The sequence below is a fragment of the Oncorhynchus mykiss genome, chromosome 25, assembly GCF_057628025.1.
Source record: "Oncorhynchus mykiss isolate SJ-2025 chromosome 25, ASM5762802v1, whole genome shotgun sequence".
In the NCBI taxonomy this organism is placed as follows: Eukaryota; Metazoa; Chordata; class Actinopteri; order Salmoniformes; family Salmonidae; genus Oncorhynchus; species Oncorhynchus mykiss.
The window spans coordinates 18719965-18792053 of NC_143046.1; the positions used below are offsets into that span (position 1 = coordinate 18719965).

The 72089-nt window shown below is 43.4% G+C and overlaps 1 protein-coding gene across 1 annotated transcript; it reads left to right on the forward strand.

Annotated features, from left to right (window-relative positions):
• The first annotated feature begins 2792 nt into the window (after positions 1-2792).
• On the forward strand, positions 2793-36253 carry mtnr1ab (melatonin receptor 1A b). Its single transcript, XM_021583503.3, has 2 exons — positions 2793-3186; positions 34651-36253. Exons 1-2 carry the CDS (start codon positions 3000-3002, stop codon positions 35511-35513), a joined length of 1050 nt encoding a protein of 349 aa, XP_021439178.1. The 5' UTR covers positions 2793-2999; the 3' UTR covers positions 35514-36253.
• Positions 36254-72089: the final 35836 nt, after the last annotated feature.

Below are 72089 nucleotides of genomic sequence, written 5' to 3' on the forward strand. Positions count from 1 at the left end.
GTGTTTAGTATACTCAGTGTATATACAGTGGGGCAAAAAAGTATTTAGTCAGCCACCAATTGTGCAAGTTCTCCCACTTAAAAAGATGAGAGAGGCCTGTACATTTTCATCATAGGTACACTTCAACTATGACAGACAAAATGAGGTAAAAAAATCCAGAAAATCACACTGGGGCTCCACGCAAGATCTCACCCCGTGGGGTCAAAATGATCACAAGAACAGTGAGCAAAGATCCCAGAACCACACGGGGGGGGGGCCTAGTGAATGACCTGCAGAGAGCTGGGACCAAAGTAACAAAGCCTACCATCAGTAACACACTACGCCGCCAGGGACACAAATCCTGCAGTGCCAGACGTGTCCCCTTGCTTAAGCCAGTACATGTCCAGGCCCGTCTGAGAGCATTTGGATGATCCAGAAGAAGATTAGGAGAATGTCATATGGTCAGATGAAACCAAAATATAACTTTTTGGTAAAAACTCAACTTGTCGTGTTTGGAGGACAAAGAATGCTGAGTTGCATCCAAAGAACACCATACCTACTGTGAAGCATGGGGGTGGAAACATCATGCTTTGGGGCTGTTTTTCTGCAAAGGGACCAGGACGACTGATCCGTGTAAAGGAAAGAATGAATGGGGCCATGTAACGTGAGATTTTGAGTGAAAACCTCCTTCCATCAGCAAGGGCATTGAAGATGAAATGTGGCTGTGTCTTTCAGCATGACAATGATCCCAAACACACCGCCCGGGCAACGAAGGAGTGGCTTCGTAAGAAGCATTTCAAGGTCCTGGAGTGGCCTAGCCAGTCTCCAGATCTCAACCCCATAGAAAATCTTTGGAGGGAGTTGAAAGTCCGTGTTGCCCAGCAACAGCCCCAAAACATCACTGCTCTAGAGGAGATCTGCATGGAGGAATAGGCCAAAATACCAGTAACAGTGTGTGAAAACCTTGTGAAGACTTACAGAAACCATTTGACCTCTGTCATTGCCAACAAAGGGTATATAACAAAGTATTGAGATAAACTTTTGTTATTGACCAAATACTTATTTTCCACCATAATTTGCAAATAAATTCATTAAAAATCCTACAATGTGATTTTCTGGATTTGTTTTTCTCATTTTGTCTGTCATAGTTGAAGTGTACCTATGATGAAAATTACAGGCCTCTCTCATCTTTTTAAGTGTGAGAACTTGCACAATTGGTGGCTGACTAAATACTTTTTTGCCCCACTGTAGATACAGATATACAGACTCGTAGATACACACAGTGATGAAAACCATTACTAAGGCTTGCTGAGGTCAAGTAGGAGGGGCAATCAATATGTGGGGTGGGACATTATCTTGATAAATTACCAAATGCAAAGTAGCATTGAATTCTTCTTCATTAGATTGTTGGCTCATTTATCTGCAGGTAAGAACACTGGTAACAAAAAACACTTTTCTGTTCCTTTTTTCCAAGAATCTCACTGTTCAACCTTTGGTTATAAACAGAGTTGCAACAATAAGAAACGGACTGTAAGATATTCGTATAGCTGCAATATTGAGGACCTTGGTTTTAAAGACATGGTCATGAAACCTACTTTAGATTACTTTGTATTGACAACTTTGACATATTTGAAAAGAGGAAATATCTGTTTTTCTACTCTGCCTTTAAAGGGGCAATCTGTGATTACATTTCTTTACTTTTAAATGAACACTGAGTGTCTGAAACATTAGGCACACCTTCCTAATATTGAGTTGCACCCCCTTTCGCCCCCCAAACAGCCTCAATTCGTCGGGGAATGGACTCTACAAGGTGTCGAAAGTGTTACACAGGGATGCTGCCCCATGTTGACTCCAATGCTTCCCACAGTTGTGTTAAGTTTGCTGGATGTCCTTTGGGTGGTGGACCACTCTTGAAACTGTTGAGCGTTTAAAAAAAACAGCAGTGTTGCAGTTCTTGACACACTCAAACTGGTGAGCCTGGCACATACTAACATACTGTGTTTGATCTCGTCTTGCCCATTCACCCTCTGAATGGCACACATACACAATCCATGTCTCAATTGTCACAAAGCATAAAAACCTTCTTTAACATGCCTCCTTCCCCTTCATCTATACTGATTGAAGTGGATTTAACAAGTTACATCAATAAGGGATCATAGCTTTCTTCTGGGTTCACCTGGTCAGTCCATGTCATGGAAAGAGAAGGTGTTCATAATGTTTTGTGCACTGTGTTCTGTATAGCCATTGATTCTGCAAGAATATAACTTAACCTCATGAGATCAGTTCAACTGTCTTACCCCATCAGAACCCAACATATAAGCTTGTTTTATTATTTTGTTTGTAAGCAATGTTATTGTAATGTAAACCATCACTGTATACCCTCAAAACACGGTTAAAACTATAATTGTGTTGTAATGGATGGTCAGTCTGTCTATGAATTGGATAAGGGGTTACATTTCTCCAGCCCTATTCCTCAGCTGTTTACCGAAACAGTGGCGGGTGGTATAAAATAAAGGGTCCCTACAGATTACAGAAGGAAAGAATAGTATAAATACAGTGTAATACACTCTTCTAATAAAATCTATGGTTTGGTATAAATAAAGCATGAATGACTGACAGTAATGAATGAACACATTAATAAATGATAGACTCGTGCGAGTGAAAAGCGTCGTGAAGACTTGATATGAATTGAGCACCAGCAGTCAAACATGGAGTGGAGAAGTGCTTACCACGTTCGGCCACTAGGTGTCAGTATTTTCACCACTTAGGCTACAGTTTAGTCTTGGAATCCGGCACTGAAGTTGCCGCGGAATGGGACAGACGCGCAAAGTGATGGAAGACGATGCAGGGCTATAAAAGTGTAGCTGCGTGTCGTGGCAGAATAATTGAACTTGGGCACTCAGAAGAGGACCAAGCTACAACAGGTGAAATAGAAGTTTCAGCTGCGCAAAGACGGCTACTATGGAGCGCAAACCTGAGATGTATTACGAGACTGAGAGAAGGTGAAGAGATACGATAAAATGATAAGAAATGAAAGCGGTCTGACGAACGGTTCTTCAGTGGCCCCCCACGACACTAACCTGAATCGCCCTCCATGGGTTGCGACAACTTTGGGATGCTTTCTGATTTTCACCATTGTCGTTGATATTTTGGGCAACCTCTTGGTCATTATCTCCGTGTACAGAAACAAAAAACTCAGAAACGCAGGTAAGTCAAAGTAGCCTAACCCAATAAAACGTATGTATTTTGAAAAGCATACTGCCATTTGCTGTAGTCTTTTACAACAAAAGGAAACTTATTTGTCTATCTTCATTTCTTAGTTGTATCACCCTGTTGCAGGAGAACTTTCCTGTAATGCAGGAAATTAAAAACTTGTAGTGTATTCAAGGTTTAAAAAGGCTTCTGAAGTTTGTAATTTCCCCTTTGATATTTCAGACATGATTTTCTCTTACTTTTTTGTTGGGGTTGCTACATTCTCCGTAAATTCATTATAATTCACATAACCCACACTTCCTGTTGCTGCAGGATTATTTTCTTGCTTTAGCAAACTGGCTCAAATTAAGATCCTACATCTGTATTCTGCATAAGTACAAGCCACAGAGATGTCCTGTGGATGTCCTGCCTTGCCGGCCCTGGGCATAAGCGACATAGGCGGTCGCAGAGGGCCCTCGACAGACCCTCACTTAGGAACTCAGTCTGTTGAGCGTTAGAATAGTAAAATACACAAGGTGCAATTTCATCAGCAGTGTTCCTCGTGTTATGTCAGTCACTGACAGTCACTCAATTAGCCCAAGTCAGCAAAAAAAAATTAGATTGGTAAATTAGTCTACCCAGCTATCTAAACTTGTAGTAATCATGGACGAATTTCTGACCGGGCACGTATCAAGGGCCCGGTCCTCTACATTCTAAAATTAATTTCCTGCAATGCTACACATTTTACAACGGGGTGTAGAGAAAATGTTGCAGTTTTAAAACAACTCTTCTCAAATTCTATACATTTTGCCATGGCTTATGCCATGTTAATATGATATCTGATTCAGAGTGACCTTTCATTCTCTTCTCATTATTGTAACCTCATTCTGTTCAGCATCACAGAGCAGATGTTTTAAATGTGTTTATTTATTGAACTAGGCAAGTCAGTTAAGAACAAATTCTTATTTATAATGACTGCCTACCCTGGCAACGCCGGGCCAATTGTGCACCGCCCTATGGTATTCTCAATCACAGCCAGATGTGATGCAGCCAAGATTCGAACCAGGTACTGCAGTGACACTTCTTGCACTGAGATGCGGTGTCTGTGCCACTCGGGAGAAAATCTATCATCATTACTGTAACCTCATTCTGTTCACCTTCACAGAAAAAATCTATCCTCATTACTGTAACCTCATTCTGTTCAGCATCACGGAGTAGATCTATCCTCATTACTGTAACCTCATTCTGTTCAGCATCACAGAGTAGATCTATCCTCATTACTGTCACTTTATTCTGTTCAGCTTCACAGAGTAGATCTATCCTCATTACTGTCACTTTATTCTATTCATCTTCACAGAGTAGATCTATCCTCATTACTGTCACTTTATTCTGTTGAGCATCACAGAGTAGATCTAGCCTCATTACTGTAACCTCATTCTGTTCAGCATCACAGAGAAAATCTATCCTCATTACTGTCACTTTATTCTGTTCAGCTTCACAGAGTAGATCTATCCTCATTACTGTAACCTCATTCTGTTCAGCATCACAGAGAAAATCTATCCTCATTACTGTCACTTTATTCTGTTCAGCATCACAGAGTAGATCTATCCTCATTACTGTAACCTCATTCTGTTCAGCATCACAGAGAAAATCTATCCTCATTACTGTCACTTTATTCTGTTCAGCTTCACAGAGTAGATCTATCCTCATTACTGTCGCCTTATTCTGTTCAACATCACAGACAATGTTCCCTCAAAAAAACGTTGGTACTGAGAAAATGTTAGGTCTGCTGAGCGCAAACTCGAACAGTGTGAAAATTCTGTGCAACTTCCAGCATGGGTTTACTTTGAACACTGAAGCTGTACCCGCTTTAAGTTACAGTTTGAACAGTAGTCAAGTAGGCTACTGTAGCTATTTTATCATAATGTAGTGGCTGGTAGGCCTACAATGGAGAAAATGCATCCCATAGCATTTTAATATGTAAATAGCTGTTATATCATTCAGGTAACATTCCATGAGACTTTTGGGGGAAAAAACCATACAGGGCTTGAGATTAACCTGTTTATCCACTTGTTCTTCATATAAAGGAGGTGACTGAAAATGTTGTTGTGTTGTTTGATGCAAGAAACACTTCACAAAATAAAATGCATCATTATTCCCATACCATTGTTACAGAGAATCAGAGAAATGATGCTACCCTCTGCCTATTGGCTACTTAGCTTATTCAAGCCTCTCTCAAAATACAACACTGCCCCTTTAAGACAAAAAAAACTCTTTACCTGACTCGCATTCAAAGATGTCTAGAAGTGTACATGTTTTGTGCTCTTGAAGGAGCAATCACTCCCCCATTGCTGATTACAAATTATCTATAACTGGGCTAATAACTCGCTATCTAGCAAAGGATATGAAGAAATGTGCACACGTGGCCACATGCAGCTCTTGTGCTTATGCTGTAAACACAGTCCAGTTCAAAGTGAATGGCCACAGATCCATATATGGCAATGTTCTATTTGCATATATGCCTCCTGCAGCTTTGATTGGTTATGGCATTTTGTTTTGGTATGTTGCATTGAAAGTGGCTAATATTGCGTTGAATCGATCACAATTCCCACAGTAAAAGGAAACATTGATAGTGCTAACTAATGGGGAAAACTCTAGAAAGTTAAGTGAAGTTCAACCTCATAATTCTCTGTGCAGGCTGATATTTCTTCTGCGCGGCAGTCCCGGGGGAGCTGAGGGAACATTGATCACAGAGTAGATTTATCCTCATTACTGTAACCTTATTCTGTTCTAAATCACAGAGAAGATATGAGTGATGTGTGAAACAGGCTAGCTACTGTGTACGGTCACACTGCATTATACAGACAGGTGTGTGTTGTTGTGGAGGCTCAAGTGGCAATTTAATGATCCTCTAGATTAAAAATCACTTTGCAAAAGGGCAACATTGACTGGTATTGGTGCAGGTACTGTAGTGCTGTAAGTGTCATGAGTAGGGTTGCAAAATGCCGAGAACTTTCAATAAATTCACTGGTTTTCCAGAAATCTTGGTGGGGGGATTTCTGGTAAACCAGGTAATTTATTGAAAGTTCCTGAAAGATTGTAACCCTAGTTGTAAAGCCAACATTTATTCTGTAGAGCTGCTGTTATTTTATTCCATGTCCTTTTCATTTGAGTTAACCTTCATTGTTGGAACCTTGGGTTACCACATGAACGGAACACAATCGTATTGCTGCTTAGGCCACTATTTTTAGCAGCAGCAGGTAATTGGCTCCTTATCAAACAGATCAATAAAATCTAAATGTACACATGTTATTGCAGGTGCAGCAAAATGTTTATGTTTGTAGCTCCAACAGTCAGCAATATCTAGCAATACAATAACAATGCAATAACAATGCAATAACAATAAAATAACAATACAATAACAATGCAATAACAATGCAATAACAATACAATAACAATACAATAACAATACAATAACAATACAATAACAATGCAATAACAATACAATAACAATACAATAACAATACAATAACAATGCAATAACAATGCAATAACAATGCAATAACAATACAATAACAATACAATAACAATACAATAACAATACAATAACAATGCAATAACAATGCAATAACAATGCAATAACAATACAATAACAATACAATAACAATACAATAACAATGCAATAACAATGCAATAACAATACAATAACAATGCAATAACAATGCAATAACAATACAATAACAATGCAATAACAATACAATAACAATACAATAACAATGCAATAACAATGCAATAACAATGCAATAACAATACAATAACAATGCAATAACAATGCAATAACAATGCAATAACAATGCAATAACAATGCAATAACAATGCAATAACAATACAATAACAATACAATAACAATACAATAACAATACAATAACAATACAATAACAATACAATAACAATGCAATAACAATACAATAACAATACAATAACAATGCAATAACAATACAATAACAATGCAATAACAATGCAATAACAATACAATAACAATACAATAACAATACAATAACAATGCAATAACAATACAATAACAATACAATAACAATGCAATAACAATGCAATAACAATGCAATAACAATACAATAACAATGCAATAACAATGCAATAACAATGCAATAACAATACAATAACAATGCAATAACAATGCAATAACAATACAATAACAATACAATAACAATACAATAACAATGCAATAACAATAAAATAACAATACAATAACAATGCAATAACAATGCAATAACAATACAATAACAATATAATAACAATACAATAACAATGCAATAACAATAAAATAACAATACAATAACAATACAATAACAATACAATAACAATACAATAACAATACAATAACAATGCAATAACAATGCAATAACAATACAATAACAATGCAATAACAATACAATAACAATACAATAACAATGCAATAACAATACAATAACAATACAATAACAATACAATAACAATGCAATAACAATAAAATAACAATACAATAACAATACAATAACAATACAATAACAATACAATAACAATACAATAACAATACAATAACAATAAAATAACAATAACATAACAATACAATAACAATACAATAACAATACAATAACAATAAAATAACAATACAATAACAATACAATAACAATAAAATAACAATACAATAACAATATTATAGCAATACAATAACAATACAATAACAATAAAATAACACCACAATAACAATACAATAACAATAAAATAACAATACAATAACAATACAATAACAATACAATAACAATAAAATAACAATACAATAACAATACAATAACAATACAATAACAATAAAATAACAATACAATAACAATACAATAACAATAAAATAACAATACAATAACAATAAAATAACAATACAATAACAATACAATAACAATAAAATAACAATACAATAACAATAAAATAACAATACAATAACAATACAATAATACTACAATAACAATAAAATAACAATACAATAACAATAAAATAACAATACAATAACAATACAATAACAATACAATAACAATACAATAACAATACAATAACAATACAATAACAATAAAATAATACAATAACAATACAATAACAATACAATAACAATAAAATAACAATACAATAACAATAAAATAACAATACAATAACAATACAATAACAATAACAATACACACATAATACATAAAAAGAAAAAGGGATAAAGACCTCCGAACGAGCAACATCATAACAAGCAACATCATAACAAGCAACATCATAACAAGCAACATCATAACAAGCAACATCATAACAAGCAACATCATAATAAGCAACATTGGACCCAGACGATAGTTTCTCTTGTGTCGTGTTCGTGGAGGGGTTATCGCTGGTGCTACCACCAAACCTTCTGGTACCCTCCTCCTCTGCCAGTTAGACAGGATGGCTTCGTGTTGATAATTTTCTGGCCTGGGGAGTCACCTTTGCTACAAAGTACAGTCACAGTTTAATCTATAAATGTATTCATATTGCATTCTTTAATCTGCACCAAAGGGGGAATGGCAGCCTCCAGATTATTCATGAGTGCTTTATAACATAACGTTTAGATATAAATACAGTCACTTTATGGTTTATTTATTTAGGAGAATATACAGTATATGTGCATAATGTATTGTAGAGCCTACATGCTGTTAACTCTGACTGTGACTCCTGGATACTGAAACACCAGCTCTCCATGACATAGACTGACCAGGTGAGTCCAGTTCAATGCTATCCCTAATATATATGCAACCAATACAGTACTTACCTGGAATGAATATAAATTGTTGCCAATTACCATAAAGTTAAGTGCTTAAATATAACGTACTGATAAGCACGGAGAAAATTGAATTGCCCGTTTAAAGTCAGCTAAATATTTTCTGATATTGTAAAAATTATTGTCAGCAATTTTAGAAGTGTTTGTAAATTTAGTGCAGGAGGGAGTATAGTAGTAGCCTCAAATTACATTTTTGCAATTGTCTCTCTCTCCTCCACGTCTCTCTCTCCCTCCCCCACGTCTCTCCCTCTCCCCCCACGCCTCTCTCTCTCCCCCACGTCTCTCTCTCTCCCTCCCCCACGCCTCGCTCTCTCTCCCAATGCCTCCCTTTCTCTCTCCCTCCCACACCTCTCTCTCCCCACGCCTCTCTCTCCCCACACATCGCTCTCTCTCCCCACACCTCGCTCTCTCTCGCCACTCCTCGCTCTCTCTCCCAATGCCTCCCTCTCTCTGCCTCCCACGCCTCTCTCTCTCTCTCCCCACGCCTCTCTCTCCCCACACCTCGCTCTCTCTCCCCACGCCTCTCTCTCTCTCTCCCCCACGCCTCTCTCTCTTTCCCCCACGCCTCACTCTCTCTCTGCCTGCCACGCCTCTCTCTCCCCTATGCCTCGCTCTCTCTCTCCCCCACGCCTCTCTCTCTCTCTCCCCCACGCCTCTCTCTCTCTCCCCCATTCCTCGCTCTCTCTCTGCCTCCCACGCCTCTCTCTCTCCCCCACGCCTCTCTCTCTCTGCCTCCCATGCCTCTCTCTCTCTCTCCCCACGCCTCTTTCTCTCCTCCACGCCTCGCTCTCACCCCCATGCCTCTTTCTCTCCCTCTCTCCCTCTCTTGCTAAAAGATGTACTGAGTAGTGAACTAAGAATGGTGGGTTGATATGAACAAATTGGTGTTGAACATTTCTAAAACTAAATGTATTGTATTTGGTTGAAGATATTTGCTTGCTGATGACCCCCAATTGAATTTGTTGATGAATAGAATGCATGTAGAGCAAACGAAAAATGTTAACTACTAGTTGTCATGTTGGATGCAGCTTTATCATGGTCAGAACACATACATAATATTGTTATTAAGATGGGTATGGGAATTGCTGTTACAAGAAAATTTTCAGAGTATGTAACATCTAACACTCTGAATCAGGTGATTCAATCCCTGGTCCTATCACACTTAGAGTACTATCCAGTTATATGGTTAATCCCTGGTCCTATCACACTTAGAGTACTGTCCAGTTATATGGTCAATCCCTGGTCCTATCACACTTAGAGTACTGTCCGGTTATATGGTTTATCCCTGGTCCTATCACACTTAGAGTACTGTCCGGTTATATGGTCAATCCCTGGTCCTATCACACTTAGATTACTGTCCGGTTATATGGTCAATCCCTGGTCCTATCACATTTAGAGTACCGTCCAGTTATATGGTCAATCACTGGTCCTATCACACTTAGAGTACTGTCCGGTTATGTGGTTTATCCCTGGTCCTATCACACTTAGAGTACTGTCCAGTTATATGGTTTATCCCTGGTTCTATCACACTTAGAGTACTGTCTGGTTATATGGTCAATCCCTGGTCCTATCACACTTAGAGTACTGTCTGGTTATATGGTCAATCCCTGGTCCTATCACACTTAGAGTACTGTCTGGTTATATGGTCAATCCCTGGTCCTATCACACTTAGAGTACTGTCTGGTTATATGGTTTATCCCTGGTCCTATCACACTTAGAGTACTGTCTGGTTATATGGTCAATCACTGGTCCTATCACACTTAGAGTACTGTCTGGTTATATGGTCAATCCCTGGTTCTATCACACTTAGAGTACTGTCCGGTTATATGGTCAATCCCTGGTCCTATCACACTTAGAGTACTGTCCAGTTATATGGTCAATCCCTGGTCCTATCACACTTAGAGTACTGTCCGGTTATATGGTTTATCCCTGGTCCTATCACACTTAGAGTACTGTCTGGTTATATGGTTTATCCCTGGTCCTATCACACTTAGAGTACTGTCCAGTTATATGGTCAATCCCTGGTCCTATCACACTTAGAGTACTGTCTGGTTATATGGTCAATCACTGGTCCTATCACACTTAGAGTACTGTCTGGTTATATGGTCAATCACTGGTCCTATCACACTTAGAGTACTGTCTGGTTATATGGTCAATCACTGGTCCTATCACACTTAGAGTACTGTCTGGTTATATGGTCAATCCCTGGTCCTATCACACTTAGAGTACTGTCCAGTTATATGGTCAATCACTGGTCCTATCACACTTAGAGTACTGTCTGGTTATATGGTTTATCCCTGGTCCTATCACACTTAGAGTACTGTCTGGTTATATGGTCAATCCCTGGTCCTATCACACTTAGAGTACTCTCCGGTTATATGGTTTATCCCTGGTCCTATCACACTTAGAGTACTGTCTGGTTATATGGTCAATCCCTGGTCCTATCACACTTAGAGTACTGTCTGGTTATATGGTCAATCCCTGGTCCTATCACACTTAGAGTACTGTCCAGTTATATGGTCAATCCCTGGTCCTATCACACTTAGAGTACTGTCCAGTTATATGGTCAATCACTGGTCCTATCACACTTAGAGTACTGCCTGGTCCTATCACACTTAGAGTACTGTCTGGTTATATGGTCAATCCCTGGTCCTATCACACTTAGAGTACTGTCTGGTTATATGGTCAATCCCTGGTCCTATCACATTTAGAGTACCGTCCAGTTATATGGTCAATCACTGGTCCTATCACACTTAGAGTACTGTCCGGTTATGTGGTTTATCCCTGGTCCTATCACACTTAGAGTACTGTCCAGTTATATGGTTTATCCCTGGTTCTATCACACTTAGAGTACTGTCTGGTTATATGGTCAATCCCTGGTCCTATCACACTTAGAGTACTGTCTGGTTATATGGTCAATCCCTGGTCCTATCACACTTAGAGTACTGTCTGGTTATATGGTCAATCCCTGGTCCTATCACACTTAGAGTACTGTCTGGTTATATGGTTTATCCCTGGTCCTATCACACTTAGAGTACTGTCTGGTTATATGGTCAATCACTGGTCCTATCACACTTAGAGTACTGTCTGGTTATATGGTCAATCCCTGGTTCTATCACACTTAGAGTACTGTCCGGTTATATGGTCAATCCCTGGTCCTATCACACTTAGAGTACTGTCCAGTTATATGGTCAATCCCTGGTCCTATCACACTTAGAGTACTGTCCGGTTATATGGTTTATCCCTGGTCCTATCACACTTAGAGTACTGTCTGGTTATATGGTTTATCCCTGGTCCTATCACACTTAGAGTACTGTCCAGTTATATGGTCAATCCCTGGTCCTATCACACTTAGAGTACTGTCTGGTTATATGGTCAATCACTGGTCCTATCACACTTAGAGTACTGTCTGGTTATATGGTCAATCACTGGTCCTATCACACTTAGAGTACTGTCTGGTTATATGGTCAATCACTGGTCCTATCACACTTAGAGTACTGTCTGGTTATATGGTCAATCCCTGGTCCTATCACACTTAGAGTACTGTCCAGTTATATGGTCAATCACTGGTCCTATCACACTTAGAGTACTGTCTGGTTATATGGTTTATCCCTGGTCCTATCACACTTAGAGTACTGTCTGGTTATATGGTCAATCCCTGGTCCTATCACACTTAGAGTACTCTCCGGTTATATGGTTTATCCCTGGTCCTATCACACTTAGAGTACTGTCTGGTTATATGGTCAATCCCTGGTCCTATCACACTTAGAGTACTGTCTGGTTATATGGTCAATCCCTGGTCCTATCACACTTAGAGTACTGTCCAGTTATATGGTCAATCCCTGGTCCTATCACACTTAGAGTACTGTCCAGTTATATGGTCAATCACTGGTCCTATCACACTTAGAGTACTGCCTGGTCCTATCACACTTAGAGTACTGTCTGGTTATATGGTCAATCCCTGGTCCTATCACACTTAGAGTACTGTCTGGTTATATGGTCAATCCCTGGTCCTATCACACTTAGAGTACTGTCCAGTTATATGGTCAATCCCTGGTCCTATCACACTTAGAGTACTGTCTGGTTATATGGTCAATCCCTGGTCCTATCACACTTAGAGTACTGCCTGGTCCTATCACACTTAGAGTACTGTCTGGTTATATGGTCAATCCCTGGTCCTATCACACTTAGAGTACTGCCTGGTCCTATAACACTTAGAGTACTGTCTGGTTAAATGGTCAATCCCTGGTCCTATCACACTTAGAGTACTGTCCAGTTATATGGTCAATCCCTGGTCCTATCACACTTTGAGTACTGTCTGGTCCTATCACACTTAGAGTACTGTCTGGTTATATGGTACATCCCTGGTCCTATCACACTTAGAGTACTGTCCAGTTATATGGTCAATCCCTGGTCCTATCACACTTAGAGTACTGTCTGGTCCTATCACACTTAGAGTACTGTCCAGTTATATGGTCAATCCCTGGTCCTATCACACTTAGAGTACTGTCTGGTCCTATCACACTTAGAGTACTGTCTGGTTATATGGTCAATCCCTGGTCCTATCACACTTAGAGTACTGTCCAGTTATATGGTCAATCCCTGGTCCTATCACACTTAGAGTACTGTCTGGTCCTATCACACTTACAGTACTGTCTGGTTATATGGTTTATCCCTGGTTCTATCACACTTAGAGTACTGTCCAGTTATATGGTCAATCCCTGGTCCTATCACACTTAGAGTACTGTCTGGTTATATGGTCAATCCCTGGTCCTATCACACTTAGAGTACTGTCTGGTTATATGGTTTATCCCTGGTTCTATCACACTTAGAGTACTGTCCAGTTATATGGTCAATCCCTGGTCCTATCACACTTAGAGTACTGTCTGGTTATATGGTCAATCCCTGGTCCTATCACACTTAGAGTACTTTCCAGTTATATGGTCAATCCCTGGTCCTATCACACTTAGAGTACTGTCTGGTCCTATCACACTTAGAGTACTGTCTGGTTATATGGTTTATCCCTGGTTCTATCACACTTAGAGTACTGTCTGGTTATATGGTTTATCCCTGGTCCTATCACACTTAGAGTACTGTCTGGTTATATGGTTCATCCCTGGTCCTATCACACTTAGAGTACTGTCTGGTTATATGGTCAATCCCTGGTCCTATCACACTTAGAGTACTGCCTGGTCCTATCACACTTAGAGTACTGTCTGGTTATATGGTCAATCCCTGGTCCTATCACACTTAGAGTACTGCCTGGTCCTATAACACTTAGAGTACTGTCTGGTTAAATGGTCAATCCCTGGTCCTATCACACTTAGAGTACTGTCCAGTTATATGGTCAATCCCTGGTCCTATCACACTTTGAGTACTGTCTGGTCCTATCACACTTAGAGTACTGTCTGGTTATATGGTACATCCCTGGTCCTATCACACTTAGAGTACTGTCCAGTTATATGGTCAATCCCTGGTCCTATCACACTTAGAGTACTGTCTGGTCCTATCACACTTAGAGTACTGTCTGGTTATATGGTACATCCCTGGTCCTATCACACTTAGAGTACTGTCTGGTCCTATCACACTTAGAGTACTGTCTGGTTATATGGTCAATCCCTGGTCCTATCACACTTAGAGTACTGTCTGGTCCTATCACACTTACAGTACTGTCTGGTTATATGGTTTATCCCTGGTTCTATCACACTTAGAGTACTGTCCAGTTATATGGTCAATCCCTGGTCCTATCACACTTAGAGTACTGTCTGGTTATATGGTCAATCCCTGGTCCTATCACACTTAGAGTACTGTCTGGTTATATGGTTTATCCCTGGTTCTATCACACTTAGAGTACTGTCCAGTTATATGGTCAATCCCTGGTCCTATCACACTTAGAGTACTGTCTGGTTATATGGTCAATCCCTGGTCCTATCACACTTAGAGTACTTTCCAGTTATATGGTCAATCCCTGGTCCTATCACACTTAGAGTACTGTCTGGTCCTATCACACTTAGAGTACTGTCTGGTTATATGGTTTATCCCTGGTTCTATCACACTTAGAGTACTGTCTGGTTATATGGTTTATCCCTGGTCCTATCACACTTAGAGTACTGTCTGGTTATATGGTTCATCCCTGGTCCTATCACACTTAGAGTACTGTCTGGTTATATGGTCAATCCCTGGTCCTATCACACTTAGAGTACTGTCTGGTCCTATCACACTTAGAGTACTGTCTGGTTATATGGTCAATCACTGGTCCTATCACACTTAGAGTACTGTCTGGTTATATGGTCAATCCCTGGTCCTATCACACTTAGAGTACTGTCTGGTTATATGGTCAATCCCTGGTCCTATCACACTTAGAGTACTGTCTGGTCCTATCACACTTAGAGTACTGTCTGGTTATATGGTCAATCCCTGGTCCTATCACACTTAGAGTACTGTCTGGTTATATGGTCAATCCCTGGTCCTATCACACTTAGAGTACTGTCTGGTTATATGGTTTATCCCTGGTCCTATCACACTTAGAGTACTGTCTGGTTATATGGTCAATCACTGGTCCTATCACACTTAGAGTACTGTCTGGTTATATGGTCAATCCCTGGTTCTATCACACTTAGAGTACTGTCCGGTTATATGGTCAATCCCTGGTCCTATCACACTTAGAGTACTGTCCAGTTATATGGTCAATCCCTGGTCCTATCACACTTAGAGTACTGTCCGGTTATATGGTCAATCCCTGGTCCTATCACACTTAGAGTACTGTCCAGTTATATGGTCAATCCCTGGTCCTATCACACTTAGAGTACTGTCCAGTTATATGGTCAATCCCTGGTCCTATCACACTTAGAGTACTGTCTGGTTATATGGTTTATCCCTGGTCCTATCACACTTAGAGTACTGTCTGGTTATATGGTTTATCTCTGGTCCTATCACACTTAGAGTACTGTCCAGTTATATGGTCAATCCCTGGTCCTATCACACTTAGAGTACTGTCTGGTTATATGGTCAATCACTGGTCCTATCACACTTAGAGTACTGTCTGGTTATATGGTCAATCACTGGTCCTATCACACTTAGAGTACTGTCTGGTTATATGGTCAATCACTGGTCCTATCACACTTAGAGTACTGTCTGGTTATATGGTCAATCCCTGGTCCTATCACACTTAGAGTACTGTCCAGTTATATGGTCAATCACTGGTCCTATCACACTTAGAGTACTGTCTGGTTATATGGTTTATCCCTGGTCCTATCACACTTAGAGTACTGTCTGGTTATATGGTCAATCCCTGGTCCTATCACACTTAGAGTACTCTCCGGTTATATGGTTTATCCCTGGTCCTATCACACTTAGAGTACTGTCTGGTTATATGGTCAATCCCTGGTCCTATCACACTTAGAGTACTGTCTGGTTATATGGTCAATCCCTGGTCCTATCACACTTAGAGTACTGTCCAGTTATATGGTCAATCCCTGGTCCTATCACACTTAGAGTACTGTCCAGTTATATGGTCAATCCCTGGTCCTATCGCACTTAGAGTACTGTCCAGTTATATGGTCAATCCCTGGTCCTATCACACTTAGAGTACTCTCCAGTTATATGGTCAATCACTGGTCCTATCACACTTAGAGTACTGCCTGGTCCTATCACACTTAGAGTACTGTCTGGTTATATGGTCAATCCCTGGTCCTATCACACTTAGAGTACTGTCTGGTTATATGGTCAATCCCTGGTCCTATCACACTTAGAGTACTGTCCAGTTATATGGTCAATCCCTGGTCCTATCACACTTAGAGTACTGTCTGGTTATATGGTCAATCCCTGGTCCTATCACACTTAGAGTACTGCCTGGTCCTATCACACTTAGAGTACTGTCTGGTTATATGGTCAATCCCTGGTCCTATCACACTTAGAGTACTGCCTGGTCCTATCACACTTAGAGTACTGTCTGGTTATATGGTCAATCCCTGGTCCTATCACACTTAGAGTACTGTCCAGTTATATGGTCAATCCCTGGTCCTATCACACTTAGAGTACTGTCTGGTCCTATCACACTTAGAGTACTGTCTGGTTATATGGTCAATCCCTGGTCCTATCACACTTAGAGTACTGTCCAGTTATATGGTCAATCCCTGGTCCTATCACACTTAGAGTACTGTCTGGTCCTATCACACTTAGAGTACTGTCCAGTTATATGGTCAATCCCTGGTCCTATCACACTTAGAGTACTGTCTGGTCCTATCACACTTAGAGTACTGTCTGGTTATATGGTCAATCCCTGGTCCTATCACACTTAGAGTACTGTCTGGTCCTATCACACTTACAGTACTGTCTGGTTATATGGTTTATCCCTGGTTCTATCACACTTAGAGTACTGTCCAGTTATATGGTCAATCCCTGGTCCTATCACACTTAGAGTACTGTCTGGTTATATGGTCAATCCCTGGTCCTATCACACTTAGAGTACTGTCTGGTTATATGGTTTATCCCTGGTTCTATCACACTTAGAGTACTGTCCAGTTATATGGTCAATCCCTGGTCCTATCACACTTAGAGTACTGTCTGGTTATATGGTCAATCCCTGGTCCTATCACACTTAGAGTACTTTCCAGTTATATGGTCAATCCCTGGTCCTATCACACTTAGAGTACTGTCTGGTCCTATCACACTTAGAGTACTGTCTGGTTATATGGTTTATCCCTGGTTCTATCACACTTAGAGTACTGTCTGGTTATATGGTTTATCCCTGGTCCTATCACACTTAGAGTACTGTCTGGTTATATGGTTCATCCCTGGTCCTATCACACTTAGAGTACTGTCTGGTTATATGGTCAATCACTGGTCCTATCACACTTAGAGTACTGTCTGGTTATATGGTCAATCCCTGGTCCTATCACACTTAGAGTACTGTCTGGTTATATGGTCAATCCCTGGTCCTATCACACTTAGAGTACTGTCTGGTCCTATCACACTTAGAGTACTGTCTGGTTATATGGTCAATCCCTGGTCCTATCACACTTAGAGTACTGTCTGGTTATATGGTCAATCCCTGGTCCTATCACACTTAGAGTACTGTCTGGTCCTATCACACTTAGAGTACTGTCTGGTTATATGGTCATCTGCAGCAAAGAAACATATAAAAAAGCTCCAAATCACCCGAAACAGGGCTGCCAGATTAGCTCTTCATTGCTCTATCCGTATAAAGGTTAAATAAACAAATTAAACATGCATAACCACCAAACCAGACAGGTAAATTCAGGGCATCTAAGACAACCCAAGCCAAGGACAAATCATCTTAAATCTACAGTTTTATATAGAGCCATAGCTGAATGGAACTCTTTACCAATCCATATTTCTCAGGTAAAAAAGTAAATCAACCATGAAGAAAAAAATTAAAGAACATCTAATGAGATAGACCATATGACTGGACAGGAAATAGAAATAACGTCTAATGAGATAGACCATATGACTGGACAGAAAATAGAAAGAACATCTAATGTGATAGACCATATGACTGGACAGGAAATAGAAAGTATCAACTGAATGTTAAATGTGTTTCCTGTCAGGTATTTTAATTGTCTGTATTGTCTACTTGTTAAATGTTTGTAAAGTCATAATTTGTAATTGTTTGTAATGTCTTATTAATTGGTGTTGGACCCCAGGAAGATTAGCTAACGTTAAGGCATTAGCTAATGGGGATCCTAATAAAAATTCACAAATTCTCTCTCTTTCTCTGCATATGAGAGACAAGGAGTGGCAGAGGTCATTATGGTTTTGTTCTTGTGTCTTTACATGTATTTCATTGATTCACTCATCGATCCCGTGGCCATGTGACATTAGACCTGGAGGTAAGGTCTAGCAGTATTTCCCATCTGGACAGCTACACTTCATTAACTGAATGAGACCTTATAAGACAATGTTATTTTCTCAGGATGAGTAGGCTTTTGTTTTTCTGTTTTTAGGCACTATCTTTACTTTGGCCTGTGATGTTTCATTCTAAAGATACACCATATAAGGTAATTGGTTGGTACGTACCGCTATTGTTCTGTCTCCACCACCATCTCTTCCTCCAGTATCTACTGTATGTTCTGGGGCCCCCCCTACCCCCTACCCACCAACACTCCCATTAGCCTCCTGTTCATTCTGTTTGTCCAGTGTGCTGTGAAACTGTCCCCCTGGTCCACAGAGGAATACGTAATGACCAGAGCAGACACTCCCTCCCACTAGACTCAAAACACACACCCTGCCACAGCCACATAATATATCCAACAAAGCCCCAACCAAGCATGTATTTAGAACCTAATTGCACTCTCATTGTTCCTGAATGACACGCCACAGTTGCTCCGCTCGCGCCCCACGCTGTCTCTTTTCTCTATTAAACAAATTAAGCTTGTGAGACTCTGTATACTGTGCCACCACTGTCTGTTTGCATTAGTCAGCATGGGCTGCTTGGTAAGAATGATCTTAACACACCCTGGGTAACTACAGCGTCACTCTGACAATAACCAATGCACCAGCTCACCTCACTCACCGTCCGCTTATGGAACTAATATGCAGCTTAAGGTTCTGCTGTTCCTCTGTATACAGCGCCACAACCAAGAGAGAGACCTTGGAAATGTTACATGTCATTTGAGATCAAGTTAGCAGAACTGAGCATCTGTTTTGTTTTGCACTGAGCAAAACAACAAAACACAAAAGTATCTGAGTAGAGCAGAGAAAAGTAGAGTAGAGCAGAGTAGTGTAGAGGAGAGCAGAGTAAAGTAGAGTAGTGTAGTGTAGAGCAGAGAAAAGTAGAGTAGTGTAGAGCAGAGAAAAGTAGAGTAGTGTAGAGCAGAGCAGTGTAGAGCAGAGTAGAGTACAGCAGAGCAGAGTAGTGTAGAGCAGAATAGAGCAGAGTAGAGTAGAGTAGTGTAGAGCAGAGTAGTGTAGAGTAGAGCAGAGCAGTGTAGAGTAAAGTACAGCAGAGTAGAGCATAAAGTAGTGTAGAGCAGAGTAGTGTAGAGCAGAATAGTGTAGAGCGGAGCAGTGTAGTGTAGAGCAGAGTAGTGTGAGTAGAGCATAGTAGTGTAGAGCAGAACAGAGTAGTGTAGAGTAAAGCAGGGTAGTGTAGAGCAGAATAGAGCAGAGCAGAGTACCGCAGAGTAGTGTAGAGTAGAGCAGAGTAGTGTAGAGCAGAGTAGTGTAGAGCAGAATAGTGTAGAGCAGAGTAGTGTAGAGCAGAGTAGTGTGAGTAGATCAGAGTAGGGTAGAGCAGAACAGAGTAGTCCAGAGTAGTGTAGAGTATAGCAGGGTAATGTAGAGCAGAGTAGTGTAGAGCATAGTAGTGTAGAGCAGAGTAGTGTAGAGCAGAGTAGTGTAGAGCAGAATAGTGTAGAGCAGAGTAGTGTGAGTAGAGCAGAGTAGTGTAGAGCAGAACAGAGTAGTGCAGAGTAGTGTAGTAAAGCAGGGTAGTGTAGAGCAGAATAGAGCAGAGCAGAGTAGAGTACAGCAGAGCAGAGTAGTGTAGAGCTGAGTAGTGTAGAGCAGAATAGTGTAGAGCAGAGTAGTGTAGAGCAGAGTAGTGTGAGTAGAGCAGAGTAGTGTAGAGCAGAACACAGTAGTGCAGAGTAGTGTAGAGTATAGCAGGGTAGTGTAGAGCAGAGTAGTGTAGAGCAGAGTAGAGTAGAGCAGAGCAGTGTAGAGTAAAGTACAGCAGAGTATAGTAGTGTAGAGCAGAGCATAGTAGTGTAGAGCAGAGCAGAGTAGTGTAGAGTAGAGTAGTGTGAGTAGAGCAGAGTAGTGTAGAGCAGAGTAGTGTAGAGCAGAATAGAGCAGAGTGGAGTAGAGTACAGCAGAGCAGAGTAGTGTAGAGTACAGCAGAGTAGAGCAGAGTAGAGCATAGAGTAGTGTAGAGCAGAGCAGTGTGAGTAGAGCAGAGTAGTGTAGAGCAGAGTAGAGCAGAGTAGTGTAGAGTAAAGTACAGCAGAGTAGAGCGCAGAGTAGTGTAGAGCAGAGCAGAGTAGTGTAGAGCAGAGCAGAGTAGAGTAGAGCAGAGCAGAGCAGTGTAGAGTAAAGTACAGCAGAGCAGTGTAGAGCAGAGCAGAGTAGTGTAGAGCAGAGTAGAGTAGAGCAGAGCAGAGTAGAGCAGAGCAGTGTAGAGTAAAGTACAGCAGAGCAGAGTAGTGTAGAGCAGAGCACAGTAGTGTAGAACAGAGTAGTGTAGAGCAGAGCAGAGCATAGTAGTGTAGAGCAGAGTAGTGTAGAGCAGAGCAGTGTAGAGTAGAGCTGTTCTCTACTGCTTTCTTCTATCCCAGTCTCTCTTAGTGGGTCTGATGTGAATTGGGTGCCTGGGGCAGTCATATCAACTGAAGCTCACTGCTTATTCAAGGGGAACTCTGTTACACATTACACATCTACAGTTTATGTTAAATAGAGTGGGACTCCAGCTCCACTTGATGTGATTGGAGTGGGACTCCAGCACCACGCCACCTCTATTACAGTGGAGGACCTAGAATCCTTGTTTCCATTCCACACTCACATGGCCTGTTGAGCTCTCTGTCAAACTGTTGCATCTTATTCGGTATGATTATTATAGATTATAATTTTTGTATTGAGTTTAATGACTTTAATCTATGAACTATCTTGTCTCTGCAGTACAAGAAGAACAAGGAAGTAGTTAAGTACCGTATATGTGATGCATCTGTTATGTAACGGTTTTCTTGGTGAGAAGGAGAGTCGGACCAAAATGCAGCGTGTCGATTGCGATTCATGTTTAATGAAAAAACACACTAAACACAAACACTACAAAACAATAAACGTAATGAAAACCTAAACAGCCTATCTGGTGAAAACACATAGACAGGAACAATCACCCACAAACACACAGTGAAACCCAGGCTACCTAAATATGGTTCCCAATCAGAGACAATGACGAACACCTGCCTCTGATTGAGAACCATATCAGGCCGAACATAGAAATGGACAAACTAGACATGTAACATAGAATGCCCACTCAGATCACACCCTGACCAACCAAAACATAGAAATATACAAAGTAAACTATGGTCAGGGTGTGACATGTTAGGGATACAATGCATTATGATTAGTCTGGCAAGCCTGCAGTGTCCTGGAGCCAAAACTGTTGAGGCTAACATGCTGACCAGACTGCTCGCGGGCGTGTCCAAGTGCGTCCACGTGCATCATTGCGCGCATGTTGATTTTGTCCACCCACACCAGATGTGATCAGGACACGCATGTTGAAATATCGAAACGAACTCTGAACCAATTGTATTAATTTGCGGACAGGTCGAAAAGCATTAAACATTTATAACAATTTAGCTAGCTAGCTTGCTGTTGCTAGCTAATTTGTCCTGGGATATAAACATTGGGTTGTTATAATACCTGAAATGCACAAGGTCCTTTACTCCGACAGTGAATCCACAGATGAAAGGGTAAACCGAGTTTGTTTCTGGTCGTCTCTCCTCCTTCAGTCTTCTTCTTCTTCTTTGGACGTTATATGGCGGTTGGCAATCAACTTTAAGGTGCATTACTACTACCAACTGGACTGCGTATGAACCTCACTTCATCTTTCAATCACCCACGTGGGTATATGCTCCTGAAACCCAATGAGAAGATGGGAGAGGCGGGACTTGCAGCGCGTCAAGCACTACAAAAAGAACCAAGTTCTATTTTAGTGCCTGGCTACGCAGATGCTCGTTGATGTGCGCGGGCAGTGTGGGTGCAATGATTGAATAACATGTACAGTACCAGTCAAAAGTTTGGACATACCTACTCATTCCAGGGTTTTTCTTTGTTTTTACTTTTTTCTACATTGTAGAATAATAGTGAAGACGTCAAAACTATCAAATAACACGTATGGAATCATGTAGTAACCAAAAAAGTCTTAAACAAATCTAGATATATTTTATATATTGAGATTCTTCAAAGTAGCCACCCTTTGCCTTGATGACAGCTTGCACACTCTTGGCATGAAGAAAAACCCTTGAATGAGTAGGTGTGTCCAAACTTTTGACTGGTACTGTAAATCCAAATGAATGATTTAGGCTCTGCTGAATGTTGAGAGTCATTGTTATGTAGACGAGATTACTGCTGTTCCGCTGGACATATTCTAAGACCCTCACAAACTTCTACAGATCCTGTAGCACAGCATGGTACGGCAACTGCACCACACGCAACTGCAGGGCTCTCCAGGGAGTGGTGCGGTCACAACCAATACATCACCGGGGGCTACCTGCCTAACTACAGCACCCAGTGTCACAGGAAGGCCAAGAAGATCATCAAGGACCTCAGCCACCAGAGCCATGGTCTGTTCACCCCGTTACCATCTAGAAGGCGGAGACAGTACAGGTGCATCAAAATTGTGGCCAAGAGACTGAAAAACAGCTTCTATCTCCAGGACATCAGACTGTTATATAGTCATCACTAGTCAGCCTCGGCCCAGCACCCTGCCCTGAACCTTAGACACTGTTACTAGCAGGCTAACACCAGGTACTCTACCCTGTACCTTATAGACTGCTGCCTTATGTACATAGTCATGGAACACTGGTCACTTTAATAATGTTTACGTACTGTTTTACCCATTTTATATGTATATACTGTATTCTAGTCAAGGCTCATTCTATATAACTACTGCTATACACACCTTTTCTATTCACATAGTGCACGTACTATCCATTCACACCATTCACATATTTACAGTGTATTCAGAAAGTATTCAGACCCCTTCCCTTTTTCCACATTTTGTTACTTTACAGCCATATTCTAAAAATGATTAATAAATAAAGAATTTTACGCAACAATCTACACACAATACCCCATAATGACAAAGCAAAAACAGTCATTTTTTGCAAATTCATTACAAATAAAAAACAGAAATACCTTCTTTACATAAGTATTCAGACCCTTTGCTATGACACTCGAAATTGAGCTCAGGTGGATCCTGTTTCCATTGATCATCCTTGAGATGTTTCTACAACTTGATTGGAGTCCACCGGTGGTAAATTCAATTGATTGGACATGATTTGGAAAGTCACACACCTGTCTATATACGGTCCCACAGTTCACAGTGCATGTCAGAGCAAAAACCAAGCAATGAGGTTGAAGGTAGAGCTCCGAGACAGGGTTGTGTTGAGGCACAGATCTGGGGAAGGGTACCAAAAACTTCTGCAGCATTGAAGGACCCCAAGAAAACAATGGCCTTCTTCATTCTTAAATGGAGGACGTTTGGAAGCACCAAGACTCTTCCTAGAGCTGGCTGCCTGGCCAAACTGAGCAATCAGGGAGAGAAGGGCCTTGGTCAGGGAGGTGACCAGGAACCCGATGGTCACTCTGACAAAGCTCCAGAGTTCCTTTGTGGTGATGGGAGAACCTTCCAGAAGGACAACCATCTCTGAAGCACTCCACCAATCAGGCCATTATGGTAGAGTGGCCAGACAGAAGACACTCCTCAGTAAAAGGAACATGACAGCCAGCTTGGAGTTAGCCAAAAGGCACCTAAAGACTCTCAGACCATGAGAAACAAGATTCTCTGGTCTGATGAAACCAAGATTGAACTTTTTGGCCTGGATGCCAAGCGGTAGGTCTGGAGGAAACCTGGCACCATCCCTAAGGTGAAGCATGGTGGTGCCAGCATCATGCTGTGGGGATGTTTTTCAGCAGCCAGAACTGGGAGACTAGTCAGGATCGAGGGAAAGATGAACAGAGCAAAGTACCGTTTTTTTTAATGAAAATCTGCTCCAGAGCTCTTAGGACCTCAGACTGGGGTGTTGGAAGGTTCACCTTCCATAAGGACAAAAAACCTAAACACACAGCCAAGACAATGCAGGAGCGGCTTTGGAACAAGTCTCTGTCTTTGAGTGGCCCAGCCAGAGCATTTCTGGAGAGACCTGAAAATAGCTGTGCAGCGACATGCCCCATCCAGCCTGACAGAGCTTAGAGGATCTGCACAGAAGAATGGGAGAAACCCACCAAATGCAGGTGTGTCAAGCTTGTAGCGTCATACCCAAGAAGACTTGAGGCTGTAATCCCTGCCAAAGGTGCTTCAACAAAGTACTGAGTAAAGGGTCTGAATACTTATGTAAATGTAACATTTCTGTTTTCTTTTTTTTATGACTGTTTTTATGACTGTGCAAAAATGTATGAAAAACTGTTTTTGCTTAGTAATTATGGGTGTTAATTTCTTGCAATTCCATCAATTTTGCCATTGGATTTTGTACTGTGTATATAAATACTGTTTCCAACATTTCTTAATTTCTTGTTGTTTTTATTTCTGCATATTTTTGTTATGTTTGTTTATCCCCGTTTAAGCTCGATTTAAATGTAAAGGCAATGATCCCAGGTTCGCGGAGACTGCTATCACAGTAAACGCTGCATATGTCGACTTAATCAGAAATCACCATTACATTTTAATGCAGATCTTAAGCGATACTTCCGCGGTACAGATTGAACCCAGCCCTTAAGCCTCTCTTTCACTCACTTTCACTGCAGCGTCAAAAAGAGGTTGTCAAATGAGGAAAACTGATCATTAAATCCAAGTTATATAATTTATCATGAAGATGTAAAACATTTAAGGATTCTTTCCAAAGTAATGTATCATAAAGACATAAAACATTGAATGATGATTTCCGAAGTAATGTATCATAAAGATATCAAATATTGAATGATTATTTCCAAACAAAACAATCCCTCCTGAATTTTAGGGAAATGACATCTAGAATGTCTCCGCAGGAGGTTCGAAGACATCATATTCTGCATCATGCCACTTGTTTTATCATGTTGTAGAAATCTTTTGTTATTTACTGTATCTGTAGCAAAGCAACTGCAGAGTTATAGCATGGTATCTGTTTTCGGCCTGTTGATGTTTGAGAGTATGAGTCTTCTTCATCATGGTAGAGCATGAAACAGACATGACCAGTAGTTCAAATGATGAGTGTGTATATATATATTTGTATGTGGACACACCTTCAAATTAGTGGATTTGGCTATTTCCGCCACACCCGTTGCTGACAGGTGTATAAAAAAAATATAATCGAGCACACAACCATGCAATCTCCATAGACAAACATTGGCAATAGAATTGCCTTACTGAAGAGCTCAGTGACTTTCAACGTGGCACGGTCATAGGATGCAACCTTTCCAAGGTCAGTTCGGGGGTTGATGTTGGGAAGGTTGATGGGTGGTTGATGAGGGGGCTGAGGTGGGGGGATTGATGTGGGGGGTTGATTTGGGGGGGTTGATGTGGTGGAGTTGATGTGGGGGGGTTGATGTTGGGGGGTTTTATGTGGGGGTGTTGATATGGAGTGGTTGATGTAGCAGGGTTGATGTGTGGGGGTGATGTGGGGGAGTTGATGTGGGGCTTGATGTTGGGGGAGTTTATGTGGAGGGGTTGACGAGGGGGCTGAGGTGGGGGTTGAAGTGAGGGGTTGATGTGGGGGGTTGATGAGGGGTCTGCGGGGGGGGGGGGTTGATGTTGGGGGGTATGTGGGGGGCTTGATATGGAGTGGTTGATGTAGCAGTGTTCATGTGGGGGGATGATTTGGGAGGGTTGATGTGGGGAGGTTGATGTGGAGTGGTAGATGTAGCAGGGTTGATGTGGTGGTTAATGTGGAGGTTGATGTAAGGGGTCGATGTGGGGGCTGATGTGGGGGGGTTGATGTGGAGTGGTACATGTAGCAGGGCTGATGTGGGGGGTGATGTGGTGGGGTTGATGTATTGGTTAATGTGGAGGTTGATGTGGTGGGTTGATGAGGGGGCTGAGGTAGGGGTGTGATGTGGGGGTTGATGGGGAGTGGTAGATGTAGCAGGGTTGATGTGGTGGTTAATGTGGTTGATGTAAGGGGTTGATGTGGGGGCTGATGTGGGGGGGGGGGTTGATGTGGGGGAGTTGATGTGGAGTGGTAGATGTGGGGGGCTTTATATGGAGTGGTTGATGTGGGGGAGTTGATGTAGCAGGGTTGATATGGTGGTTGATGTGGGGGAGTTGATGTAGCAGGGTTGATATGGTGGTTGATGTGGGGGTGTTGATGTAGCAGGGTTGATATGGTGGTTGATGTGGGGGAGTTGATGTAGCAGGGTTGATATGGTGGTTGATGTGGGGGAGTTGATATGGTGGTTGATGTGGGGGAGTTGATGTAGCAGGGTTGATATGGTGGTTGATGTGGGGGAGTTGATATGGTGGTTGATGTGGGGGAGTTGATGTAGCAGGGTTGATATGGTGGTTGATGTGGGGGAGTTGATGTAGCAGGGTTGATATGGTGGTTGATGTGGGGGTGTTGATGTAGCAGGGTTGATATGGTGGTTGATGTGGGGGGGTTGATGTAGCAGGGTTGATATGGTGGTTGATGTGGGGGGGTTGATGTAGCAGGGTTGATATGGTGGTTGATGTGGGGGAGTTGATGTAGCAGGGTTGATATGGTGGTTGATGTGGGGGAGTTGATGTAGCAGGGTTGATATGGTGGTTGATGTGGGGGTGTTGATGTAGCAGGGTTGATATGGTGGTTGATGTGGGGGAGTTGATGTAGCAGGGTTGATATGGTGGTTGATGTGGGGGAGTTGATGTAGCAGGGTTGATATGGTGGTTGATGTGGGGGGGTTGATGTAGCAGGGTTGATATGGTGGTTGATGTGGGGGGGTTGATGTAGCAGGGTTGATATGGTGGTTGATGTGGGGGGGTTGATGTAGCAGGGTTGATATGGTGGTTGATGTGGGGGAGTTGATGTAGCAGGGTTGATATGGTGGTTGATGTGGGGGAGTTGATGTAGCAGGGTTGATATGGTGGTTGATGTGGGGGAGTTGATGTAGCAGGGTTGATATGGTGGTTGATGTGGGGGAGTTGATATGGTGGTTGATGTGGGGGAGTTGATGTAGCAGGGTTGATATGGTGGTTGATGTGGGGGAGTTGATGTAGCAGGGTTGATATGGTGGTTGATGTGGGGGAGTTGATGTAGCAGGGTTGATATGGTGGTTGATGTGGGGGAGTTGATGTAGCAGGGTTGATATGGTGGTTGATGTGGGGGGGTTGATGTAGCAGGGTTGATATGGTGGTTGATGTGGGGGAGTTGATGTAGCAGGGTTGATATGGTGGTTGATGTGGGGGAGTTGATGTAGCAGGGTTGATATGGTGGTTGATGTGGGGGAGTTGATGTAGCAGGGTTGATATGGTGGTTGATGTGGGGGAGTTGATGTAGCAGGGTTGATATGGTGGTTGATGTGGGGGAGTTGATGTAGCAGGGTTGATATGGTGGTTGATGTGGGGGAGTTGATGTAGCAGGGTTGATATGGTGGTTGATGTGGGGGTGTTGATGTAGCAGGGTTGATATGGTGGTTGATGTGGGGGAGTTGATGTAGCAGGGTTGATATGGTGGTTGATGTGGGGGAGTTGATGTAGCAGGGTTGATATGGTGGTTGATGTGGGGGTGTTGATGTAGCAGGGTTGATATGGTGGTTGATGTGGGGGAGTTGATGTAGCAGGGTTGATATGGTGGTTGATGTGGGGGGGTTGATGTAGCAGGGTTGATATGGTGGTTGATGTGGGGGGGTTGATGTAGCAGGGTTGATATGGTGGTTGATGTGGGGGGGTTGATGTAGCAGGGTTGATATGGTGGTTGATGTGGGGGAGTTGATGTAGCAGGGTTGATATGGTGGTTGATGTGGGGGAGTTGATATGGTGGTTGATGTGGGGGAGTTGATGTAGCAGGGTTGATATGGTGGTTGATGTGGGGGAGTTGATGTAGCAGGGTTGATATGGTGGTTGATGTGGGGGAGTTGATGTAGCAGGGTTGATATGGTGGTTGATGTGGGGGAGTTGATGTAGCAGGGTTGATATGGTGGTTGATGTGGGGGAGTTGATGTAGCAGGGTTGATATGGTGGTTGATGTGGGGGAGTTGATGTAGCAGGGTTGATATGGTGGTTGATGTGGGGGAGTTGATGTAGCAGGGTTGATATGGTGGTTGATGTGGGGGAGTTGATGTAGCAGGGTTGATATGGTGGTTGATGTGGGGGAGTTGATGTAGCAGGGTTGATATGGTGGTTGATGTGGGGGAGTTGATGTAGCAGGGTTGATATGGTGGTTGATGTGGGGGAGTTGATGTAGCAGGGTTGATATGGTGGTTGATGTGGGGGAGTTGATGTAGCAGGGTTGATATGGTGGTTGATGTGGGGGAGTTGATGTAGCAGGGTTGATATGGTGGTTGATGTGGGGGAGTTGATGTAGCAGGGTTGATATGGTGGTTGATGTGGGGGAGTTGATGTAGCAGGGTTGATATGGTGGTTGATGTGGGGGAGTTGATGTAGCAGGGTTGATATGGTGGTTGATGTGGGGGAGTTGATGTTTTTTTTTAAAATGTATTTTACCTTTATTTAACTAGGCAAGCCAGTTAAGAATAAATTCTTATTTTCAATGACGGCCTAGGAACAGTGGGTTAACTGCCTGTTCAGGGGCAGAACAACAGATTTGTACCTCGTCAGCTTGGGGGTTTGAACTTGCAACCTCCCAACTAGTCCAACACTCTAACCACTAGGCTACCCTGCCACCCAATGTGGGGGGTTGATGTTGGGGGTGTTTATGTGGAGGGGTTGATGTGAGGGGTTGATGTGGGGGGTTGATGAGGGGGTTGAGGTGGGGGGTTGATGTGTGTGGGGGCTGATGTGGAGAAGGTTGATGTGGGGATTGTTGTGGAGGGGCTTGATGTGGGGGTTGATGTGGAGAGGGTTGATGTGGGGGTTGCTGTGGGAGGGTTTATTTGGGGGGTTGATGTGTGGGTTGATGTGGGGGGGTTGATTTGGAGAGGTTGATGTGGGGGTGGATGTGGGGTGGTTGATTTGGGGAATTGATGTGGGGGCTGATGTTGGGGTGTTGATGGGGGGTTGATTTGGGGGATTTGATGTTGGAGGGGGGATTTGGGGGTTGATGTGGGCGTTGATGCGGGGGGATTATTTGGGGGGTTGATGTGGGGGCTGATGTAGATGGGTTGATAGGGGGTTGATGTAGGGGAGTGATGTGGGGGTTGATGTGGAGGGGTTGATGTGGGGGGGTTGATGTAGCAGGGTTGATATGGTGGTTGATGTGGGGGAGTTGATGTAGCAGGGTTGATATGGTGGTTGATGTGGGGGAGTTGATATGGTGGTTGATGTGGGGGAGTTGATGTAGCAGGGTTGATATGGTGGTTGATGTGGGGGAGTTGATGTAGCAGGGTTGATATGGTGGTTGATGTGGGGGAGTTGATGTAGCAGGGTTGATATGGTGGTTGATGTGGGGGAGTTGATGTAGCAGGGTTGATATGGTGGTTGATGTGGGGGAGTTGATGTAGCAGGGTTGATATGGTGGTTGATGTGGGGGAGTTGATGTAGCAGGGTTGATATGGTGGTTGATGTGGGGGAGTTGATGTAGCAGGGTTGATATGGTGGTTGATGTGGGGGAGTTGATGTAGCAGGGTTGATATGGTGGTTGATGTGGGGGAGTTGATGTTTTTTTTTAAAATGTATTTTACCTTTATTTAACTAGGCAAGCCAGTTAAGAATAAATTCTTATTTTCAATGACGGCCTAGGAACAGTGGGTTAACTGCCTGTTCAGGGGCAGAACAACAGATTTGTACCTCGTCAGCTTGGGGGTTTGAACTTGCAACCTCCCAACTAGTCCAACACTCTAACCACTAGGCTACCCTGCCACCCAATGTGGGGGGTTGATGTTGGGGGTGTTTATGTGGAGGGGTTGATGTGAGGGGTTGATGTGGGGGGTTGATGAGGGGGTTGAGGTGGGGGGTTGATGTGTGTGGGGGCTGATGTGGAGAAGGTTGATGTGGGGATTGTTGTGGAGGGGCTTGATGTGGGGGTTGATGTGGAGAGGGTTGATGTGGGGGTTGCTGTGGGAGGGTTTATTTGGGGGGTTGATGTGTGGGTTGATGTGGGGGGGTTGATTTGGAGAGGTTGATGTGGGGGTGGATGTGGGGTGGTTGATTTGGGGAATTGATGTGGGGGCTGATGTTGGGGTGTTGATGGGGGGTTGATTTGGGGGATTTGATGTTGGAGGGGGGATTTGGGGGTTGATGTGGGCGTTGATGCGGGGGGATTATTTGGGGGGTTGATGTGGGGGCTGATGTAGATGGGTTGATAGGGGGTTGATGTAGGGGAGTGATGTGGGGGTTGATGTGGAGGGGTTGATGTGGGGGGGTTGATGTAGCAGGGTTGATATGGTGGTTGATGTGGGGGAGTTGATGTAGCAGGGTTGATATGGTGGTTGATGTGGGGGAGTTGATATGGTGGTTGATGTGGGGGAGTTGATGTAGCAGGGTTGATATGGTGGTTGATGTGGGGGAGTTGATGTAGCAGGGTTGATATGGTGGTTGATGTGGGGGAGTTGATGTAGCAGGGTTGATATGGTGGTTGATGTGGGGGAGTTGATGTAGCAGGGTTGATATGGTGGTTGATGTGGGGGAGTTGATGTAGCAGGGTTGATATGGTGGTTGATGTGGGGGAGTTGATGTAGCAGGGTTGATATGGTGGTTGATGTGGGGGAGTTGATGTAGCAGGGTTGATATGGTGGTTGATGTGGGGGAGTTGATGTAGCAGGGTTGATATGGTGGTTGATGTGGGGGAGTTGATGTTTTTTTTTAAAATGTATTTTACCTTTATTTAACTAGGCAAGCCAGTTAAGAATAAATTCTTATTTTCAATGACGGCCTAGGAACAGTGGGTTAACTGCCTGTTCAGGGGCAGAACAACAGATTTGTACCTCGTCAGCTTGGGGGTTTGAACTTGCAACCTCCCAACTAGTCCAACACTCTAACCACTAGGCTACCCTGCCACCCAATGTGGGGGGTTGATGTTGGGGGTGTTTATGTGGAGGGGTTGATGTGAGGGGTTGATGTGGGGGGTTGATGAGGGGGTTGAGGTGGGGGGTTGATGTGTGTGGGGGCTGATGTGGAGAAGGTTGATGTGGGGATTGTTGTGGAGGGGCTTGATGTGGGGGTTGATGTGGAGAGGGTTGATGTGGGGGTTGCTGTGGGAGGGTTTATTTGGGGGGTTGATGTGTGGGTTGATGTGGGGGGGTTGATTTGGAGAGGTTGATGTGGGGGTGGATGTGGGGTGGTTGATTTGGGGAATTGATGTGGGGGCTGATGTTGGGGTGTTGATGGGGGGTTGATTTGGGGGATTTGATGTTGGAGGGGGGATTTGGGGGTTGATGTGGGCGTTGATGCGGGGGGATTATTTGGGGGGTTGATGTGGGGGCTGATGTAGATGGGTTGATAGGGGGTTGATGTAGGGGAGTGATGTGGGGGTTGATGTGGAGGGGTTGATGTGGGGGCGGTTTATGTAGGGGAGTTGATATGGGGGTTGATGTTTAGTGGTTGATGTGGGGGTTGATATGTGGAGCTTTGATGTCAATGTGGGGGTTGATGTCTGGGGTGATATGTGAGTTGATGTTGGGGTTTGATGTGGGTGTTGATGAGGGAAATGAATATGGGGCTTGATATGTGGAGCTTTGGTGTTGATGTGGGGGTTGACGTGGGGGTTTGATGTTGGGGGTTGTTTGGGGGTTTATGTGGGGGTCTTGCTGTGGAGATTGCATGGTTGTGTGCTCGATTCTTTTTTTTTTATACACCTGTCAGCAACGGGTGTGGCTGAAATAGCCGAATCCACTAATTTGAAGGTGTGTCTTGATGGGGGGGTTGAAGTGGGAGGTTTGATGTGGGATGGTTGATGCACGTGTTGATGTGGGTGTTGATGTAGGTGGGTGAATGTGGGGGTTGATGGTGATGCTCAAAACATGCACAAATTCACATAGGAAGATCAATTTTAAAAGTGCAAGGCCTGTCCAACATGCCATGCCTTCATTTGTCATCTTACAGGAATGATATACACATGAGGAGAACGCTGAAGTACCTATTCTACCTATCCATTGATGTAATTATATCCCCCAACTGATTCCCAGATCGTCCACTAGATGGCAAAAGGTGATCAAATGACATTTCTTACCACTAGAAACCAGTGGAGTGTGCTTTGGGTTGTGAGTCAATGTGCCAAAATGGCTGAACGAATTTTCAAGCCTGACATATTACATTTATTTTAGAGATCAGGGCTTTCAAGTGATGGAGTAAAAAAAAAAAAGCAAAAACAACAGACAGGTGAGGAAACTTCAAACTCCTTTTCCCATTTACTTTTCCAATTGTAAATGATGAGCTAGCTCAGTGGTGCATATGGAGGATGCATGCAAGGTAATGTAGATGGAGAAGGAAATGCATTGCTTTACAATGACCATCAGGGTGGACCCTTTCCAGCATACTAAATGTTTGCATTTTTGGTAACTTGAATATAACCATAGCGCATGATTTATGGCCTTTATGGGGGGCGGTGGTGGGGAAGATTCTTATGACATTGCCAGCAGTAACATTTGAGTTTGATTTCCAAAAATATGTCATATTCTTATATCATATGTTGTAGGTCGGAGATCTAGTTAGTCCTACTTGAACAAATGAACATTGTTGTTTTTGAAACCACAATGAATAAGTGGAGTTGTTCAAAGAAGAGACATTCCTGTAAGCTGGTCACCACAGGTTGGTCACCACAGGCTGGTCACCACAGACTGGTCATAACAGTTCTCAACACTATGAAGACTAGCTAGTACAGTAGCTATATTAAGGCGAGTAATTCTGCAACAGAGCCAATAGCCTGAGCCAAGACTAGCCAGGGGTACTAAACTCTTACCTAAACTCTCCGGAGCCTGCTGGTTTTCTGTTCTACCTGATCATTATTGATCATTATTGCACCTAAATCAGTTCCTGATGTGAAGGGAACAATTAAAAAAGGCAGTGGAACTGGCTTCGAGGTCCAGAGTTGAGTTTAAGGGGCCTAGGGCATACCTCACATTTTGGGACCTTTTATATTCCCCACAGTGCGTCATGGTTCTAAACCATTCCTAACAGAGAGGCACAATGTTACCCAGGATTAGCATTAATGAGGCTAGACATAGCAAAACAAGTTCCAGTCCAGGTCACCAGTGGACAGGTCATAATATGGTGTCGTCCAAAATGGCGCCCTATTCCCTATATAGTGCACTACTTTTGACAAGGGCCAATAAAGAATAGGGTACAGGGAATATGGTGCCATTTATGACATTGCCTAAGACATTTATTTGATCATAATAGCTCAAATGACGTGTGTGTGTGTGTGTGTGTGTGTGTGTGTGTGTGTGTGTGTGTGTGTGTGTGTGTGTGTGTGTGTGTGTGTGTGTGTGTGTGTGTGTGTGTGTGTGTGTGTGTGTGTGTGTGTGTGTGTGAAGGGGGGGGGGGGGCAAGCAGGAGATAAACTTTTCCCAGAGATTCAGCACCATGTGTGGTTAAATCCCCTCTAAAAGAGAGAGAGCAGTAAAGGTCATTCCATTTCAGTCAACCTGCTACCATTGGGGAGTATAGACTGGGGAATATGATCCATTGATTTGTTTTTTATGTCATTTCAAATCCCTTCAAATCCTAAATGAAAGCGTTGTGAATCAACATGTACACATCAACACTTGTACACAGCTCTTGAAATATAAAAACAGTACTGGTTTCGAGGGGTATAAGATGCTGATCCTTTCAGATAAGGATATTAGGCAGATTTTAAAAAATCAAATAAACAGAGCGTTCCTTTGTTTTCCAGGCAACGTGTTTGTGGTGAGCCTGGCTGTAGCAGACCTGGTGGTAGCCTTCTACCCCTACCCTCTGGTCCTCTCCTCCATCTTCAACAACGGCTGGAACCTGGGCTTCATTCACTGTCAGGTCAGCGGCTTCCTTATGGGACTCAGCGTCATCGGCTCCATCTTCAATATCACCGGCATCGCAATCAACCGCTACTGCTATATATGTCACAGTCTTAAATACCACAAGCTGTACAGTGACAAGAACTCCCTGTGTTATGTCCTGCTCATCTGGCTGTTGACTGTGGTGGCCCTGGTGCCCAACTTCTTTGTGGGCTCGCTGCAGTACGATCCCAGGGTGTATTCGTGTACGTTCGTCCAGTCGGCCAATTCAGCGTACACCATCGCCGTGGTCTTCTTCCACTTCATCCTGCCCATCATGATCGTCACCTACTGCTACCTGAGGATCTGGATCCTGGTCATCCAGGTGAGGCGGAGGGTGAAGCCCGAGTTCAGGCCGAGGCTCACGCCGCATGACGTGAGGAACTTTGTCACCATGTTTGTGGTGTTCGTCCTGTTTGCTGTGTGCTGGGCACCGCTGAACTTCATCGGACTGGCAGTGGCCGTCAACCCCGCCGCAGTAATACCCATGATTCCAGAGTGGCTGTTCGTGTTCAGTTACTTCATGGCCTACTTCAACAGCTGCCTTAATGCCATCGTCTATGGACTGCTCAACCAGAACTTCCGGAGGGAGTACAAACGGATAGTTGTCTCGCTTTGCACTGTGACGTTGTTGTTCCCTGACAGTTCCAACGACGCTGCGGAGAGAGTCAAGCCATCCCCTTTAATAACCAACAACAACCAAGTGAAAGTAGACTGCGTGTGAGAGGTCATGAAGGGAGCACTGTGAGCAAAGACATACTAAAAACACATCTCTACTGCTTCCAGACTGCAGGCTTATTAATGATGTATAATGTACTGAACTGAAGCCAATGACTCTAACAGCTTGTATGCAGTTTTTAAACAGATTCTACTCAGTCAAGGTGCATTACAGTAGCTGTATGTTCCCCTCTGTCTAATTGTTTACAATAATGAACTATAGATGTATGTATTTATTTTATATTGACAATGGATAGTATGGCATCATTTCACAGAATAGAGCTGAAAGGGTTTCTTACGTTATGCAATCTTTACCAGTCTACAGTACTTTATGTGTACCTGTATGAGAAATAACATAGTAAAGATTGTTACTTCTGACTATAACATCAAAGTTGTATTACATACCGTAGGTTGCTGATGTAAAGGAAATTCAGAAGCTTGAAAAGCAATATGTTTGTTGTGAAGTGTTTCATATGCACTGGGAAATGTGACACAAACGTGGTAACATGCACATTCCACAGATGGGCTCGGCTCTAGTCATGGCTATATGAAGAAAAACTCCAAATAAACCATTGCCATAAGACCAATCGTTTAAATAGTGTTAACACATTGTTTACAACAAAAGTGCTTGCTTGTTTAATTTTAGAATAGTGAAATGTGACTAGTATGTACTGAAATAAATAAGGAAGTAAATAATATGGGTTTCAAGAAGTCAGGGCCAGAGGGAATATAAACTGTTAAAACTGACAACAACTGTCAATCTCCTTACTGTAATTGTCATATACGTCTATCTGAGGTGATGTGCTGTAGATCTGTGTGTAAAAGAAATTTAAAGTCCAAATCATATATTTTATACTATATATACTTACATGTATAATAGCACTGTACAGTATGTTTCAGTCTACATCTATATACTGTGCTATATAAAACAGTATGTATTTAGTCGCAAAAACTGATGACAAAGAATCCTAAGATAAGGGGCAGCTTGAACATCATTGGCATATAAACACATTAAGACTGATATCCATAACTTCTGCAGTGCAGCAGAAATGTTTGATTCTTCACATACTGGACACATTCCCATACATACATGTTTTATATTGTGACGTTGTACATTTGGATAATATATGGCCAGAAGTTTCGAGAATGACACAAATATTAATTTCCACAAAGGTTTCTGCTTCAGTGTGTAGATATTTTTTTCAGATGTTACTATGGAATACTGAAGTATAATTACAAGCATTTCATAAGTGTCAAAGGGTTTTAATGACAATTACATGAAGTTGTGTCACGCCCTGACCTTAGAGAGCCTGATGGCAGCCCGTTCTTGCATAATCAATGCTTGGAGTTTGTCAGAATTTGTGGGTTTTGTTTGTCCACCCGCCTCTTGAGGATTGACCACAAGTTCTCAATGTGATTAAGGTCTGGGGAGTTTCCTGGCCATGGACCCAAAATATTGATGTTTTGTTCCCCGAGCCACTTAGTTATCACTTTTGCCTTATGGCAAGGTGCTCCATCATGCTGGAAAAGGCATTGTTCGTCACCAAACTGTTCCTGGATGGTTGGGAGAAGTTTCTCTCGGAGGATGTGTTGGTACCATTCTTTATTCATGGCTTCAGTTCTTAGGCAAAATTGTGAGTGAGTCCACTCCCTTGGCTGAGAAGCAACCCCACACATGAATGGTCTCAGGATGCATTACTGTTGGCATGACACAGGACTGATGGTAGCGCTCACCTTGTCTTCTCCGGACAAGCTTTTTTCCGGATGCCCCAAACAATCAGAAAGGGGATTCATCAGAGAAAATGACTTTACCCCAGTCCTCAGCAGAATATCAGTCTGTCCCTGATGTTTTTCCTGGAGAGAAGTGGTTTATTTGCTGCCCTTCTTGACACCAGTCCATCCTCCAAAAGTCTTCACCTCACTGTGCATGCAGATGCACTCACACCTGCCTGCTGCCATTCCTGAGCAAGCTCTGTACTGGTGGTGCCCCGATCCCGCAGCTGAATCAACTTTAGGAGACGGTCTTGGCGCTTGCTGGACTTTCTTGGGCAACCTGAAGCCTTCTTCACAACAATTGATACGCTCTCCTTGAAGTTCTTGATGATCCAATAAATGATTGATTTAGGTGCAATCTTACTGGCAGCAATATCCTTGCCTGTGATGCCCTTTTTGTGCAAATCAATGATGACGGCACGTGTTTCCTTGCAGGTAACCATGGATGACAGCGGAAGAACAATGATTCCAAGCACCACCCTCCTTTTGAAGCTTCCAGTCTGTTATTCGAACTCAATCAGCATGACAGAGTGATCTCCAGCCTTGTCCTCGTCAACACTCACACCTGTGTTAACGAGAGAATCACTGACATGATGTCAGCTGGTCCTTTTGTGGTGGGGCTGAAATGCAGTGGAAATGTTTTTGGGGAGGATTCATTTCATTTGCATAGCAAAGAGGGTCTTTGCAATTAATTGCAATTCATCTGATCACTCTTCATAACATTCTGGAGTATATGCAAATTGCCATCATACAAACTGAGGCAGCAGACTGTGAAAATTAATATTTGTGTCATTCTCAAAACTTTTGGCCACGACTGTACACAGCTTGTACAATTCCGTTGTGCTATATTTAAATACAATACATTGCAGTGGTTCTATAAATTGAACTGCTTTCATGCCCACAATTGGTTATTTCCGGATTTTCAGATGAAAAGGTGTTGTAGAGAACTGAGTAGGCTGCAGTAATTGTGTTTGTCTCTTCTAAAATGGCTTTACAAAGGATCATGGCTATTCGGATAACTAGCAGCCACCCCTCTCTATAACTAACTGCCTGTAGTGGGTGTGTTTTTTTAATTAACTTGAATAGGAGGATGAGCCGCCATATACAGTGAAACGTTCCTCCGTCACAGGCAACCCCAGGATGTCCGGTGGAGACCTGTATTGTGGAGCAGCCAGGCTGTTTTCTGTTTATTTTTTTTCTTGATAGAGTGATGATGAAATCAATCAAATCTTGAGTCATCTATACTGTACTGTAGGAAGGATTATTGTTCCACTAAGCAACTCTATCTTCCAGTACCGTCCTCATCCACATATTCTCTACGCTGCTGCATCTCCTATTGGTATAAACATAAAGCTATGAGAATGGACGCTTTGTAGAAATGAGCCAAACAAACTGACACTAACTCACTCTGGGACAAAATGGTCCATTGTTGTACTACATACACCCTGAACCATTGGATTGCAACCATGTTACCATGTAAGCCTGCTGCGTCCATGTCAGAACAGCACACAGCTGACGAGCTGTGAATGTTATCGATCACCATGGCAACACATGTAGAGAAACATCATTCCAAAATACCTACTCATGCATGGGCAATGTGCTCTCTAGGTTTGGCCATATGGGATTTCTCTGGTCAATTGGTGGGGTATTGTGTGTGTGTGTGTGTGTGTGTGTGTGTGTGTGTGTGTGTGTGTGTGTGTGTGTGTGTGTGTGTGTGTGTGTGTGTGCGTGCCTGTGCGTGTTTTGAGACAGGAACTTGCCACTTTCAACAACTTTCACTCTGAGCAGGAGCCATATCACAACACTCTGAGCAGGAGCCATATCACAACACTCAGAGCAGGAGCCATATCACAACACTCAGAGCAGGAGCCATATCACAACACTCAGAGCAGGAGCCATATCACAACACTCAGAGCAGGAGCCATATCACTACACTCAGAGCAGGAGCCATATCACAACACTCAGAGCAATGACTTTCCTTTATGAGTCCTGGAAAACGTTATCAGCCCAGTAATCAGGCTGACTAATATTTACATGTTCTTTTTGTCTAGCTAGGAAAACAGTGTCATGAGAGGTTCAGTTATCTTAGGTTACTAGCTACTAAAATTATGCCCATTGTTTTTCCAACCCTGAGACATAGATACCATCTGTCATTGGGAATGTGTAACAAACTTTGGTGGTATTCAATAACCCTTCTTGTATTATTTGTCTGTCAAATAAATTGGTGACATTTCCTGCTGAAATACTCTTTATTTGTCGAGCACACAAGGGGGCTTGTTTTACTTAGTTGGTTCATTCATCAAAGAATGCAAATGTTAACAGGCCTTCTTTGTACTGTCCCCCAGCCAACCCTTAACTTTGGCATTGTCTGTTTTACAAAATGTTATTACATTTGGGTTTTACAAAATGTTATTCAAGTTGGAAAACAAACATGATTACAAATTCCCTGTGTGCTTTAGTCAGGCTTAACATTTCTATAATAAATGATCACTTAGAACAAAATTGCCTAAAGGGGAATGTGCATTCAATTGTTCTAAGAAACATATATTATATTAGCACATAATTCATATTTTGATTATAACCTACACTTAAGTTACTAAAAGTATGTTATGCACATGCCTTATGTAGACTGGCCTTATGTAGACTGGCCCTATGTAGACTGGCCCTATGTAGACTGGCCCTATGTAGACTGGTCTTATGTAGACTGACCTTATGTAGACTGGCCCTATGTAGACTGGCCGTATGTATTCTGGCCATATATAGACTGGCCCTATATAGACTAACCCTATGTAGAATTGCAGTATGTAGATTGGCCTTAATTAAACTGGCCCTATGTAGACTGGCCTAATGTAAACTGGCCTTACATAGACTGGCCCTATGTAGACTGGCCTTATAGACTGGCCCTATGTAGACTGGCCTTATGTAGACTGGCCCTATGTAGACTGGCATTAATAAGACTGACCTTATGTACAGTAGATTGGCCCTATGTAGGTCTAGCCTATGTAGACAGGCCCTATGTAGACTGGCCTCATGTAGTCTGGCCCTATGTAGACTGGCCATATGTAGACTGGTCCTATGTACAGTAGTTGGCCCTATGTAGACTGTACTTATAGACTGGCCTTATGTATACTGGGCCTATGTAGACTAGCCCTATGTTGACTGGCCTTATGTAGACTTGGCACTATGTAGACTGGCCCTATGTAGACTGGCGTTAATAAGACTGACCTTATGTACAGTAGATTGGCCCTATGTAGGCCTACCCTATGTATACTTGCCCTATGTAGACTGGCCATATGTAGACTGGCCCTATGTAGACTAGCCCTATGTTGACTGGCCTTATGTAGACTTGGCACTATGTAGACTGGCCCTATGTAGACTGGCGTTAATAAGACTGACCTTATGTACAGTAGATTGGCCCTATGTAGGCTTACCCTATGTCGACTTGCCCTATGTAGACTGGCCATATGTAGACTGGCCCTATGTAGACTAGCCCTATGTTGACTGGCCTTATGTAGACTTGGCACTATGTAGACTGGCCCTATGTAGACTGGCGTTAATAAGACTGACCTTATGTACAGTAGATTGGCCCTATGTAGGCCTACCCTATGTAGACTTGCCCTATGTAGACTGGCCATATGTTGACTGGCCCTATGTAGACTAGCCCTATGTAGACTGGCCATATGTTGACTGGCCCTATGTATGGGTTTTTTAGATAGGGGGGAAGGTATTGTGAGCAAAAGTGTTACTTTTATCACAATTTGTACAATTGTATAAAACAACATCCATACCTCACAATTTTACAACAATGCATCCAATCTTTTCCCCAAATTCTACTTTTTTTATTATTATGATTTATTTATTTAAATTTTTCCCCTTTTTCTCCCCAATTTCGTGGTATCGTATTGTTTTAGTAGCTACTATCTTGTCTCATCGCTACAACTCCCGTACGGGCTCAGGGAGAAGGTCATGCGTCCTCCGATACACAACGCAACTAAGCTGCACTGCTTCTTAACACAGCGCGCATCCAACCCGGAAGCCAGCCGCACCAATGTGGAAACACCATGCACCTGGTAACCTTGGTTAGTGCACACTGCGCCCGGCCCGCCACAGGAGTCGCTGGTGCGCGATGAGACAAGGACATCCCTACCGGCCAAGCCCTAACCGGACGACTGTAGGCCAATTGTGCGTCGCCCCACGGACCTCCCGGTTGCGGCCGGTTACGACAGAGCCTGGGCGCGAACCCAGAGTCTCTGATGGCACAGCACACCTTAACCACTGCGCCACCCGGGAGGCCCCCCCAAATTCTACTTTAAGCTTCATGTTGAGCGTGTGGATCCATCTCAATTCCAACCCCTCTTAGAGGCATTAGTGTTCAGCAGAGGCCTGTTTGCCCTTAGAGTGGAGTTGCTCTGTGGCCTCGGGGAGACTGGAAATAACTGAGGTGTTGGAGCCATTATGTCCCCAGGGGCTGATATTAAACATTACCTGTGCTTGCTGTGCCTGCCTTCACGGCATCGCTTGGCGTTGTGGAGCCGTTTGGAACATCATGGTCATGAGTATACAGGCACAAGCTCTATTAGGACATCTTTATAACTTTATGTTACAGCTCTGGTAGATACAGTACATAGATTGTGTCCCAATTGGCACCCTATTCCCTTTATAGGTCACTCCTTTTAACAAGGAACCATAGGGCTCTGGTCAAAAGTAGTGCACTATCTAGGGGATAGAGTGTCATTTGGGACATAACATGAAACTGGAAGAGTATGAACAAATGGGACTATGGGTAAAGGTTGAGCCTAGCCTACTCTATCTGATTACTACCACGAACACACATTGTTGGCAGCCTGTACTGTTCTTTGCTGAGTCATTCAGTACACTACACTACACCCTGTACTGTTCTTTGCTGAGTCAGTCAGTACACTACACTACACCCTGTACTGTTCTTTGCTGAGTCAGTCAGTACACTACACTACACCCTGTACTGTTCTTTGCTGAGTCAGTCAGTACACTACACTACACCTTGTACTGTTCTTTGCTGAGTCAGTCAGTACACTACACCCTGTACTGTCCTTTGCTGAGTCAGTCAGTCAGTACACTACACTACACCCTGTACTGTTCTTTGCTGAGTCAGTCAGCACACTACACCCTGTACTGTCCTTTGCTGAGGCAGTCAGTCAGTACACTACACTACACCCTGTACTGTCCTTTGCTGAGACAGTCAGTCAGTTGTTTTGTCGTACAGCATTGATATAAATGTGATCTCCAATCCTGGACATTGCGTTATTTACAATCAGCCGCAGTCATTGTTCTTTTAACAGAGGCGGTACTCTATGTTTAGTCTGTGGAGTGCTTGCATGGAAGGTTAATTGGGAGGTGTAGGATGGAATGTTACATAATCTATATGATATGGACCACAAACAGTAGGCCTTCATTCCCTCTCTATGATAATATCAAACACTCTTCAATTCAAATGGCTTTCTTGATTGAAATGGAAACGAAATGTAATGCGTATGAAACTATGAAGTATGAACATAAGGTCCCCCGGCCCAAGGACAAATATAATTGTATACAGTATACTGTGTATGGTGGTATTTACAGATTTATTTAACATTTATAATTGGGATGTGACTTTACCATAACTGGAACTAGTACCATAGTTACAAAAAACAGCATCAACAATGGTGTAACAGCGGCATACTGCAAGCTCTGTCAGGTTGGATGAGGAACGTTACTGCACAGCTATTTTCATGTCCCTCCAGAGATGGTCAAGTCCGGCTCCACAGCTATTTTCAGGTGTCTCCAGAGATGTTAGATCGGGTTCAAGTCCGGGCTCTGGCTGGGCCACTCAAGGATATTCAGAGACTTGTCCCGAAGCCACTCTTGGGCTGTCTTGGCTGTGTGATTAGGGCCGTTGTTGTGTTGGAAGGTGAACCTTCATCCCAGTCGGAGGTCCTAAGCGCTCTGGAGCAGGTTTTCATTGAGGATCTCTCTGTACTTTGCTTCATTCATCTGTACCTTGATCCCGGCTAGTTTCCCGGTCCCTGCTGCTGAAAAACATCCACACAGCATGACAATGCCATCACCATGCTTCACCATAGGGATGGTGCCAGGTTTCCTCGAGGAGTTTTCCTAAAGGCACCTAAAGGACTCGCAGACCATGAAAAACAAGATTATCTGGTCTGATGAAACCAAGATTGAACTCTGAAACCTGAATGCCTGAATTCCAAGCGTCACGTCTGGAGGAAACCTGGCACCATTCCTACGGTGAAGCATGGTGGTGGCAGCATCATGCTGTGGGGATGTTTTTCAAGCGGCAGAGACTGGGAGACCAGTGAGGATCAAGGGAAAGATGAATGGCGCAAAGTACAGAGAGATACTTGATGAAATCCTGCTCCAGAGCGCCCAGGACCTCAGACATGGGGGGAAGGTTCACCTTCCATAAGGACAATGACCCTAATCACACAGCCAAGACAACGCAGGAGAGGTTTCGGGGCAAGTCTCTTAATGTCCTTGAGTCATCCAGCCAGAGCCTGGACATGAACTCAATCTAGCATCTCTGGAGAGACCTGAAAATAGCTGTGGAGCAACGCTCCCCATCCAACCTGACAGAGCTTGAGAGGATCTGCAGAGAAGAATAGGAGAAACTCCCGAAATACAGGTGTGCCAAGCTTGTAGTGTCATACCCAAGAAGAATCGAGGCTGTAATTGCTGCCAAAGGTGCTTTAACTAAGTACTGAGTAAAGGGTCTGAATACTTATGTAATTGTGATATTTAATTTTTATTTGTAATACATTTGCAAACATTTCTAAAAACCTGTTTTTGCTTTGTCATTATGGTGTATTGTGTGTAGATTTATGAGGGGAAAAAAACGATTTAATCCATTTTAGAATAAGGCTGTAATGTAACAAAATGTGGAAAAAGTGAAGGGGTCTGAATACTTTTCCAATGCACTGTACATGTAATACTTTCCCATGCTTTACATTCGACCGTGGTCTGCTCCCCATCATACTCTTTTCAGCCTTCCTCTTTAACCCTCATCTCTTTCACTTCTCAAGTAATATAAAGCTGTTATCTTCCTCCACTACGCTGGACTGGTCTTTCGTTCAGAACTGGTGCGCAGCTACATTAGCTCTAATTCCGTCCGCACTCTCCAGCAACTAGGTCATGCTCCGCCTACACCTCATATGATAGGCCCAATCTATTTGCCATCCTCTCAGCAATGGCCCCTTTACCATAGCTATCAATAGTTACATTAGTTGGCGAGGTTCCAATGACACTCATGCGTGTGGCGGTCATTCATTATTACACCTGGTTTTGGGTCAGGCACTCCTTGTCATGTGTCCCTATTGCTTCCTTACATGCTTACATGGGTTTGAAGCAGCAAATGTCTCATATTTTACTAATCGCATTACTGCATGAGTGGTTGGGCTCTACTTACAAGCATGTGTAACATTTCATCTCAACACATCAGTGTAACAATGTGAGGCACTCTGCAGGCCAGCATTGGGCCGGGACATGGACAGGTGCCCACATCTTCCCGCATTTCGGCATACACTGTTTGGTTCAGCGCTCACTTAGTGTTCCAGGTCAATCCTGCACTCAGCGCACCTTGCATTAATAAACATTCCATAGAATACTTTTCATTACAGAATAACTGCACCTATGTTCTATTCTTCGCATGCATCTCTTTTACATCTAGTTATCTTGTCTTCAATCTTTAGATCCAACCATTGCCCCCTTCTCCCTGGTGAGTAACTTAGTTTTTATTTTTGCGGGGGGGGGGGGGGGGGGGGTTCGATGCCTTGCGAAAGTATTCGGCCCCCTTGAACTTTGCGACCTTTTGCCACATTTCAGGCTTCAAACATAAAGATATAAAACTGTATTTTTTTGTGAAGAATCAACAACAAGTGGGACACAATCATGAAGTGGAACAACATTTATTTGATATTTCAAACTTTTTTAACAAATCAAAAACTGAAAAATTGGGCGTGCAAAATTATTCAGCCCCCTTAAGTTAATACTTTGTAGCGCCACCTTTTGCTGCGATTACAGCTGTAAGTCGCTTGGGGTATGTCTCTATCAGTTTTGCACATCGAGAGACTGACATTTTTTCCCATTCCTCCTTGCAAAACAGCTCGAGCTCAGTGAGGTTGGATGGAGAGCATTTGTGAACAGCAGTTTTCAGTTCTTTCCACAGATTCTCGATTGGATTCAGGTCTGGACTTTGACTTGGCCATTCTAACACCTGGATATGTTTAGTTTTGAACCATTCCATTGTAGATTTTGCTTTATGTTTTGGATCATTGTCTTGTTGGAAGACAAATCTCCGTCCCAGTCTCAGGTCTTTTGCAGACTCCATCAGGTTTTCTTCCAGAATGGTCCTGTATTTGGCTCCATCGATCTTCCCATCAATTTTAACCATCTTCCCTGTCCCTGCTGAAGAAAAGCAGGCCCAAACCATGACGCTGCCACCACCATGTTTGACAGTGGGGATGGTGTGTTCAGCTGTGTTGCTTTTACGCCAAACATAACGTTTTGCATTGTTGCCAAAAAGTTCAATTTTGGTTTCATCTGACCAGAGCACCTTCTTCCACATGTTTGGTGTGTCTCCCAGGTGGCTTGTGGCAAACTTTAAACAACACTTTTTATGGATATCTTTAAGAAATGGCTTTCTTCTTGCCACTCTTCCATAAAGGCCAGATTTGTGCAATATACGACTGATTGTTGTCCTATGGACAGAGTCTCCCACCTCAGCTGTAGATCTCTGCAGTTCATCCAGAGTGATCATGAGCCTCTTGGCTGCATCTCTGATCAGTCTTCTCCTTGTATGAGCTGAAAGTTTAGAGGGACGGCCAGATCTTGGTAGATTTGCAGTGGTCTGATACTCCTTCCATTTCAATATTATCGCTTGCACAGTGCTCCTTAGGATGTTTAAAGCTTGGGAAATCTTTTTGTATCCAAATCCGGCTTTAAACTTCTTCACAACAGTATCTCGGACCTGCCTGGTGTGTTCCTTGTTCTTCATGATGCTCTCTGCGCTTTTAACGGACCTCTGAGACTATCACAGTGCAGGTGCATTTATACGGAGACTTGATTACACACAGGTGGATTGTATTTATCATCATTAGTCATTTAGGTCAACATTGGATCATTCAGAGATCCTCACTGAACTTCTGGAGAGAGTTTGCTGCACTGAAAGTAAAGGGGCTGAATAATTTTGCACGCCCAATTTTTCAGTTTTTGATTTGTAAAAAAAGTTTGAAATATCCAATAAATGTCGTTCCACTTCATGATTGTGTCCCACTTGTTGTTGATTCTTCACAAAAAAATACAGTTTTATATCTTTATGTTTGAAGCCTGAAATGTGGCAAAAGGTCGCAAAGTTCAAGGGGGCCGAATACTTTCGCAAGGCACTGTAGATGACACGGAGCCAGTGGGTTTGGCGACGAATATGAAGCAAGGGCCAGCCAACGAGAGCATACAGGTCGCAATGGTGGGTGGTATATGAGGCTTTGGTGACAAAACAGATGGCACCGTGATAGACTACGTCTAATATGCTGAGTAAAGTGTTGGAGGCAATTTTGTAGATGACATCGCCGAAATCAAGGATTGGTAGGATAGTCAGTTTTACGAGGATATGTTTAGCAGTATGAGTGAAGGAGGCTTTGTTGCAAAATATAAAGCCGATTCTAGATTTAATTTTGGATTGGAGATGCTTAATGTGAATCTGGAAGAAGAGTTTACAGTCTAACCAGACACCTAGGTATTTGTAGTTGTCCACATATTCTAAGTCAGAACCATCCAGAGTAGTGATGCTAGTCGGGTGGGCGGGTGCAGGCATCGATCGGTTGAAGAGCATGCATTTAGTTTTACTAGCATTTAAGAGCAGTTGGAGGCCACGGAAGGAGTGTTGTATGTATTGAAGCTCATTTGGAGGTTTGTTAACACAGTGTCCAAAGAAGGGCCAGATGTAACAGAATGGTGTCGTCTGCATAGAGGTGGATCAGAGAATCACCTGCAGCAAGAGCGCCGTCATTGTTATTTATAGAGAAAAGAGACAGCCCGAGAATTGAACCCTGTGTATGTAGTGAGGACCAGCCGACTAGAGCATACAGGTCGCAGTGGTGGGTGGTATAAGGTGCTTTAGTAACAAAACGGATGGCACTGTGATAAACTGCATCCAGTTTGCTGAGTAGAGTATTGGAAGCTATTTTGTAGATGACATCGCCGAAGTCGAGGATCGGTAGGATAGTCAGTTTTACTAGGGTAAGTTTGGCGGCGTGAGTGAGGGAGGCTTTATTGCGGAATAGAAAGACGACTCTAGATTTGATTTTAGATTGGAGATGTTTGATATGCGTCTGGAAGGAGAGTTTACAGTCTAGCCAGACACCTAGGTACTTATAGATGTCCACATATTCTAGGTCGGAACCATCCAGGGTGGTGATGCTAGTCGGGCGTGCAGGTACAGGCAACGAACGGTTGAAAGCATGCATTTGGTTTTACTAGCGTTTAAGAGCAGTTGGAGGCCACGGAAGGAGTGTTGTATGGCATTGAAGCTCGTTTGGAGGTTAGATAGCACAGTGTCCAAGGAAGGGCCAGAAGTATACAGAATGGTGTCATCTGCGTACAGGTGGATCAGGGAATCGCCCGCAGCAAGAGCAACATCATTGATATATACAGAGAAAAGAGTCAGCCCGAGAATTGAACCCTGTGGCACCCCCATAGAAACTGCCAGAGGACCGGACAACATGCCCTCCGATTTGACACACTGAACTCTGTCTGCAAAGTAGTTGCTGAACCAGGCGCGGCAGTCATTAGAAAAACCGAGGCTACTGAGCCTGCCGATAAGAATATGGTGATTGACAGAGATGAAAGCCTTGGCCAGGTCAATGAAGACGGCTGCACAGTACTGTCTTTTATCGATGGCGGTTATGATATCATTTAGTACCTTGAGCGTGGCTGAGGTGCACCCGTGACCGGCTCGGAAACCAGATTGCACAGCGGAGAAGGTACGGTGGGATTCGAGATGGTCAGTGATCTGTTTGTTGATTTGGCTTTCGAAGACCTTAGATAGGCAGGGCAGGATGGATATAGGTCTGTTACAGTTTGGGTCCAGGGTGTCTCCCCCTTTGAAGAGGGGGATGACTGCGGCAGCTTTCCAATCCTTGGGGATCTCAGACGATATGAAAGAGAGGTTGAACAGGCTGGTAATAGGGGTTGCGACAATGGCGGCGGATAGTTTCAGAAATAGAGGGTCCAGATTGTCAAGCCCAGCTGATTTGTACGGGTCCAGGTTTTGCAGCTCGTTCAGAACATCTGCTATCTGGATTTGGGTAAAGGAGAAGCTGGAGAGGCTTGGGCGAGTAGCTGTGGGGGGGGGCGGAGCTGTTGGCCGAGGTTGGAGTAGCCAGGAGGAAGGCATGGCCAGCCGTTGAGAAATGCTTGTTGAAGTTTTCGATAATCATGGATTTATCGGTGGTGACCGTGTTACATAGCCTCAGTGCAGTGGGCAGCTGGGAGGAGGTGCTCTTGTTCTCCATGGACTTTACAGCGTCCCAGAACTTTTTGGAGTTAGAGCTACAGGATGCAAATTTCTGCTTGAAGAAGCTGGCCTTTGCTTTCCTGACTTCCCTGAACAGTTGCATATTGCGGGGACTATTCGATGCTATTGCAGTCCACCACAGGATGTTTTTGTGCTGGTCGAGGGCAGTCAGGTCTGCATTTTTTGAACGGAGCATGCTTATCTAGAATGGTGAGGAAGTTACTTTTAAAGAATGACCAGGCATCCTCAACTGACCGGATGAGGTCAATATCCTTCCAGGATACCCGGGCCAGGTCTGTTTGTTGATTTGGCTTTCGAAGACCTTAGATAGGCAGGGCAGGATGGATATAGGTCTGTTACAGTTTGGGTCCAGGGTGTCTCCCCCTTTGAAGAGGGGGATGACTGCGGCAGCTTTCCAATCCTTGGGGATCTCAGACGATATGAAAGAGAGGTTGAACAGGCTGGTAATAGGGGTTGCGACAATGGCGGCGGATAGTTTCAGAAATAGAGGGTCCAGATTGTCAAGCCCAGCTGATTTGTACGGGTCCAGGTTTTGCAGCTCGTTCAGAACATCTGCTATCTGGATTTGGGTAAAGGAGAAGCTGGAGAGGCTTGGGCGAGTAGCTGTGGGGGGGGGGGGGGGGGGGGGGGGGGGCGGAGCTGTTGGCCGAGGTTGGAGTAGCCAGGAGGAAGGCATGGCCAGCCGTTGAGAAATGCTTGTTGAAGTTTTCGATAATCATGGATTTATCGGTGGTGACCGTGTTACATAGCCTCAGTGCAGTGGGCAGCTGGGAGGAGGTGCTCTTGTTCTCCATGGACTTTACAGCGTCCCAGAACTTTTTGGAGTTAGAGCTACAGGATGCAAATTTCTGCTTGAAGAAGCTGGCCTTTGCTTTCCTGACTTCCCTGAACAGTTGCATATTGCGGGGACTATTCGATGCTATTGCAGTCCACCACAGGATGTTTTTGTGCTGGTCGAGGGCAGTCAGGTCTGCATTTTTTGAACGGAGCATGCTTATCTAGAATGGTGAGGAAGTTACTTTTAAAGAATGACCAGGCATCCTCAACTGACCGGATGAGGTCAATATCCTTCCAGGATACCCGGGCCAGGTCGATTAGAAAGGCCTGCTCGCAGAAGTGTTTTAGGGAGCGTTTGACAGTGATGAGGGGTGGTCGTTTGACTGGGGACCCGTAGCGGATACAGGCAATGAGGCAGTGATCACTGAGATCCTGGTTGAAGACAGCGGAGGTGTATTGGAGGGCCAGTTGGTCAGGATAACGTCTATGAGGGTGCCCTTGTTTACAGATTTAGGGTTGTACCTGGTGGGTTCCTTGATGATTTGTGTGAGATTGAGGGCATCTAGCTTAGATTGTAGGACTGCCGGGGTGTTAAGCATATCCCAGTTTAGTTCACCTAACAGAACAAACTCTGAAGCTAGATGGGGGGGCGATCAATTCACAAATGGTGTCCAGGGCACAGCTGGGAGCTGAGGGGGGTCGGTAGCAGGCGGCAACAGTGAGAGACTTATTTCTGGAGAGAGTAATTTTTTTAATTAGTAGTTCGAACTGTTTGGGTATGGACCTGGAAAGTATGACATTACTTTGCAGGCTATCTCTGAAGTAGACTGAAACTCCTCCCCCTTTGGCAGTTCTATCTTGACAGAAAATGTTATATTATAATGTTATATGTTATTTTTGGTGGCCTTCCTAAGCCAGGATTCAGACACGGCAAGGACATCAGGGTTAGCAGAGTGTGCTACAGCAGTGAGTAAAACAAACTTAGGGAGGAGGCTTCTGATGTTGACATGCATGAAACCAAGGCTTTTTCGATCACAGAAGTCAACAAATGAGGGTGCCTGGGGACATGCAGGGCCTGGGTTTACCTCCACATCACCCGCGGAACAGGGGAGGAGTAGTATGAGGGTGCGGCTAAAGGCTATCAAAACTGGTCGCCTAGAGCGTTGGGGACAAAGAATAAAAGGAGCATTGCATCTGTTGTTATTCAGTTAATCCTGTACTCGATTGAACTATAGTTGGTTACTTAAAAAATCAGGTACGAGGGAGTGTGGTATATGGCCAATATACCAAGGCTAAGGGATGTTCTTATGTAGGATGCAACACGGAGTACCTGGATACAGCCCTTAGCCATGGTATATTGGCCATATACCACAAACCCACAAGGTGGCTTATTGCTATTATTAACTGGTTTCCAACGTAATTAGAGAAGTAAAAATAAATGTTTTGTCATACCCATGGTACACGGTCTGATATACTACGACTGTCAGCCAATCAGCATTCAGGGCTCGAACCACCCAATTTACAATAGACACTTAAATCACTAGAGAAGGGCACAATTTTTTCCTCAGCCTCTCCTCTCTTTCTCTCCTCTACAGCCTGGCTTAATTAATTACTGGTTTAATTACTTCCACTGTTGCAGTTAGCATGAGACATCAGCCAAGTTCAGCCAAGATGGGTCTATTTTGTATTTAGATTTCCATGTATTGTTCATGTAGTTCAGAGGGGTGTATTATGATGCTAGATCTACTCAGGAATTTATAAAGCTAGCCAGATTCAGTTATTTTCACATTCCAGCTCATACTTCCACTTCCATGTTACAAAGGTGGAAATTGGTCCTCCCCCTGCTGTTAATTCCAGCCAGGCTTGTAACTACGCTTGCATGTCGCACGTGAATAAGCCCAGAGAGTCGAACGCCAAACTCTTATTTTAGACAATGCTGAACACCCATCCATGGGTGAGTCAGTGCAACCTTTACATTTTTGCCTAAATCAAAAGTTATCTTGCAAATTCAGCAGGCTATTGTGTGAACTATAATAGAAGTGTTGTCTTTCTTTCATTAGGTCTCGTTCATGCATTCGTTGGTGTGCTTATCAATACACAAGCAACTTTTTTCCCACTCCTATCGATAAAATAATTGTAGTTATTTTTTTTTTGACTGTGCATGGTTTCAAATTCATCCTGTCATTACTAAATGTGTAATGTGGTAAAACAATATAACAATAATATAAAAATAACACAAACATTTGATGAATAAAATATATAGTCGGTAGTTTTTCTCCAATGAAGGGGATGATGCACACTTTGCAAGAGGGTGGGAATCAACACTTCCTTCAGGAGTTAGCCTGCCCGTTAGCGTGTTAGAGGTGAAAGATTATTTGCCAAAGAAATTGACCTGGCTAAAAGGTGAGACACCTTCGTGCCAATGGTTACCTTGTGTTGAACAGAAGTGACCCGAGATACACTATACTGTATATACAAAAGAATGTGGACACCCCTTCAAATTCGTGGATTCGTCTATTTCCGCCATACCTGTAACTGACAGGTGTATACAATGGAGCACACAGCCATGCAATCTCCATAGACAAACATTGGCAGTAGAATGATTTTACTGAAGCGCTCAGTGACTTTGAACATGGCACTGTCATAGGATGCCACCTTTCCAACAAGTCAGTTCATCAAATGTCTTCCCAACCCCGGTCAACTGTAAGTGCTGTGATTGTGAAGTGGAAACGTCTAAGAGCAACAACGGCTCAGCAGTGAAGTGGTAGGCCACACAAGCTCACAGAACGGGACTGCCGAGTGCTGAAGCGAGTAACGTGTAAAAAATCGTCTTTCCTCGGTTTTTACATTTTTATTTAACTAGGCAAGTCAGTTAAGAACAAATTCTTATTTACAATGACAGCCTACCGGGGAACAGTGGGTTAATTGCTTTGTTCAGGGGCAAAAAGACAGATTTTTGCCTTGTTAGCTCAGGGATTTGATCCAACAACCTTACAGTTACTGGCCCAATGCTCTAACCACTAGGCTACCTGCAACACTCACTACTGAGTTCCAAACTGCCTCAGGAAGCAACGTCAGCACAATAACTGTTCGTCGGGAGCTTCATGAAATGGTTTTCAATGGCCTAGCAGCCGCACACAAAACTAAGATCACCATGTGCAATGCCAAACATTGGCTGGAGCAGTGGAATCGTGTTCTCTAGAATGATGGATCACGCTTCACCATCTGGCAGTCCGATGGATGAATCTGGGTTTGGCAGATGCCAGGAAATTGCTACATGCCCCAATGCATAGTGCCAAGTGTAAAGTTTGGTGGAGAAGGAATAATGATCTGTGGCTGTTTTTCATGGTTAGGGCTAGGCCCCTTAGTTCCAGTGAAATCTTAACGCTACAGCATACAATTAAATTCTAGACGATTCTATGTGCTTCCAACTTTGTGGCAACAGTTTGGTAAAGGCCCTTTCTGTTTCAGCTTGACAATGCCCCCGTGCACAAAGCGCGGTCCATACAGAAATGGTTTGTCGAGATTGGTGTGGAAGAACTTGACTGGCCTGCACAGAGCTCTGACCTCAACGCCATCGAACACCTTTAGGATGAATTGGAACACCAAGTGTAAGCCAGGACTAATCACCCAACATCAGTGCCCAACTTCACTAATGTTCTTGTGACTGAAGGGAAGCAAGTCCCCACAGTAATGTTCCAACATCTAGTGGAAAGCCTTCCCAGAAGAGTGAAGGATGTTATAGCAGCAAAGGGGGGACCAACTCCATATTAATGCCCATGATTTTTGAATGAGATGTTCGACGAGCAGGTGTCCACATACTTTTGGTGTTGTAGTGTAGCTCGCCAACTCCGCTTGTCCCTCCTCATAGTACACCTCTCTGTAGAGTATCAACATTTTCGCTTTTATAATAAACAAATGCCTTTACAGGGTTATATATATATATATATATTAGTTTCTAGGGCACAATATGTGCTTGAAAAGTAGCTCGAGGTCTTACACGACCAATAAAGGCTGTATATCCATCAATTTAAAAAAAGTATTTTCTGGTGCTCTTAAATTTTAGGGAGGGAGGGTTGGGAGTAAGAGCCCTGCACGGGCATGAATTTTAAGCCCGAGCCCTACCCATGCCCCAATGTTCAGGTCCTACCCTACCCAGGCCCAATTGCTTCCTCCAAATTTACCCGGCCTTACCTGATGTATAACGTCTGTGCCTGTCGGGGTCAGGTAGCAGAGTTCTAGTTGGGAGGGAGGGGTTGGGAGGGAGGTGTTGGGAGAAAGGGAGATAGGGAGGGGTTGGGAGGGAGGTGTTGGGAGAAAGGGAGGGATTGGGAGGGAGGGGTTGGGAGAAAGGGAGCGGTTGAGAGGGAGAGAGGGAGGGGTTGGGAGGGAGGTGTTGGGAGAAAGGGAGGGGTTGGGAGGGAGCGAGGGGTTGAGAGGGAGGAATTGGGAGGGAGGGAGTAGGGGCGGTTGGGAGGGAAGTATTGGGAGAAAGGGAGGTATTGGGAGAAAGGGAGGGATTGGGAAAAGGGGAGGGGTTGGGAGGGAGGGGTTGGGAGGGAGGGAGGTGTTGGGAGAAAGGGAGGGGTTGGGAGGGAGCAAGGGGTTGGAGTAGGGGCTCCTCTGTCCTTCCTTCTCTTCCTCCTCCAGACCAGCTGTAATGAGTGGAGCCAGCCTAGTGGTGCATCTCAAATGGCACCCTATTCCCTATATAGTTCACTACTTTTGACCAGAGCCATAACATGTGCCATTTGGGACACAACCCAGGATTTGGCACTATGAGGAACACACAGCACTTAGAGCAGCAGAGGAAACCTGTGAGTAGAGAGAGCCGCTCTGCCCAATTACTGTACCACCAACTGAGACACAGCCTCTCTCCATCCACTAACTGAGACACAGCCTCTCTCCATCCACTAACTGAGACACAGCCTCACTCCATCCATTAACTGAGACACAGCTTCTCTGCATCCACTAACTGAGACACATCCTCTCTCCATCCACTAACTGAGACACAGCCTCTCTCCATCCACTAACTGAGACACAGCCTCTCTCCATCCACTAACTGAGACACAGCCTCTCTCCATCCACTAATTGAGGCACAGCCTCTCTCCATCCACTAACTGAGACACAGCCTCTCTCCATCCACTAACTGAGACACAGCCTCTCTCCATCCACTAACCGAGACACAGCCTCTCTCCATCCATTAACTGAGACACAGCCTCTCTCCATCCACTAACTGAGGCACAGCCTCTCTCCATCCACTAACTGAGACACATCCTCTCTCCATCCACTAACGGAGACACAGCCTCTCTCCATCCACTAACTGAGACACAGCCTCTCTCCATCCACTAAATGAGACACATCCTCTCTCCATCCACTAACTGAGACACATCCTCTCTCCATCCACTAACTGAGACACAGCCTCTCTCCATCCACTAACTGAGACACAGCCTCTCTCCATCCACTAACTGAGACACAGCCTCTCTGCATCCACTAACTGAGACACAGCCTCTCTCCATCCATTAACTGAGACACAGCCTCTCTCCATCCACTAACTGAGACACATCCTCTCTGCATCCACTAACTGAGACACAGCCTCTCTCCATCCACTAACTGAGACACAGCCTCCCTCCATCCACTAACTGAGACACAGCCTCTCTCCATCCACTAACTGTGACACAGCCTCTCTCCATCCACTAACGGAGACACAGCCTCTCTCCATCCACTAACTGAGACACAGCCTCTCTCCATCCACTAACTGAGACACAGCCTCTCTCCATCCACTAACTGAGACACAGCCTCTCTCCATCCACTAACTGAGACACATCCTCTCTCCATCCACTAACTGAGACACAGCCTCTCTCCATCCACTAACTGAGGCACAGCCTCTCTCCATCCACTAACTGAGACACAGCCTCTCTCCATCCACTAACTGAGACACATCCTCTCTCCATCCACTAACTGAGACACATCCTCTCTCCATCCACTAACTGAGACACAGCCTCTCTCCATCCACTAACTGAGACACAGCCTCTCTCCATCCACTAACTGAGACACAGCCTCTCTCCATCCACTAACTGAGACACAGCCTCTATCCATCCATTAACTGAGACACAGCCTCTCTCCATCCACTAACTGAGACACAGCCTCTCTGCATCCACTAACTGAGACACAGCCTCTCTCCATCCACTAACTGAGACACAGCCTCTCTCCATCCACTAACTGAGACACAGCCTCTCTCCATCCACTAACTGAGACACAGCCTCTCTCCATCCACTAACTGAGACACAGCCTCACTCCATCCATTAACTGAGACACAGCTTCTCTGCATCCACTAACTGAGACACATCCTCTCTCCATCCACTAACTGAGACACAGCCTCTCTCCATCCACTAACTGAGACACAGCCTCTCTCCATCCACTAACTGAGACACAGCCTCTCTCCATCCACTAATTGAGGCACAGCCTCTCTCCATCCACTAACTGAGACACAGCCTCTCTCCATCCACTAACTGAGACACAGCCTCTCTCCATCCACTAACCGAGACACAGCCTCTCTCCATCCATTAACTGAGACACAGCCTCTCTCCATCCACTAACTGAGGCACAGCCTCTCTCCATCCACTAACTGAGACACATCCTCTCTCCATCCACTAACGGAGACACAGCCTCTCTCCATCCACTAACTGAGACACAGCCTCTCTCCATCCACTAAATGAGACACATCCTCTCTCCATCCACTAACTGAGACACATCCTCTCTCCATCCACTAACTGAGACACAGCCTCTCTCCATCCACTAACTGAGACACAGCCTCTCTCCATCCACTAACTGAGACACAGCCTCTCTGCATCCACTAACTGAGACACAGCCTCTCTCCATCCATTAACTGAGACACAGCCTCTCTCCATCCACTAACTGAGACACATCCTCTCTGCATCCACTAACTGAGACACAGCCTCTCTCCATCCACTAACTGAGACACAGCCTCTCTCCATCCACTAACTGAGACACAGCCTCTCTCCATCCACTAACTGTGACACAGCCTCTCTCCATCCACTAACGGAGACACAGCCTCTCTCCATCCACTAACTGAGACACAGCCTCTCTCCATCCACTAACTGAGACACAGCCTCTCTCCATCCACTAACTGAGACACAGCCTCTCTCCATCCACTAACTGAGACACATCCTCTCTCCATCCACTAACTGAGACACAGCCTCTCTCCATCCACTAACTGAGGCACAGCCTCTCTCCATCCACTAACTGAGACACAGCCTCTCTCCATCCACTAACTGAGACACATCCTCTCTCCATCCACTAACTGAGACACATCCTCTCTCCATCCACTAACTGAGACACAGCCTCTCTCCATCCACTAACTGAGACACAGCCTCTCTCCATCCACTAACTGAGACACAGCCTCTCTCCATCCACTAACTGAGACACAGCCTCTCTCCATCCACTAACTGAGACACAGCCTCTATCCATCCATTAACTGAGACACAGCCTCTCTCCATCCACTAACTGAGACACAGCCTCTCTGCATCCACTAACTGAGACACAGCCTCTCTCCATCCACTAACTGAGACACAGCCTCTCTCCATCCACTAACTGAGACACAGCATCTCTCCATCCACTAACTGAGACACAGCCTCTCTCCATCCACTAACTGAGACACATCCTCTCTCCATCCACTAACTGAGACACAGCCTCTCTCCATCCATTAGCTGAGACACAGCCTCTCTCCATCCGCTGGCCGCTGGGATGGCAAATTAAGTTGGTGTGCATTTAATGAGGAGCGGATACCACAGTCATTCCTCCCTCCTGCCTTATATCGACAAGTTTATTTCCACCTGTTACAAAGTCAACTGCTGCTTACTAATATATTTAGGTTTAGTGTGTGACTGAAAAATTATATGGCGATCCAGATAGACGTGATGCAGGGTGGGTGAGGTTCATTGTTATCATCCATCTAAGGGAGGGAACCCATACCCATACCCATACCTGTCCAGTCCCACAACGCACTTCTATACCTTTCAGTGATCAGAGGATGGACAAACTGTTAACAGTGTGGGAGAGGAGTGAGAGGCGGTGTGATTCTCTGAAATTTCAATTAGTTGATTTTGGCCTTATAGGAGGAGGGGACCAGAACTGAAGAGGTTTGTACTCTGTGGGCTATACTGATATACTGTAGATACCTTCCATTACACTGCATTATTTACTGTATAGCACACTGTAGATGTCTCAATAAATCATTGCCCATCACTTTTCAATCACCTGAATCTAAATAAATCACGTTCATGACTGCAGGTTAGGGCACTATGGGACGTTATTCCCTCCCACAGAGAATGAACTTTTCCACTGTGGTTACAAAACACTCATCCATGCAAGCTGATCCAGCAGCCAGTGTACTGCCCCCTGTTGCAATCTGGCTCCCAGTCAGGTTAACCCTCAGAACAGTTAGCCCTTATTAAGATTTTTAAATATTTTTGTTGTTGTTAAAAACAGATTTTAGCGGGTAAAGTGATAAAACCAATTCTATGATGGGTGTCTGTTGAAGTGCAACATTCCATGATTGGATAAAGACCTTTATTTGAGAAATAGAACCCCACCACAATTCATCCCTAGCAACCAAACCAATGGTGTAGCTGAGATCATATTCCAACAATCCAACATCATAACAGACAATTTACATGTAACTGCCAAAATCATGGAAACACAATGAGGGGTACAAAGTATATTGAAAGCAGGTGCTTCCACACAGGTGTGGTTCCTGAGTTAATTAAGCAATTAACATCCCATCATGCTTAGGGTCATGTATAAAAATGCTGGGCAGGACATTATTTTGGCTTCCATGGGTATGGGATGACAATGACCCATCCACAGGGCATGAAGTGATCACAGAATGGTTTGAAGAGCATGAAAACTATGTAAGCCTTCCAGTGTCTGCCATGGCCGTCTCAGTGACCAGATCTCTCGCCAATTGAACACTTATGAGAGATTCTGGAGCGGCACCTGAGACAGTGTTTCCCACCCATCATCAACAAAACACCAAATGATGGAATTTCTCATGGAAGAATGGTGTCTCATCCCTCCAATAGAGTTCCAGACACTTGTAGAATCTATGCCAAGGTGCATTGAAGCTGTTCTGGCTCATAGTGGCCCAACAGCCTATTAAGACACTTTATTTTGTGTATTTTGTGTATACTGTACTTCTGTTCAAACTACAATGGACAATCAGTAAATATAGATGAAAAGCTAGTAGATAACAGATTACAGATTCACATTCTTTGATGAATTCTGAATAGAAATATGATTCATTTTATGTGAGAACCTATTCACATCCACAAGTATGCATTACCATCTTCTCTCATCCCTTGCATCTCTCTGCTCATCATGATCTGCAGTCTCTCTCTCTAATTAATGTTGGAGAATAGACTCCAGTGTCTGTCAGGTTTCCCCTAATAGTTTCAGAAGCCCCTGAGGCAGTTACACTTCCTGCCGCGCCTGCCTATGTTGCTCCCCGCCCTCCTCCCTCCCAGTTCACGGGTGTCCTTAAACCTGTCACAAATGATTACCTTTCATCCGAATAAACATGTACTGCCATTCAATCAGCCTGTATGTATTGTAGGCAAGCCAGCCAGGGATGTGCAGATTTGCTACAGGCAAGAGAGGAGAGAAAACTGATTCATATAAATGTATAAATGTATGAATGTGAGGTCTAAAAATAGCCTTGTTTTTCCTTTCCTATAACCCATTCATCTGAGACATGCTCTTTTCAATGGGAAGTGATATATATAGAGAGAGGAGCCTCCTAGTTCACAGGGGACTGTTTCTCTTCTGCACAGCAGAGGCTTGCTTTAATTCAATATTTCTTGTTTTATGTAATACCGGTACCAATGCTGCGATGTGTGAAAATCCCAAACAGTGTTTGATTATGTTTCAGTACAAATAGTTAGATATGAAAGATTTGTTTGAAGAAATTCAAGGAATTGAAGCCGAAATATCTGGTAAACAAGTTTTTGCAGTAGTGTCTCTGTGGAACCTCATATAAAGCATGCTGTTGTTCTATCATGTCTAACGGTGTTGTCGTGAGACAGCTATTTCCTTGTGTTGATATCATGTCCATCCTCATCACTGTTCTCTTCAACACACAAACACACACACACTCTCCCTCTGCATTCTGAGACAGGATTACTCCAGTAACTTCACCCCTGATTTCTGCTCTTCATAGTCGATTAGTAAAATGATCAGATCCCCGTACAACAAACTATGGTATGTGCAAATACTGTATAATAACTACAGCCCAGATGTTTTGTTGGTCAGGTCACATGGGCAAGTCACATGGTCCTATATACAGTGGGGCAAAAAAGTATTTAGTCAGCCACCAATTGTGCAAGTTCTCCCACTTAAAAAGATTTGAGAGGCCTGTAATATTCATCATAGGTACACTTCAACTATGACAGACAAAATGAGAATTTTTTTCTCTCCAGAAAATCACATTGTAGGATTTTTAATGAATTTATTTGCAAATTATGGTGGAAAATAAGTATTTGGTCAATAACAAAAGTTTATCTCAATACTGTTATATACCCTTTGTTGGCAATGACAGAGGTCAAACATTTTCTGTAAGTCTTCACAAGGTTTTCACACATTGTTGCTGGTATTTTGGCCCATTCCTCCATGCAGATCTCCTCTAGAGCAGTGATGTTTTGGGGCTGTTGCTGGGCAACACGGACTTTCAACTCCCTCCAAAGATTTTCTATGGGGTTGAGATCTGGAGACTGGCTAGGCCACTCCAGGACCTTGAAATGCTTCTTACGAAGCCACTCCTTCGTTGCCCGGACGGTGTGTTTGGGATCATTGTCATGCTGAAAGACCCAGCCATGTTTCATCTTCAATGCCCTTGCTGATGGAAGGAGGTTTTCACTCAAAATCTCACGTTACATGGCCCCATTCATTCTTTCCTTTACACGGATCAGTCGTCCTGGTCCCTTTGCAGAGAAACAGCCGCAAAGCATGATGTTTCCACCCCCATGCTTCACAGTAGGTATGGTGTTCTTTGGATGCAACTCACTATTCTTCCTCATCCAAACACGACGAGTTGAGTTTTTACCAAAAAGTTATATTTTGGTTTCATCTGACCATATGACATTCTCCCAATCTTCTTCTGGATCCCCCAAATGCTCTCTAGCAAACTTCAGACGGGCCTGGACATGTACTGGCTTAAGCAGGGGGACACGTCTGGCACTGCAGGATTTGAGTCCCTGGCGGCGTAGTGTGTTACTGATGGTAGGCTTTGTTACTTTGGTCCCAGCTCTCTGCAGGTCATTCACTAGGTCCCCCCGTGTGGTTCTGGGATGTTTGCTCACCGTTCTTGTGATAATTTTGACCCCACGGGGTGAGATCTTGCGTGGAGCCCCAGATCGAGGGAGATTATCAGTGGTCTTGTATGTCTTCCATTTCCTAATATTTGCTCCCACAGTTGATTTCTTCAAACCAAGCTGCTTACCTATTGCAGATTCAGTCTTCCCAGCCTGGTACAGGTCTACAATTGTGTTTCTGGTGTCCTTTGACAGCTCTTTGGTCTTGGCCATAGTGGAGTTTGGAGTGTGACTGTTTGATGTTGTGGACAGGTGTCTTTTATACTGATAACATGTTCAAACAGGTGCCATTAATTATGGTAACGAGTGGAGGACAGAGGAGCCTCTTAAAGAAGAAGTTACAGGTCTGTGAGAGCCAGAAATCTTGCTTGTTTGTAGGTGACCAAATACTTATTTTCCACCATAATTTGCAAATAAATTCATAAAAAATCCTACAATGTGATGTTCTGGATTTTTTTTCTAATTTTGTCTGTCATAGTTGAAGTGTACCTATGATGAAAATTACAGGCCTCTCTCATCTTTTTAAGTGGGAGAACTTGCACAATTGGTGGCTGACTAAATACATTTTTGCCCCACTGTATATCGTGTTTAGTCTTTAAAAAAATGTTTTTCAGTCCCTTTTACAACTCTAGTTGCAAATCAAATTAAATCATGAAGTGACAACAACAAATACTTTTAATTGCTCAAATAATTTTGTATTTATTTCTCCCTCCTTGTAATGTCAAGAATGAGGTTACCATATCTGACATTCACTTAATTTCATTACATATACGTGTATTATATGCTGAATTTATAATAATACCTTTGCCACTTCTAATACATTTTCCAAATTATAAACAGGATATATTCTCCAGTTGCCTTCAAATGCGGAGCCTCCTTAAAGTTGATTTACTCTCTTGTTAACAAATGTTCCTCTTAAACTTTGTGTTGTAGATGTAGGACGTTGGGGTAACTGTATATATGTGGAAAGATGGATAGGGCTGAGGGACTGAGCTGAAGTTGTTGTTGTTATTTTACCTTCATTTTAACAGATTCATATTGAAACCAAGGTCTCTTTTGCAAAGGAGTCCTGCATGCACACAAGTTAGAAAATACAACAAAATACAAATATACACAATTACAAACACACTAAAGAAAAATAATTACATTCCTCAGCAAAGGAAGTCCCGTGTTTGCGTGTTTTCAGAGGATCCTATACCTGTCTCACGGCAATAAAGAAAATAAGATGTAGCCTGGACACCTGCTGCAAGAGGTCAGACCCATTTTTCAAAATTAACCATATTGATTCGTTAAGTCCTTGTCTTGTAATTCCATTACCAGGGGCCAGTCTTCCTAAAGGCCATGGGCAGCCCGCGGTTTAGTCCCAAATGGCTCCCTATATACTGGACATCATTTGACCAGGGCCCATAGGGTCGTGTTCTATATATGAAATAGGATGGGATCAGGAAAAGGAGTCCAATATTGTTGTCAGGGACACAGCGAAGCAGATGAGGTCAATCTGAAGAAATGTGAGGGATCCAATTAGATTCCATCCCATTCCACAACCATCATGGTCTGAGGTATGCAGAGGTTGGGAAGAGACAGAGACTATAAGGATACACTGTAAAGACTATTGTCTCGAGCATGTAAAGTAGCATGATAATCAATTCTGAATTACATAGTTAGAGAGGAGGTAGTTTACATCATCATCATCATCCACGGTAGGAAAATGCTTGGATATACAGTACCAGTCAAAAGTTTGGACACACCTACTCATTCCAGGGTTTTTCTTTATTTATACTATTTTCTACATTGTAGTGAAGACATCACAATTATGAAATAACACATATGTTGTAACAATCATGTTGTGACCAAAAAAGTGTTAAACAAATCAAAATGTATGTTATATATTGTAGCCACACTTTGCCTTGATGACAGCTTTGCACACTCTTGTCATTCTCTCAACCAACTTGATGAGGTAGTCACCTGCAATGCATTTCAATTAACAGATGTGCCTTGTTAAAAGTTCATTTGTGGAATTTCTTTCCTTCTTAATGCGTTTGAGCCAATCAGTTGTGTTGTGACAAGGTAGGGGTGGTATACAGAAGATAGCCCTATTTGGTAAAGACCAAGTCCATATTATGGCAAGAACAGCTCAAATAAGGAAAGAGAAACAACAGTCCCATCATGACTGTTTAAGACATGAAGGTCAGTCAATTTTAAGACATGAAGGTCAGTCAATTTTAAAACATGAAGGTCAGTCAATTTTCAAGAAGTTTCTTCAAGTGCAGTTGCAAAAACCATCCAGCCATATGATAAAACTGTCTCTCATGAGGACCGCCACAGGAAAGGAAGATTCAGAGTTACTCTACTGCAGAGGAGAAGTTCATTAGAGTTACCAGCCTCAGATTGCAGCCCAAATAAATGCTTCACAGATTTCAGGTAACAGATACATCTCGACATCCTGTTCAGAGGAGACTGCATGAATCAGGCCTTTATGGTCAAATTGCTGCAAAGAAACCACTACTAAAGCACACCAATAAGAAAAAGAGACTTGCTGGGCCAAGAAACACGTCCAAATTTGAGATTTTTGGTTCCAACCGCTATGTCTTTGTGAGATGCAGGGTAGGTAAACGGATAATCTCTGCATGTGTGGTTCCCACTTGAAGCATGGAGGAGGAGGTGTGATGGTGTGGGGGTGCTTTGCTGGTGACACTGTCTGTGATTTGTTTTGAATTCAAGGCACACTTAACCAGCATGGCTACCACATCATTCTGCAGCGATACGCCATCCCATCTGGTTTGCGACTATCATTTGTTTTTCAACAGGACAATGACTCAAGATACACCTCCAGGCTGTGTAAGGGTTATTTGACAAAGAAGGAGAGTGATGGAGCATCAGATGACCTGGCCTCCACAATCACCTGACCTCAACCCAATTGAGATGGTTTGGGATGGGTTGGACTGCAGAGTGTGAAGGAAAAGCAGCCAACAAGTGCTCAGCATGTGTGGGAACTCCTTCAAGACTGTTGGAAAAGCATTCCTCATGAAGCTTGTAGAGAGAATGTCAATAATGTGCAAAGTCATCAAGGCAAAGGGTGGCTACTTTGAAGAATCTAAAATATGTTTTGATTTGTTTAACTATTTTTAGGTAACTACAGATGGCATCCCTAGCCGCGTTCTCAGAGCATGTGCAGACCAGCTGGAGTGATTACGGACGTATTCAATCTCTCCCTATCCCAGTCTGCTGTCCCCACATGCTTTAAATGTCCACCATTGTTCCTGTACCCAAGAAAGCAAAGGTAACTGAACTAAATTACTATTGCCCCATAGTACTCAACTTCTGTCATCAGAAAGTGCTTTGAGAGACTAGTAAAGGATCATATCACCTTTACCCTACCTGACATCCTAGACCCACTTCAATTTGCTTATCGCCCCAATAGATCCACAGACGATGCAATCGCCATCGCACAACACACTCCCTATCCTAACAGGAATACCTATGTAAGAATGCTGTTCATTGACACTAGCTCAGCATTCAACACCATTGTACCCTCCAAGCTCATCATTAAGCTCAAGGCCCTGGGTCTGAACCCCGCCCTGTGCAACTGGGTCCTGGACTTCCTGACGGGCCACCCCAAGGTGGTGAAGGCAGAAAACAACACCTTCACTTCTCTGATCCTCAACACTGGGGCCCCACAAGGATGCATGCTCATTCCCCTAATGTACTCCCTGTTCAGCCATGACTGCGTGGCCACGCACTCCTCCAACTCAATCATCAAGTTTGCAGATGACACAACAGTAGTAGGCCTGATTACCAACAATGCCGAGACAGCCTACAGGGAGGAGGTGAGGGCCCTGGGAGTGTGGTGCCAGGAAAATAACCTCTCACCAAACATCAACAAAACAAATGAGCTTCAGGTAACAGCAGAGGGAGCACCCCCCTATCCACATCGACAGGGCCGCAGTGGAGAAGGTGGAAAGCTTAAAGTTCCTGGACGTACACATCACTGACAAATTGAAATGGTCTACACACAAAGACAGTGTGGTGAAGAAGGCACAACAGCGCCTCTTCAAACTCAGGAGGCTGAAGAAATTAGGCTTGTCACCTAAAACCCTGACACACTTTTACAGATGCACATTTGAGAGCATCATGTCGGGCTGTATCACCGCCTGGTACGGCAACTGCACCGCCCGTAACCGCAGGGCTCTCCAGAGGGTGATGCTGGCTGCCCAACGCATCACCGGGGGCAAACTACCTGACCTCCAGGACACCTACAGCACCCAATGTCACAGGATGGCCATAAAGATCATCAAGGACAATAACCACCCGAGCCACTGCCTGTTCATCCCACTATCATCCAGAAGGTGAGGTCAGTACAGGTGCCTCGAAGCTGAGACCGAGAGACTGAAAAACAGCTTCTATGTCAAGGCCATCAGACTGTTAAATAGCCATCAGTAGCACATTAGAGGCTGCTTCCCTATATGCATAGACTTGAAATCACTGGCCACTTTAATAATGAAACACTAGTCACTTTAATAATGTTTACATATTTTGCATTATTCATCTCATATGCATATACTGTATTCTATCCTATTCTACAGTATCTTAGTCTATGCCGCTCTGACACTGCTTGCCCAAATATGCATACAGTGTATATTCCTAATTTCATTCCTTTACTTTAGAGTTGTGTGGATTGTGTGTATTGTTGTGAAATTGTTAGATATTACTTGTTAGAAATTACTGCACTGTAGGAGCTAGAAACACACATTTCGCTACACCTGTAGTAACATCTGCTAAACAAGTGTATGTGACAAATACAATTTTATTTGATTGTTCACTATTATTCTACAACGTTGAAAATAGTAAAAACAAAGAAAAACCCTTGAATTAATAGGTGTGTCCAACATTTGACTTCTACTGTATACTAAACAAAAATATAAACACAACATGTAAAGTGTTGGTCCCATGTTTCATGAGCTGAAATCAAAAAGATCCCATAAATGTTCCATATAAACAAAAAGCTTATTTCTTTGCAATTTTGTGCACAAATTTGTTTACATCCCTGTTAGTAAGTATTTATCCTTTGCCAAGATAATCCATCCATCTGAAAGGTGTGGCATATCACTAAGCTGATTAAACAGCATGATCATTACACAGGGCCACCTTGTGCTGGGGACAATAAAAGGCCACTAAAATATGCAGTTTTGTCAAACAGCACAAGGTGGACAGCTGGTGAAACCAAATATTATTTATGTTCGTAATAAAGCCCTTTTGTGGGGAAAAACTAATTCTGATTGGCTGGGCCCGGCTCCCCAGTGAATGGGCCCCCAAATGTGTGGGCCTATGTCCTCCCTGGCCCATCCATGGTTGCACCCCTGCCAGTTCATGTGAAATCCATAGATTAAGGCCTAATACATTTATTTAAATTGACTGATTTCCTTATATGAACTTTAACTCGTTGAAATTGTTTCATTTGGCATTTATATTTTTGTTCAGTATTTACACTATATGACCAAAATTATGTGGACACCTGCTTGTCGAACATCTCATTCCAAAATAATGGGCATTAAAATATAGTTGGTCCCCCCTTTGCTGCAATAACAGCCTCCACTCCTCTGGGAAGGTTTTCCACTAGATGTTGGAAAATTGCTGCAGGGACTTGCTTCCATTTAGTCACAAGAACATTAGTGAAGTTGGGCACTGATGTTGGGAAATTAGTCATAGCTCGCAGTCTGCGTTCCAATTCATCCCAAAGGTGTTTGATGGGGTTGACGTCAGGGCTCTGTGTGTAGGCCAGTTAAGTTCTTCCAAACCAATCTCGACAAACCATTTCTGTATGGACCTCACCTTGTGCACGGGGGCATTGTCATGCTGAAACAGGATAGGGCCTTCCTCAAACTGTTTCCACAAAGTTGGAAGCACAGAATCGTCTAGAATTTCATTGTATGCTGTAGCATTAAGATTTCCCTTCACTGGAACTAAGGGGCCTAGCCCGAACCATGAAAAACAGACCCAGACCATTATTCCTCCACCAAACTTTACCGTGGGCACTATGCATTCTGGCAGGTAGTGTTCTCCTGGCATCCGCCAAACTCAGATTTGTCAGTCGGACTGCCAGATGGTGAAACGTGATTCATCACTCCAGAGAACACGTTTCTACTGCTCCAATGGCGGCAAGCTTTACACCACTCCAGCAATTGGCATTGTGCATGGTGATTTTAGACTTGTGTACGGTTGCTCGGCCATGGAAACCCGTTTCATGAAGCTCCCAATGAATGGTAGACGATTTTTACGGGCTACGCACTTCATCACTCGGAGGTCCTGTTTTATGAGCTTGTGTGGTCTATCATTTCATGGCTGAGCCGTTGGTGCTCCTAGACGTTTCCACTTCACAATGACCGGGGCAGTTCTAGCAGGGCAGAAATTTGACGAACTGACTTGTTGGACTGGTGGCATCCTATGACAGTACCACGTTGAAGGTTACTGAGCTCTTCAGTAAGAACATTCTACTGCCAATGTTTGTCCACGGAGATTGCATGGCTGTGTGCTTGATTTTATACACCTGTCAGCAACGAGTGTGGCTGAAATAGCTGAATCCACTAATTTGAAGGGATGTCCACATACTTTTGTATATACAGTGCCTACAGAAAGTGTTCACATCCTGGACTTTTTCCACATTTTGTTACGTTACAGCCTTATTCTAAAACGGATTAAATAAGTCAAGGGGTCGGAATACTTTCCGAATGCACCGTACAGTGTGTGCATATATATATGTAGCTCCTCATCAACACAGACACATTATATATATAGCTAGCTTGTAGAAGGGGACTTCCCACACACCCTTTGTGAATGTCACGTTCTATTCATAGCCTCTGACTGAAGACTAAAAATATGAGCAGGGTTTCTATTTCAGTTAAATTATTCACTCAAAATGTGCTGCTTCAAGGCATCATATTTCCTCATCAACACAGACACAATATATTTTGGTACACAATTTGAATTCTCACAGCCCAAACTGTCAAAACAAGTATAACGAATTCACATTGAGATCCAGGTACACACATCTGCATGGCAAAGACTTTCAACCTCCTGACAAACCAATGGAGACAGTTAGTGTACTAATACAATTGCTCAGAGAAAGAGATTTTGTTTAACAAGTACAAAAAATATATTATATACAGTGGGGAGAACAAGTATTTCATACACTGCCGATTTTGCAGGTTTTCCTACTTACAAAGCATGTAGAGGTCTGTAATTTTGATCATAGGTACACTTCAACGGTGAGAGACGGAATCAAAAAAATAATAATCCAGAAAATCACATTGTATGATTCTTAAGTAATTCATTTGAATTTTATTGCATGACATAAGTATTTGATCACCTACCAACCAGTAAGAAGGAAAACCTGCAAAATCGGCAGTGTATCAAATACTTGTTCTTCCCACTGTATATTGGCACCCCTGTTTTCATGTCCTCTATCAAATGTAAACGTCTGGAGTTTGCTAAACAGCATTGGCATTTGGATTGGAAGTGGTGCTTTGGTCAGAGGACATTAAAATAAAGTTATTTATTATATCACACCAGCAGAAAATTAGCAGAAAAAAACGCATACCTACTGTAAAATATGATGGTGGATCTTTGATTATTATTGCACTATTTTGCTTCCACGGGTCCTGAGGCCCGTGTTAAGGTCAACGGCATCATGAACTTACCCAGTACCACAACATTTTAGTCTATTACCTGGTTGCCTCTGCCAGATGGATGAAACTTGGCCGCAAGTGGATCTTCGACAAGACAATAACTCCAATCACACATAGAAATCCACATAAACATGATTCATTGACCACAAAAGCAACATTTTGCAATGGCCATTAAAGCCTCCGGACCTGTTCAGTTGATGAGGGGAGTCAATAAGCACATATGAAGAATTTCAAGGATCTGGAAGGTTTCTGTATGTAGGAATGGTCCCTCCCAACATGTTCTCCAACTCATAAAACATTTTTTTTTAAAGGCTCAGTGCCGTTATCCTCGCAAGGTGAGGTATTGAAAGGTATTATAGTATATAATATAATTTCAATATAGGTCAGTATTTTAATTATTTATTTTATGCAGTTATTTTAGCTAATCTTTGTCAAGCATGTCAATAATTTCAGACCCCACTGTATATATCAACGTAGCTAGCTAGTAGAAGGAGACTATCCACACTTCCTTTACCCTTTGTGAATACCACGCTCTATTCATAGCCTCTGACTGAAGGTCTCAAAATATGAGCAGGGTTTCTATTTCAGTTAAATTATTCACTCAAAATGTGCTGCCTCAAGGTGTCATACAGATGTAGGATTTTAATTTGAGCCAATTTGCTACAGCAGTAAAATAATCCTGCAGCAACAGGAAATGTGAATTATTATGTTGATTATAATTAATGGACATATTTTGTAGTGGTTGATATATTTTTCATTAGGGCAAATCAAGACTAACATTTTAAAGTAGAAATGACAAACTTTAATAGTATTTTTAAACCTTGAATACACTACAAGTTTGCAGATCAAGTCTGACATTTTAAAGTGGAAATTACAAACGTTAGAAGTCATTTCAAACCTCGAATACACTACAAGTTTGCATTTCCTCAGCAACAAAAGAGTGATCAAATTAAGATCCTACATCAGTATGGTTCCAATGCATGGCAGAAATGTCAACAAAACAATATAACATTTGAAACAGATTAGTTGGAGTTGTGAAAGGATTTAAATACATTTCAACATACTCCTCGTATGTGCAATACAAAACGTGTTTTGTTTATGGAAAATATAAGTCTTATTGAAGCTATTTTAAATTAATTTGATAACAATGATACATTTTCCCTTACAAATTAAGTGAATCAATCAGAAGCTCATGATTCAGGACTACAATTACATGCCTTATACCCCTGAGATATTGTTATCTCCCAACAACACATTACTGATACTGAGATATTGTACATGCTTTGGATATATGTTTAACAAATATGACAATTCACCATGACACATTGGGTTTTGTTTGTTGACTGTTGGGGAGCCTATGTACAGAATATGTGCTTATTTCTGTAACAATACCTAGTTTATCAAATTGCAATGTATTAAATACATGAATTTATATCCTATTGTGTTTAGAGATGTCGTTCAATGATAGAAACCTAGTGTAAGAAGAGTGAAAACTGAAATTTCCCCAATTGCGCCAGCGAATAGCTAGCTTTTTGCTTGACGACGCCTGGTAAGACGCTTCAGGAAGGCGGTCAAGTGTGCTAGCAAGGCAGAGGTCCTGGGTTTGAAACTCTGTGTTTGCCGAATCAGGAGGAAGAGGTGCTCGCTAATCAAGTAGCACAATGTCCTTTACACTAGCTGTTACCTAACGTATATCCTCAGTCAGTACTCTCTGAAAGCCTTAACCCTGGGCTCACACATACAGGTTCTATTGGCTACATGATTCTATGGCCAGTCTCAGTTGTGGCCCACTGTACTGTACAAGGCTCCTCTCTCTGTTATTATTTAGTCGCAGTTCATATTAAGGAGTATCATCACTGACTCCCTGGGAGGGACATAACAATGGTGTCCCAAATGGTACGCTATTCTCTGTTCCCATTGTGTTTTGGCCAAAATGAGTGCACTATATAGGGAATAGGGTGCAATTTGGGATGCAGACCCATGCTTTAAGATGCAACCTCTAATCCCCTTTATGCAACTCAAATCAGCTCTCCCTCAGGCCCACTCCTCTTCTCTGCCAGCGCTTTATGTTGGTGAGATGAGTACACACTTTGGCAGGGACACAGAGGATACGAAAGTAGCACTGTGAGGGGGTGGAGCCAAAATAAGCTGGTTTTCCTCGGATTTCAGGTCGAGCAGGATATATTTAAGCTCCATTCAATAGACAGTGCCTTGTGTAGTGATGATTAAGGGACAGTACACCACCCACTCTGTAACCCACCTACCTATGCCAACAGACTGAAACACTGTAGACATAGTACAAATGTTCATCTACTGGTATTTCTCAAGTGGGAATATTGAATTCCATATTAGGATGATGGCGCCGGAGGGGATGGCTGCTGTCTTATCGGCTCTTAACCAATCATGCTATTTTGTTCCCCAAGCCATAAGACTCCTGAACAGCTAATCAAAAGGCTAGCCAGACTATTTGCATTGCCCTCCCCCTCCCCACTTTTACGCTGCTGCTACTCTCTGTTATTACCTATGCATAGTCACTTTAATAACTCTACCTACATGTACATATTACCTCAATTACCTCGACACCGGTACCCCCGCACATTGACTCTCCCTGAGAGTCCCTGTATATAGCTCCGCTATTGTTATTTACTGCTGCGCTTTAATTATTTGTTATTCTTATCTCTTAATTTTGGGGGGGTATTTTCTTAAAACTGCATTGTTGGTTAGGGTCTCTTAAGTAAGCATTTCACTGTTGCATTCGGCGCATATGACAAATACATTTTTTGTTCATTTGAATCTATGTGACGGATATGTTGCACCACAATGGTAAATGTTCATTTACAAGGATACACAGTGTTAAGGAGTCCCTTCAACCATTGTATTACAGCCACACCAACTAGTAGGCCTTAGGACCGTGAGGAAGGCAACATAGTCCAGTGATGTCACTACATGTGCAAATAGTTGTTATATGGACTGTAGTGTGCAAACCAAACCTCAGAAACCTATTCAAATGGCTTAGACCTTAAGCTTACTTGACCTTTTCTCACTTAGATGCACGTTTTTCCTCAATCAAACGACTTTGTAGGCAGATACTATGTGGACATGACAAACAACAGACTGCATCACGTAAATGTTTGACGCTATGAAACCTTTTTATGACTATAGTGGTAGGATGTTCACTAAGAGGTGAGACACACCAAGAACACTGACGGCCGATAGGTACTGTTTCATTGTGGGCATTGGAGAGCAGGACGGCAGTGTAACTGTAAAACCAAATGTCGTCAATGAGGATTATGGGTAATGCAAGCAGACTTTCAGCAATTAGTTTGCTGTTTTGGCAACATGCTGTACTAAAGTTGAGCACAATCTAGCAAAGTAACCATCAGAGGGAATAAGATGCGTTT

Coding starts and splice junctions, on each gene's coding strand:
- mtnr1ab (XM_021583503.3), top strand. CDS start 3,000: ATGATAAGAAATGAAAGCGGTCTGACGAACGGTTCTTCAGTGGCCCCC. Junction 3,187..34,650: donor CAAAAAACTCAGAAACGCAG/GTAAGTCAAAGT, acceptor TTTGTTTTCCAG/GCAACGTGTTTGTGGTGAGC.